We start from the raw sequence: 60,814 nt of genomic DNA on the forward strand, positions 1-60,814 counted from the left end.
CATATCCCCATACATAGGTTGCTCTTAAAATAAAACTTATTTTAAAATTGTAAATTGTTGGAGCAACTCAAGGTTGTAGTTGCTATGGACAACAGTCATTCTATCAAGTACATGAAGGTTTGCATTCATTTTAGTTTTATTTTAACTAGAATAGAAATAATATAAAATGGTTTAATAATAATAATAATAATAATAATGCATTGAATTTGATATTGTATAGCGCCTTTTCCATAGACTGATCAAAGGCGCTATTGCTTTGTTAATTTCTAGGTTGTAAGTTTGTAACATGGAGGGTTCAGTAGCCCCAACACCTGCATTGCCGGTCGAGCATGTTCCATATCCTGTTATGTTGGGATTTGACCCAGAGATAATCATTTTTCCACCAAATTTGAGCTGGTACACAGTTTTAATGTTTTTGGGTTTTCAGACTGACCCCATACTATTGTCACAAGCAATGGAATGGTGCGATTATTGCTTATGTTCGTTGATTTTAGCTTTTTTACTTTAACATGAAATTGTCAACGAGTGTTTGTGAAAAGAAACTGGCTTTGAAATATTTCAAAGGTAATTTCTCGACAATTCAATACTATTACTTGTTCTATTCTGTTAAGTTTTCTTTTCGTTTTTGTGGCTCGCATTGCCGCATCAGGCGGTCTATGCTACTCCCTTTGTCTTAAAGAAAGAAAAACCTCAAGGAAACACAGACCTGATGTCGACAAGTTTATAGCGAATGTTCTCGATGGAAGTCATCACCAAAGTATTAAATACTTCCTCCTTATATTGAAAATGGTGCACTCATTCTCTCGTGCACCGACATTTTTATCAATATGTAAGAAATTTTTATTTCATTAACGTTTCAGAACGGTGTATTATATGTCCTCCCTCCAACACGAGCAATTCCATTGGCTCAGTGGGGTATGGTGCTTTCTCACTTTCAGCTGCCAACAAGTCGGCTCCAGCCAGTAAGCAGCTGTTGACTAGCCCATCATCAACCAATCAATGCAACATTTATGTAATGAATTACATGTAATTATTTAATTTTGTTGAATTATATGTAATGAATTATTATGTAATGATGACATCGCATCAATCGTTGGTTTTCTGTGCCTGTATTTATATGGGCATTTCGCCATCACAGCTTCGGACAACGGAGAATTACACATATACGATTTAAAATACAACAAAATCTGCTTAGCAATAACTGGTCAACCCAAATCCATTACTTGGCTGTTTGTAATCCCCTCTGAAAAAAATACTAATGCCACTGGAATTTCGCTTAAACACCTTTGCCTTTTGCTGGTGGATCAGACTTGTGTAAATGGCATTATGGTTTTCGAAACCTTGAGTTACTGCGACAACAAACGAAATTTGATCACATTTTGTCGTGTGTGGCTACAGCTCGACGAAAACCCTCCAATGTTGTGCGTTGGTACTGCAAGTGGATCTGTTTTGTCACATGGCCTATCAACAGATCTCACATCTACTGTAAAACATTTCGAAGTAAGTTTATTCATTTTGATTTAGGTGTCACTAAAAATTAATTCACTCTTAATCATAGTCGCGTAGTGAAGTTCTTTTTTGGATCTTATTTTGTATTGCTTGGAAACCAAAGCTGTACTTTTCAATTCCAAACTCTCCAAGTTTTCCATTGTACCAAATGGAGCATAACTCGTTTAGATGGGTTGACTGTACTTCACTGGGAGTGTTTTACTGCGATGAAACTAGTATGTGTCCAAAATTGATATCAGAAGTGAGCTGTTTATTATTACGATCGTAATAAATGTTTTAATAAATTGCATTGACTATATTTTTTAAAAGATTTTTCTCTTTCAGTTCCTTCGTCTTCGGTTAGATGTGTTGTGTACGGTGACTGCTACCTGGTTCTTAACTGTGAAGATGGCCTGGTACGTGTGTTGGACGCTTCCCGAAAACGTACATTCCCCATCCACACTTGCAAAAATTTAGATCGTTAAGCACCGATTTCAGTGCTATTCATTTCAGTTGAGGAAAGGTAATACATTTAAAGAGTCTTTTCACCAGATATAAATATAAGTAAGTTCCCTTTTCTTTCTAGGTTCTTTTCGGATTAAGCAACGGTGCTGTGACACTGTTTCGATTTCCAAATTTGTATGATCTGATTCACCTTCCCCATAAATGTGCCGAGTACGATCTGTTTGCTACGCGTTGTTAAAGGTATTTTAAGGTTTTGCGGACCCTTTCCTGTTTCGTCCCAGTTGATGGCATATAAGTTGAAATTTGAAATTTGAAAAGGTGATATATTATATTGAATTATTATATTTTTTTTCGTAAAACGCTGTTATTTAACATTTTGGATCCTAATTTCATTGTGAAATGACTACTTTAACAATTTAATTAAAGAATGCATTGCATAAGAATTGATTTTATTCGCCTTTTTTACTATTATTAAAATTTAAAAAAAAACGTTAGGGCACACCCAAACTTGTTTTATTTTCATGTCCAGTACCAGTAGTGTTCGTCTTGACTTCCTTTAGTATTCGAAGATCTGCGCTTTCCCAAGCTGCTGTACCGAAATTCCTTAATACCATGCTGATTCTAGGTTTCACAGCACGATTATACCCCCAGTTTGACACTTAGTCCATACACCTTTACAGTTTATCCATGGCTTTCTTACATAAAATTTTTTCTTTACACACTTAACAAAATTTTTTTTGCAGATGTTACATATTAATACGAAAATGGTTGTCAAAGAAGAGATTAACAGTAGAAAATTATTGTTAAAATTCAAAATTTGCATTGAGGTTTTGGTTTTGTAATTACATCTGGGCAAGAAGTAGCTATGGTTTGAAATTAAACTGGCTTAGTTTAGTTTGTTATTCTGCTGGTACACTAGCTTTAAAAGATCAAAATTTCCATTTGACTCGTTTTAACGCTGCGCTCGTTTCTACTCGCCAGTTACTAATTTAATAGTTCTCATTTCTTCGTTTGAGATGGCCATAGTCAAGTTTTTGTCACTACATGAATATAACCTATGCTTGCTTGTGGTTTTTTTTAATCCTGGTTAAGAAAGAAAAAGTAGACTGCCATTATTTTTTAGAACTATTCTATTGACAAATAGGTCAACTTTGACTTGGCTTTCTTTTGAGTACTTTTTCCGTATTTACCATTTATTTAAAAAGCCAAGTTGAATCGTTCAATATTACCGCCTTGGCATCTGGAGTCTTAAAGTCGTCATACCTTTGGCCAAATGTAAATAATGGCGATGGTTTGCCTGATAATGAAAATCGCCTGTGCAGTGTAGCCGGAATCATATATCAACTTAAAGATCTGTTATCCTGATGGCGAGCATTTATGTCTTTATTATTAGTTTAATTTTTTCTTTACAACATTTCAATAATTTGAAATTTAGGGCACTCTTTTACGGCCATGAACCAAATTTGAGAGGTTAAGGACAATTCGCTTAAAAAAACATGCCTTTCACTTGTCATGAATGCCCAAAACAATGGTTGGCTGATTTTCCAGTACAGGTAGAAAACATTCAATAAAGTTTCCTTGTTTATTTTTAATAGAACACTGTTTTAGATGACTGAGTTATTCATGAAAAAAATATCTATTCTTGTAGGGCATGTTTATTCCGGCACCATATGGAAAGGTGTTCTTATTATTGGATCTTTTAAATTGCAAAGTCCAGCCCATGCCAATCATTATGGGAAAATAGAGAAAATCTGTAAGATAACTGTAAAACAGTTGTTGGTCGGCAACAGAACAATCTGAAAGCTGCCATGTTTTAGAATTGGGCTAATAAAATGATCCTAAACCATAAGTTTATTTTTAAACAGCTTCTTGGACATTCTGATTTATATGTTGGAGAGTTGGTCACCAAAATATATTACCAGAGCTGCTCAGCCTTCTTTGTCAGCAGAAAAAGCAGCACGAATAACGACATCAGAGCAGTGTCGGCCAGTACGACGGCCAAATTCGTCGACCAGTATGAGTCGATTGATTCAAATATTATACACCACAGTCAGAGTATTTTGATTTAGTCGCTCGTTTTCTATAGCCGATGATCAAACGGTTGCTATTATTACGAGATGAATTCTATCTCTTGAATGTTGATAGCCGGCGATATCAACAAAACGGCAGACTTGGAGAAGAGATTGCCAAGTGTTGGCTCTTTCGTCGTCGTCAGACGGGAGGATTCCCTGTCGGACTACTATGGGCATGCTTGTCAAGAATCACCAGGATATCAGTGTTTTTTTTTGCGAGTGCACAGTGTGATTCGTCTTTGGTGAATAAAGGAGAAGCATGAAGATTGAAGACGAAGCCTTTATGGACAATTATCTTCAACCTCCTAAAAAGGCATTTGATTTGTGTTTAACTCGGATGAACACACGTCGTCGTATGTGTGGATGAAAAACTTATATATGTAAGTATCGCTGCGATGGAGTAAACAAACGGAATAAAAATGAAGAAAGGCGGGACTGGATGAGAACGACAATATTTTATATCGGTTGTTTTTGGATGCAAGTATTAAATATTCTTTTCGTTTCTAGCTTTATCGAAAAAACTAGGGCAGTTGACAGAATGATTAGCGGGAAATCTTGGACTACAAATAACAAACAATTTGATTATGAAAACGGTCAATCAAGTTGGCAAACACTATATTCTTAATTTTTTTTCGACGATTTTGGATTTAGAAAAGGTAACTCTGCTTCGGTCGGTGATATAGCTTTCATGCGTGGCTGGAAGATCCACTTCATCCGTAAGACGTTCGAGCACGCATCCAGTTAAAAGAAGTAAGCGCTATACATTGGACATTTTCAATTACATTTCGATTCACGCGCAACATCGTCTATTGGGCTTGTTTTTCGATAAAAATTTGATATTAGGAATTTTCCACAAAAATGGGTTTTCGCATTTTTTTGTGATTCATTTTGAGCAAAGTATCGAATTATGTTCCCATAAGCCTAATTTACTAGTACCTATTCTAACGTTAAATAAATCGCAGCAGTTCAATCCTTCATGGTTCTGAAGTGGGGCCACAAAAAGAATATTTGTCCCAAAAAATAGAAAATAACCTAAAGAGGGTGCAAAAAGGCCACAAGAACACCAGCTGTTTTGGTCGGAATGGTTGTAAAGTCTTGAGCAAGTGAATTGGATGGACTCCTAAACCTAGGTAATTTTCTCTAATTTCACAATATAATATCCTAATATAAATAAATTAAACATTTGTTTTTGGCAATAAAAATCGCAAATTTGTACATGCCGTCTTTGTATGCTACTTTTCGTGATTTTTCAAATTTTTTTCAACTTCATTGAAAAAGCGTAAAAGTACGTATCTTCCATAAAAATCCGACCACCCTTTTAAAAAAGGAAAGCCACCTATCGTTTCGTGGTGGAACTAAGTTCCCAAACAGTGAAGAAACCAGACCAGTAAGTTTTCCGCGGTTTTTCGAAGATTTTCTTAGGCTGAATTGTCATAGTTACGAGACAGCCCTTAAGGCATCGAACTCAGCCTTATTGCGAAGAGGTAAGGTAACGTTGCCGCAAGTATTCGAAAACAATTTTCAACTAGACTGCCCTTTTCTCTCAAACAGGATGAAAAGAAGGAGGGGTGGTTGCTATAGCAACTTAGCACCATAACACGTCTTTGATTAATTCGCGCTCGTTAGCTGGATTGTTTTATAACATTAAAGGGAATAGGCTGACATAAATATTATAAAGTCTCAATATTTCGTCAGAATTATTTGAAAAATGAATGCTGGTGAAAAAGGTGTGGTCTTCGCATTATGTTTTTCAGGACACATTCAATCAACCTGTGTTCTCGGCAATTTAGCTGCAACAGATATTACCTGTCTAATTAATTTTTTCAGTTACTATAACTATATAAATTGCCGCTTGATTATTATATTTGTCAGTTGCCATAGCAACCGGCCCTTCCTCCTTTTCAGTCGGGTTTAGCGAAAAGGGAATTCTCTTTAAATTTTGTGTCGATGGCTTGCGGCAACGAGACCAAACCTCTCCTTAGTATAGGCCATGAGATTAAGAGTTAAATGCCTTAAAAGCTGTCTCGTTGCCATGACAATTAAGCATTTGAAAATCAATCGGAACACTACCCCCAACTTAACTGTCTGGTTATGGAGTTAGATGGAAGAGTTATGGAATTCTTCTACGTGGTTGTTTGTTTTGCACATTTGCATAAATATAGACCAATTTCCGGGAGTCCAAATAGAGCTATTAACCCAGGTGTTTTCTACATAAATGCAAAAGGATAAAAGATCATAATCCTCTTCCATCTCAATTTGCTCTTAAATTTTATAGAAACACTTTCTGATTTTCTCAGCAGGGAGCAAATTTAAAGATAATAGTTGACGGCATCATGTCTTAACACGAGAATCAGTTCGATAAAAAACCCTTATCTAAGTTCTTTCAAATGTTTAAACTTAGCTTGTCTATATGAAAAGCACATACCATAAGCTTGACATTATGCATTGAGGCATTATGCTTTTAAAAACTTGCCATACAGCAGCTTCAAAGTCAATGACAAATTCTTCAACCGCAGGAAATTGTTGCCCTTCGACCATCAGTAAATCCAAAATGTGTATGAACACAACTCGATAATCGCAAGCCCTTTTTCGTGCCATAAGAAGAAAAACAAGGGGGACTTGGGTATCTAAATTGTCATGTCGAATGAATGCATGGATAGAATAAACTTAATACCAAGGTGATGGCGTAATGGAGCGCCGTACCATCTTTTTGCATTGCGGAACAACTTCCGTTGAAGATCTGTTGCGAATATCAGATAGCGTGCGTAAGTACACTGAGTCTCCACCACGACATCACCACGATAGAATCCCGGTACGATGAATTCACTGTAGGTTTATATTCTGTAGGCGGACTCTTGCAGCTATGACAATGTCTCTCTTCTACAAAGTCTTTGAAGAAGAAGCTCTGACATTGGAAAAAAATCTCAAACACATCAACACTCTCTTCGACGTTTGGATCGATTTTCAGTGTTGTTGGGTTTATCTTGAAGGAATTTTTAGCGAAATGGCCGATACTAAAGCATTGCCACTCGTTGAAACATCGTGTTTTCAGAGCATCAGCTCAGAATTTCTCATTCTGATGAAGAAGGTATTCAAATCTCCTATGGTCATGGACGTCTTGTGCATTCCCGGCGTCCAGCGTTCTCTTGAGTGCCTTGCAGACCTTTGATGTTTAGTCACAATTTGTGAACCAATTGGAATTGTGTAAGGTGAAATTTTTCTTTTTTTCTATAAAATGTCTAGTGACGTGGATCGTGTCGTGGCCCGAAGTTTGGAGGAAGAACTACACAACTTTCTAACAATCAAGTCTGGTGATGATTTGCAGAAGCGTTGAACTCCAAGATCAGTTGGAAGCCGAGCAATATTTCTCGACAATATACGCAAGTGACCAAGCTGCGCGAGGAGGCGAACCAAAAGCCCAAGCAATTTGGCGAATAAAAGGACAAACGATTAAGTATTGCTCTATTTATTAAGTGCCATCATCGATTCTGTCGAAAAATGGAATTACATTTTCTTCCAATTCTTTGTGGCATTCCATCTACACAATTTAAAAATTGAAAGAAAAATCATATTAAGGAAAACAGGAAATTGTAATTCTTACAATATTTTGGACTTGTGGTGTAGTCTCCAGGACAACACATCACGTAAGCAATCCAGTCTCCTTTGTGGTACAGCACGGTGAAGATGTCCAGTATATACGTTAGTGGCGTTTGCTTTTCATTTTCATTTTCAGAAGTACAGCAACAGATGCCTTTGTGCATGGTTCGGCAAGTGCACTGCCATGCCCAGCAAATTCCGCAACAATTCTCAATGGAATATTGAATCCAACATAATTGCGTGTATCCCTAAACAAATAGTTAAAATAGAGAAAAACCTGATTAAAAAACTTTTAAGCGTGATGATAGATTAAAAAAGTAATTGCATTTTTTTATTGATGACAAACTCTCGTAGGCGAACGAAAATGTCACTGGAAACAGCTATTTCTCTGAAATTCCTTGTAATTAATCTGACTAACATAACCGGATCAAATGTTAGGATACGGACTGGGCAGAAAAACAAAGAATTTCCACTTAAAGAGTTTTATTGTTTCCAGTGTATTTGCATTTTCAGCAAAATTTTTCTTAAAAAAAAATATTCGTTTCCAAACCGCAAGCCTTGTTTTGACAAACTAAGCCTTTAGGTTGGGTAAAGAATTCCTTTTTTTAAGACCATCGACGAATTTAGCTACATGAAATCTAGTAGTGCTGTTTTGTACGATATGATCAACTTTCTTCGTAATTTGATGTCTATCAACAAAAAAGGAAAAAGCTCTCACAAATCTACCAATCTAAGAAAAATATAAGAAATTAAATTACTTCTTTTTCAACCAGAAAAAAATGATTAATTTTTGTGACTCAAAATGTTTCAAGTCTCTTTTTGTAGTTGCTACAATCTTCTGCGAACATCTTAAGGAAATAAAAAAAACGCCCAAAATCCAATATAACGTCATATAAAAAATTGATTTTGCAGAAAAATATACTTTGATTACATTAGTTAAATAAGCGAGTAAAACCAACAACCTCATCCTCTTTAGTCAATTAAAAACAAATTTTAATTTTAATTGATTGAATTTCAGTGAAATTAAAACATAAAAAAATAAAAGGGTGATCAGGGGTGTTGAAGCCGCTGTCTCAGAATCTTGGACGTGGTGAAATCTCGGACGTGACCGTCTAAAAGACGCTCTTTGCTCGCTACTACTACTACATCGACGGACGCTGATCGCTGCCCGTTCGCTGGATGGCGTCTGAAACTTTCAATTGGGTAAGTCCCTCCTCCGCAAATTATAATTGCCAGTTGATGTGTCTACCTTTCAATCTTTAACTCAGATGCGATCTGCAATTTTTGACTGGGCAGCATCCGATCTTATTTCCCCCTTTAATTAACGAATTGCCAGAATATCAATTGAACAGGAGGAATGGAGCTGTCACCGCGATGTGTGGAGTTTTTGCGTTATTTAGTGGTAACTCACTGGGCAGTGCCAGCAGAGACCAATCGATAGGCACTTCTGCTGGCCAGTGTCATCCAACGGTATCAGATCACTACCACTGCCCCCTCCTTCTTCTTCATCCACTTCCTCCTCATCACCGAAAACATCGCAAAACACGTCCGCTGCTTCCTCATCTATTGATAATTGTCCCCTGAACAATGGACACAACTTTGATGAGACTCTTCTAATTGAAGAAACCAAAAAATTGTCGAAACTTTACAGGCAGTGAACATAAATCACGATAGAAGCATGTCACCTTTCCCAGTGCAAATGCAAACAAACAAACATATATCGGCCATGACCAGAAGTAATTTTAGCTCATCATCCTTTCGTGCTATATAAGTGGAGATGCATCAGAGCCAATCACCACTCCAAACCAGACGAAACAGTCAAGGGTCTTCTTGATCAAACGAGTACCACGCCGGAAGAAATCTACTCCCACACCCCTGCATCCACAAACGATCATCAATTCAGTTTTTTTAAAAGGTTTTCATACGAACGCCCACTCTAATTCTGCTCCTAGAAGTACGTCTAGCTCATCATTATTTCTCTCAGAGTTATTGTTCAATTGATCGCCATTAATCCTGCTCCAGTCCCGGATTACCTCCTTGGGCCACCATGATAAGCAATCCTCCCCCTGATGTAGCCGTATGTGGAAATGGATCAAAGCCGGTCGCCACTCCAAATCAGAAGGAAAAGATGGACCAGGAAGAGTCGAGGGTCTTCTTTATCAAACCACGTATTCCATCAGTACTATTACGAAAGAAATATTCACCCACACACCTGCATCCGCAATACTCAATCGAAAACCAGTTTTTGAAAATGGATCACATTCAAACGCCAACTTTAATCCTGCTCCAGCGTATCTTCTCAGGCCACCACGTTAAGCATTCCTCCTCCCGATGTAGCCGTAAGTGGAGATGGATGAGAGCCGTAGCCACTTAAAATCAGCCGGAAGAGTCAAGGGTCTTCTTGGTCAAACGAGTACCACACCGAAAGAAAACTACTCCCACAATTCTGCAACCTCCGTATTCGATCGACAACGAAGTTTTTTTTTTAAATTCACAAACTTAACGTATGTTTTTTGTTTACTTTGCTTTTCTATAACGATTTATAATAGAAGTGATATGTCTTTCAATTCAGCCTATAAAGCAAAACTTATTGGTGCAAAATAAGCCTGAAAATATATCGCTCGTGTGGTCACTAAAAGTTACATAAAAACATACTTATATGACGTTTAAGTCTTAAACGTCACATAAGTATGTTTTTTACTTTTTCAGGAATGCTTTGTTAAACATTCAAAGTAATTTAAATTTTACGTTGTTGGATGTCAAATTCTTTTGTGATGTATAAGACAAAAAATTCGCAACTAAACGTTTAATGTGATTACACCAAAAAGTGCTCGCAAGGGCTCAACAAAACAACAAATCAACAAGCATCAAACTACGCAGCAAAAAAATAAACAAGCAAGTTGCAATGCAGTAACATTGAAAAAGCTAATGTTGACCGACTTGCCCAAATCTAAAGGGATCATGCTGTCTAAAGTGTAGTGTTGCAATTGTGTCCCAATAACAACTTATAATAATTTGTGAATTTTGAATGAAATATTTAATTATATTTAAAAATTGCTTTACAGATTTACAGGCAAATTCTTTGGCTGCCAAAAAGAATAATCTATTACGAATAAAAAATAGCCTGCTACCGATGATGAAGAGGAAAATTTCTACACATCCACACAGAAACATGCATCTTGTTCAGTAATTGATCATGTTAAATAACGTAATGCTATAATTCCCTGCATTATTGTCTTTGTTTCTTGTAGCATGTTTCCGATGTATTGGCTTTTGATGATCATGCCCAGAGTCCACTATTTGGCTCTTGCCATATTCAGCTTTGTTAGAAAGAAGACAAATTCAATTTTTTAAAAACCACGTTATCTAGAAGTGGTAGTGACGATAAATATTTACGTGATGAAGTTAAAATGTTGCTTATGGTTATTAAAGGCAACAGTTACTTGATCCGTTGGATTTGTCGAAGGAAACATTTGAGGCGGCACTGAAAGAACTTTATGCTGTAAAAGTTTCTGAAAAACTTCAACTTCAAAAGCAAGTTGCCAATCTGGAACAAGAGGTAACGCTTATGTACTGTAACATGTTTATCATTAATAAATTGATTTCCCAGATTACTTGCGTTCCGGGTGCTGCCGTGTTTCACTGTGTGACAAACCGAAGGTAGATGGTCTTTTGGCGCTTTTCCAGCGCTTAGTGACGCTGCTCTAGAGTAAAGGCTTCCTCTCGGAGTTTTTTCCTCTTCCAGAAAGACAACCTTACGCCGGACGGGCAATGGCTTGTTTCAGTGTCTCCGTGTCCTACCACTGCTTGAACGGGACAAACTTGTTCCTTAGCAAAGCCTTGGGTGCAGGGATTTGGAGTAAGTTGAAGAAGGCTGCTATCCACTAATTCTTTTTAGTTATCATGGTTTGGACATAGTCCTTATATTCGGCTCGGGAAATTTGAGGATTGGGGTCGGTGGGTTAATGTAATTGCGTTCGGGCGTGTTCACGATGACTGTGTGTTTCTGCGGCACTAGAGAAGAGAAGAATAGGTCAAATTCGTCACGGGAAACTGGTTCGAAGTACCATGCACGTCTTTTGGCACACATAAATTTTACTTTTGACTAATTGTGAATATCAATCTAAAAAGGCTGCAGTCAAAATTTCAGCAAATAATTCCAATTTTTGAAATTGAACACCTGCATTTGATCGTGCGACAGAGTACTCTTTCAATGTAATACCATAAGTTCTGGTAACGTCAAGTGCAACTGGCTTCCAACCGTGGACAACCCTGACAATGTTACAATACCAAAAAGTGATTTTCAATAATTTGTTAATTTCTTTAAAACTAACCGTCTTAGAAACGTCGTTTTTTCTCTTTCACAACGATTTTGATCCTTCCCCTAGGTCCTTCCAACACACACCAACGTATTTTTCAAAAACATGTTGCAAATCTCTTTCGTCAGAAGTGCTGCAAGTTTTTATTTTAACACGGCGAACGACACATTGATCAGTGTTAAGATGGAAGATGTCCTGATTATAATTGCCATATACTTTGGCGTTGAGAGCATTGCTTAGATGTGCATTTCAGTGCTACACAGAAAAATCAAAATAATGCATTGTGAAGTATGATGAAAGAGCAGATAATTCAATTGAGGAATTGAGGAACTCTTAACGATTCTTTAGGGAAAGAAGACATGCCATGTTGGCTTTTCGATATTAATCACATACCTTATGAAGCTTTTGCAGCATCTAAACGTATTATACGTATATTTGTATCATTATATACATCTATTTACATGAAAAAAACAAAAAAATATTTAAAACGTCCAACGTAAAGTATCCTACGACAAATTTGAAGAGAAAAATTCCATTTCTGTTAGGCATTTTAGGGGTTGAATGGAATTTTTCTGTTCAAATTTTTTTGTAGGATACTGTACCTTTAAAAAAACTGCATTCATAATAAGAAGAAAGAGTCAGAGAGAATTTTAATCCTGTTATAGTGTTCAGCACAATTTTAATTGCCTCATCAAGCTCAATTTTGTGACGATGTTAAATTGACCACCGCCTCTTTAATTAACCGTGTGTAATGGTATCCAACATTTAGAGACGATTTGTTACGGTTTTATTCAAATTGTCCGTGGTCATCGAAATATATTCAGTGTAGCGCTTACCCGGGAACAAGTAAGCAAACATAAATAAAATCAAAATTTTTAAACATTCGAATTGAATGTCTGCCTGATTAGAACTATGAAATGATCAAAATGTTCAGTGACTCGATCCAATCCATGATAATAGAAAGCTAATGTGAATTGGTCTGCGAAGATTTTCACATTCATTTTCAAACTGTGTTTGCTCATGGGAAAGCTTCGATCTGTCGTCGTCTTTCTATGGCAGGGCATGCTCACTCCAACCCAAGTTGTTCTCTTGAGCAATTACATCGAATACGAATTGATCCTATATATCATTAGTTTTAAATAAAGAATTTGCCCGAAGAGTCGCCGCTGCGAAACACACAATCAAATACAGATCCCAAAATACAAACTCAGTCATCCTCTTTTGAAGAAGAAATAAATGCCGTTCTTTTCCACTTACATGTTCCCATTCTCGCCTGTATCAATCTTTATATTAAAATCTGGAAAGCTGACATAGTAACGTCCATTAATTCGATCTGTGGAAAATGCAAAAGATTCACACCATGGATGAGTAATGGGGAGAGAAATATCTAAAGTTCGTTAGCGTAAACATGAACATAGAGAGATTACATAGGAATGCATGGTTGAGGGTTTAACGGGGATATTGGTTCTTGGTGCAGCAACCGTCTTTGAATAGATAACTTTGTTTTAATGTTTTAACGAAGAGTTTAGCATAAGCCCTTCTTGATTCTTCGATCGCAATCCACAAGAGAAAGCAAAATAAAACCTTATTAATCTGATTGTTGAAATTCGAAAAAAACAACCTTTCAATCCTTACTTAATTCTATATCATATATCCTAAACTGGACGAGCTAATTTACGAACCGAGTGGGCAAGTAAACGTGTCTGAGATGACCTTGCAGAAGAGAAGTGTCTTGAATTTGGTCTCACTGCCAAACTATACGGTGGTTATAATAAAAACACCTTTGATCTTATCTCAAATCTTAGTGTCGTTCACCGTCTCCAAATCAAAACGTATTACGACACAGCTTCAACTCGTCTAAAGTACATGAATGCTTTCAATAAGATATTGGGAAACCCACACTCAACTAAACAAAGCCAGAAGATCTAATGTACGACGCCCTTATTCTTAACAACCAGACCACATTATGTCCTCATAATGTCCTCATAACCCCTAGAGAACCTTGGAACCAGAGTAGACCTGGCCATGGGAATAACTTCTACGCTTGACCTCACGATAGTCTCCTTGAAAATGGCAACATTGGCCACAATCCGAATAGGACCATCCCATCCCAATCTAGGCTATCCCATATCGACCACACAAGACAACCTGGACCTTAGAGGATTTTTAATAGGAAAAATTTAAACGACTGGAACCAATACCTCCATAGCACTCTATAAGATCTGATACAGAAGAAAATTCAAATATTATGATATTCCACCATGTTTCATGGCCTGAAATTTTAATCAGAATTTTAGCTTTCAAATTACAACATTTAACAAAAGAGAAACCTTATTAGCAAACAAGGTATCAAAATAAACGTCTTAGAACGACGCGTAACCCAGCAAAGTTGATAAAATCCATCTCGGTCAAACAATAATTAAAAATTTGTTTCAACAAAAGAAACTGATTTTTCAATGTCAGACGTAAGTAATTGATTGTAGCACCCCTTGATAAACCACTTTAATCAGTAACCAACCGATTATATACCCCTTGATAAGTCTATGCAATCGCTATTTACAACACTTACTCCAGAAATTTAGTATTACATCGCCACTTGGTTAGACAATTTAATCGCTAAACACCAGACATTAATAGCGGTTGCAATCGCTATAAAGCCCATTGATTTAAGAAATAGTTATGTAATATATTTGTGGAATGCAGACATTATCCAGTTACTGTCTTTTTCGAAAGAGCAAGAAACAAACTGCTTGGTAACATACTCTCATAGACATAAGACGGTGTTAGGATTCTCTATACGGATAAGTTGAGCAGCTTCCTTCACCAACATACGTTTGTAGATCGATTAAAAAAATGCGCAAAGAGAAGACAAATTTTAAAAATAATCAAAAGGAAATCGTTTTTACTGTAGTCAGAATGACACTATTGACGAGAAACTAAAAAATAAAAGGGACGATAGGGCCAAAATCTTAAATCAAACTGTAAAAGCCAAATTAATTGATCAATTCATTCTGCTGGAAGTAAACTGTGATGAGCTATTAGCCCAAAGAGATGATTTTGAGGTAACTATACACGTGTAGAAACATGCAGCCCTCTTTGAAATTTCTATTACTTGTACCGGAGTGAAGGTCTAACATTAAACTGTCTTCATGAAACAAGTGGATGCATAAAATATTTTTTGAATCAATATGTGTATTCTGGAATTTCTGGAGAAGAACCATGCAAAACATCTGTTTCTACTAACCGTAAAAACGAAAATCCCTGCATGAACCATCTAGGAGAGCCACTCATTGCAAGTGCCCCGCGTAAAGGGCTTTTTTAATTCATCAAACAAGATGATGTGGAATCAACAGAGAGGTGACTTGGATTTTTTTCGAACGATGAGATAAATGCGGGCCACAGTCATTCCATCCCAATTGAAAGCAAAATGGATTAAATGTTAAAAGATGGCATCACAACTTTATTGAACATGGACCCATCGATCACCCGAAGAAAAATCAGCAGCGGATATGGAATAAGCTATAGCCCGCTCAGCGTTTCGAATGCCGCTGGAAAAAACAACACTCTAAAAAACTACGCATACCGAAACAAGGTAAAAGATCTGGAATCTCCTTGCAACAACAGACTTCTTCTTTAAAATTTCGAGAAATATGTGTCGAGCAAAGTGAATGAAGTGGACACGGCAAAAAATGTATTGACGTGGATAGAAATCAACAAGTTCTTTATAATATACTTGAATAAGGCTTTGCACGCCTTATTCAAAGTGAATTTGATATCTAATATGCGTTCATTCTTGACGATTTTAAGTGAATTTTTTGTTGCTGTTAGGTTTTAAGCTTGTGATTTCGAAGGGATGCAGATTTTGCAGTCTTGGCTACTCCTCACATTATAAGCTTGGTGGAAGACGCCATATTTATTGAAGTCGACGTTACCTTTTCTGGAAAGAAGGCTTTTCCGTATCTGCTTAACATGGTCACTTCCAATCTGCATACAAACGAGCACCAAGTTGCAGCTCGGATTATAATGACAAAGGTTACAATGGCTGCCAATAATCCGCCATCCAGAAGGTGCTACGTCTGATGACCAACATTCATATAGAGTTAAATTTTAGTACGCATGTAAAAGCGTGTTAAATAGATTTTAGCCTTGCACAACGAGAAGGCCTTGCGGCCACCCATGCTCAAAATGCTAGCGAAGAACGGTGTGAGAAGGTGTGAGGTTCACTATATGCGAAACCTAAAAAAAGTGGCGATAAATGTGAATTCACCTTCGGATAAAAATTTCTTGCCGTATTTACTAAGATTTCCCACCCACTCCCAAATTCAAAATTGCAACCAGAAACCCAACTTGCTTTTGATATCCTTTATTACAACAGGAAGTTGCCTGAACAAAAGTGGCCATACATTTTCCTGATTCAGAATGGACAGAAAAACATAGCAAAAAAACCTTTGCAGCTGTGAACTAAAAAAAAAGAAATTGACAAAATGGTTTCATTCTTCAAATTCACCAAACCCACCGACGCGAAGAAGGCGAAAGAGGTATCTGCCTGCTACGGCAGTTCAAAGCCTCGATCTTTTCTGGTTCCTTCTAGTGGTGGAGGCTACGTTGGTGGCGGATCAAATCAGCAACAAAAAGGATCTTTAGGATATGGAAGCCAGTCAACTGCTCTAATCCAAATTCCAGCGGCTCAATCAGGTGGTAATTACGGTGGGTCACAATCTTGTTCTGCCTCTTTCCCGTCTTTCGGGAAGGGGAGGTTCTCTGTAGAGGTTCCAAAATCCAAACTGCAAATGTTAAGTTCTATTTGTAATGCGGATGGAGGGATTAATTATTTAATTTTTCAAGATGTTCTCAAAGATGGTTGCATTAAGAACATGATGAAAGCATTAAGAAGTTTTCCTGTTATTTATTATATTGTAATCTCAAATGAAATAAAGAAATTGCGCAAGATTTAATATTGGGGTTGATGAGACCATAGAAAGATATGAAGGAAGAATTTAAAAAATGGGATATGGAAAGGAAGTTAAAAAATTACATATTTCCATTCTTTAAAAATATATGGAGGGTTAGACAGATTATCTATCCTCCCTCTAAAAAACCCTCTCAGCTCAGCCCAGCCAAAAGAGGTAGGAGACTTCACTTTGTTTGGTGGGTCTCCCTGCCGTCTCCTCAGCCCTCTAGCGTTTTTTATACGACAAAATATATAACGACATCTAGGGTCGTGACTGAATACAATTTAAAGGGTATGGGAGAGTGGAGTTGATTTGAACGCGTTATGTGACTTAAGTTGATTTTTGAAACGTTAGCCGGCGTTAGCGTTATCCCTTAAGTTAACGGAGCTTTAATTTTTGGCTTTAAGTTAACGCGTTAATTTGTATCGTCTGTTTTATGAAAATTTTCAGGATGAAAATAAGAGGAAGAAAAAAGGAGTGGATGAGTACGCTTGTATACTTACCTCCAATATACTTTCTTTTCACCATCTTCTTAATCTGACTTACCAGATGTTCTGCCCAGATATCCACTCTTTCAACTTTGGTCGACTAGAAATGGGCAACCACCATACCTATTACTAGAAATAGGTGGTTGCCACTTATCCCGTCACCAAAATCACTCCAACATCCTTTTCGTTTACTCTCAATATTCGTTTGCTCAAAATTTATCATTAAAAATCCATTTCAATCATTTTTCCACATCATCATCACTCAAATTGGTTTAAAATCAAATCAGTTTATTATGTTCCAGCTGTTCCTTTGAACCGACAATTTGCTTCCGCACATCAAATCTAAAAAAAATATATTAACTGAAGAAATCTTCTTTGTCATTAAAATTTTTCTTACTGATTATCGATGATTGGTTCATGAACCAAAAGCTTTCAAGAACCAAAGCAAGATTGATAAAAACTTTTTTCATCTTGGGTATTTTAATCAAAAGTCTGAGATGAAAAAATTTGAAAGTTGATGCCGGCCATTGAAGAGTCGCACTGATATCGGATGTTGAGCAACCAAAGCGAGTTGATAAACACTTTTTTCCTATTGGGTATTTTTAATCAAAAGTCTGAGATGAAAAAATTTGAGAGTTGATGCCGGCCATTGAAGAGTTGGATAATACTGCCGAAGTTGCTGTTGGCAAAGCTGTTTTCCGAAGCGTACAGGGACACTAGTAAACACAAAATATATAAAAAACAGGATAAATCCGGAATTAAAGCACACTCAAAAAAGGACAAAAGAAATAGAAAGCGTTGAAAAAAGATAACTCCCATGAGCCAGTATTTGCAACTACCACTGTGCAGGAAATTTACGCTGGACATGTTCAAATTCTGTAAGTACCAGCCCGTGCAGCTCTAGGCTGGACCGATAATGAGCTGAGATGCATTGATTCACAGCAACGTTTCGTTGGGGTCCTTGAGGTAGGGTTCGAAAGTTGCTGTTAACTTTGGCAAGTTCCTTGACGTAAAAACAAAGAAATAAACAGAATGCTGAAACAAATTACAATCAAGAATCCAACGAAAAATATAAACCTTTGTACATAACCTTTTGTACTTAATGTAAAAGTGACAAAAAACAAAAATAAAAACAACATAAAATATCTTGTTTAGAAAGCTACCCTACCAATTTGTGTTGTCTGAGGGAAACAGTGTGGTTTTTTATGTGGGAAGAGCCAAATCCTAAAGTAACAAAAAATCATCACGAAAGCAAAAAAAACTTGATAGAAGAATCGGTAAAAGTATCCGTTAATTATTTGAATCTGTATCAGCTCTTATTGTATCCGTATCAGCTAACAATCAGAATCCGAGTCAGCTATACCCGTATTTTTATCAGAATCCGTGTCCACAGTTATATATCCGTATAAATATAATGTTTTAATACATTCTAAGTGTCTTTCTGACATTAAAGGTGCTGTAGTATCATCGTATCTTTATTCCCACTCAAGGAACTTTACTCCTGACATGATGACTGAAATTGTTTCCAGATCGCTCTGCAATGAGACTCTTGGAACCCTAACCATAAAATATGGATTTCAAAGATGTCTCAAGAGTAATTTGTCAACATGAGTGTGGACAAATATTGCTTGAAAATGGAGTAGTTCCTCCTTACAAATTATTTAAGGAACTTCCAAGTTCATAATTGGTTGGGGTAATCCGGCAAAAGTCTACTTATGTTATATTTACACATGAACTACATTGGTACTCATTGACCAACCAACTAAACTCTATTTTTTTCTGGTTATTCTACTAGCAATGTCTGAAAATGGAATCGACGACTAGTAATAACAACGAAAAAAATGGCCTTGTGGCTTGTTGTCCAAAAGAATTGGGTGATTTATTTGAATCGTTGACCGGAGCCGTTTTATTTGATTCTGGAGAATCAATTGTTGTTTTGTTGAAAGTTTTTTTTACCCTTTCCTGAAAGATGTAAAATTATAATTTATTTCTTATAAAATTCTTAGCTTATTTTTCCTTACTCTTTTCTTACTTTTACATACAATCTGCAAGAACCCGAGATCGCTCTCTCAAAAACTGAACCTCAAATTCCCGGTTGCCACCCGTTTTGGCACTATTTTTGGTACTTCAATTTCCGCATTTTTGGCATCAAATTTAACCATTTTGGCACCAATTTTGCCATTTTCGACATTAATCATTTGCAAAATCTTTCAATAAAAATTTTTTTTTGCTTTGTTGTCTAAAGCAACAGTGCTTCAATTAGAATTCAAGAGTTCTTTGATATATTTGTCCATCAAAAGGTGAAAATCAGCGTTTTGGTATTCTTCACTGGTGTTTTTGAAAGGTTTTAAGGCTATGATGACCTGATGTCGACAAGTTTATAGCGAATGTTCTCGATGGCAGTCATCACCAAAGTATTAAATACTTCCTCCTTATATTGAAAATGGTGCACTCATTCTCTCGTGCATCGACATTTTTATCAATATGTAAGAAATTTTTATTTCATTAACGTTTCAGAACGGTGTATTATATGTCCTCCCTCCAACACGAGCAATTCCATTGGCTCAGTGGGGTATGGTGCTTTCTCACTCTCAGCTGCCAACAAGTCGGCTCCAGCCAGTAAGCAGCTGTTGACTAGCCCATCATCAACCAATCAATGCAACATTTATGTAATGAATTACATGTAATTATTTAATTTTGTTGAATTATATGTAATGAATTATCGGTTAGCGCCACTGCTACCACAAGACAGTAGAACGGCGGCCAGAATAATATAATTTCAATTGTTTTCGCACTAGAACAAATTAATGAAAATCTATTTATGAAGACAGCCAAGAAAACAAAAATGAAAAATAATTTTTTACTATTAATTTGGAAGATAGGACAGTAGAACCTAAACCAAGTATTACCGTCGCTAGAACTACAGCACTGGACAGTAGAACCTAATAAATAAAAGAAAAATAATTTTGTTTGGCATAAAAATTAAACGACAGTGCTATCCAAAGACAGTAAAACGGCACGCTCAAAGCCTACAAAAGGCACTTCATCTTCTTGACATAAAATTTACAAAAAGAATAGACACGAGAGCAAAATTTTTAAATAATTTTTTTTATTAATTGTGAAGTGGGAGTCAGTAGAATTTATGGTCAGTATTACCGTCACCATAACCAGGACAACGGACACTTAAATATAATAAATAAAAAAATACGTTTCAAATAAAACAAAGGAATTAAAATAAAAAATCATTTTTATTTTATGTTGGTCATTTGAACTTTATCAATAGTTGTTTAAGTCAGAGGAACTCTCATCATGGTCCCCTCAAAACATGCAATCGATTATAGAAATGTAAAATCGATTGTAACGATTGAATACTCTCCATCTAGCGGCAAAATCACTTACAACTTGGCAGCCGCCATACGGCAAGCAGGCGATTAAACATCGCATTTCCAAACGGGAAAAACTCTCCAGGAGACCATATTTGCAAACAGTCTTGTGTTCTTGTTAAATTATCTTCTAAAGCAAAGTAAGTTTTACTACTGGTTTAGACTAACAAATTCGCAATTAGGACACTTGTAACAGAATACTTGTTCGAATTCTATCGCGCTGTCTAAAGTTTCCATTTTTATCACTTAATACAAGTAACTTTTCTTCAATGTTGTTTTTTATGACTTATCAGTGACACCTGTCGGCAGTGTGTTGAATTGGATTTAAATAAAAAGAAACCTTTCGGAAATATTTCGATAAAGGCGTAATTGGCGGATTGCATATATCAAAAACAAAGAAAGCCAAGAGACAGTTTTACAATGTGTCAAATTATTTCAGTTCTTAGTTATCCATTGGCAATCCAATGTCAATAATTTTTGTTGAGTCGCTTCTTCCTTCAATGCCGGCATCTTTGACTCGATATGCCCGTTCATGAGCGTAGGCAAGTCATTCGTTGCACCATTCTCGGAGTCAGCTTTCACGGTCATCAATTTGGGGTCATGCTTAATCATGAGGTCAATCATGAAGGAATTGCAAATTCTAGACATTGGAGGTAAGGTGGAAGTTGACGTCTCCAACAGCTAAATAGACCAAATGGAAGAATCAGTTAATCAAGTAAATGTATACACAACTGATGATGAGAAATGTAGTTACCGATTGAACTGATTTATATCCCTTGATGCCGTTAGTTTGATGGATGACCGGAACTATCTGCTTAGCTGCCGAGATCTGTTTCTGTGCTTTGATGGCTGAGAAAGGAGTCCAAGGTAAACTGTCAATGTGAGAAATTGGGGTTGTCAACTTCTCGTCAAAACCACAGACGGAATTGTCATCCACACTGTAAAATTCCTATAATCAAAGAAATTCGTTAATACGTAGGATAGTTCACATAGTAAATCTTTTCATCTTACTTGTTGATCATCAACAATCAAAAGCCGTGAATTTACTAGCCATTCTGGACTGTTTGCCAGAGGATTCGGTCGGGGAACAAAAAGAGCCGCAATAGGTTCTGAACTCTTCACGTTCGTTATAGTATGTACCGGTTTCGAACTCGAAGGTGCGAACACGAACACTATGAACACAATGAAAGATAAGCATTCGAATTTCATTAATTGATTTTCACGGGAAAAGTACCTTCACTGTTTTGCAAGACCACTGCCATAAAGCTGGACTTGGGATCAGGCACCAAACACCTGATAGGGCTACGTAATTTCCCGACTTTCCAAACTAGTCCTTTACTAATTACATCCCATGCAAAGAGGGATGATTTTGAAGCACAAACGAGATACCGAAAGCATTGATCTCTTCCGAATTCCATCAGCCTAGAGTAACCACACTGTTAGTAAAACTCTAGTCGTTATCGTTTTGGGTTTGAAAACTTACTTCTACCTTCAATAAGGTTATGGCTTAAAGTCGTGTTGAGGTTGATGGTCATTGGATCCCATGAAGTAACAGTGTCTTGAAAAGCAATGGCCAGTAACGAGCCGTCTTCCGAAAAGGATGCAGCGGTTGGCATCATTTTACGGAAGTCTCCTGCAACGTCGCAAGTCCACGATTACTTCTGACGGTAAATGTCCGTGTCGTGGACTAACCGTCAAATTTTGAATTTAAGATCGCGGCCGATAGATACGAGGCAAGGGTACTCTGTGCCCAGTAGTCCCGGTTGGAAGGCCAGGGAGGTGATCCGATCGTGGTGTGGCATAGTTACGTCCGTGTTGAGTTCGTAGTTGGCTTGCACAGCGTCGTATCGCCAAAACTTTAAGTTCATGTCATGATAGCCTGCTGACATGTTCGACCAAACTTCCAGTGTTGCTAAACACTCACCTGTGGGTGACACAGCAACTCGCAACACTTCGGCGTTACCGATGATGGTGTTTCGTTCGTCAGTCAGAACGTTGCGATTGGCAATGTCCATCTAAAAAACAAATTACACGAAATTTGTTTCATTAATGAACATTTTGTGATCGAACTTGTGTGTGAAAAATTGTCTTACATTGAAAATCATGGAACTTCTCAGAGGATCAAAAAGCTGGAGGAATCCAGCTTGTGAATTGAAGAAAATTCCTTGGGTTCGTGGATCAAAAACCAGACCAGTAGGCATCACCGATTCTTTCTTTGATTCACCATCTTCAAGACCACGGATCGGATCGTGTTTGACCAACCCACCAAAAATGGCCCGATTGATTTTGTTGGTCGAATCAATTATACGTATAGCTATGGGGGGGGGGGATCAAATTCTATCATTTAAACCTTTTTTGTTCCTTATTAAAAGTTTGATCATTACCATTGTCGGAATGAGATGTGGCGACGCAGATGTTATCAGGAGCGTTCACAATGAATTTGATTGTTGAGCCCATACGTGGAAGAAACTGTCAGTGTTTGCCTTCAAGTCGCCACTTGACCATTACTTTCTCAGATCCTCCACTGTAAAGGTATTCACCTAAATTTAAATTTAAAAATAGTACATAATTAAGACACAGTCATGCAGAACCTCTTAAAAGCAACAAACCTTCACTATAAAAACAGACCCGAGGAAACAGCAAGTGTGTGCCAATGGTACACAGTCTTCACTGGTCTGATCTGATTAACAAAGTCATGCCAAATAAGAATACGGCCGGAGATATCTCCTGTGGCCATTATAAGTTTTTCCTTGTGCAAAGCAATACAAGTGAACTTTCTCTTGTCTGTCATGTGCCTATTTCAAAATATTTGATAAGTTAAAATTCAAAATTATATAAATATATAGTTTACTTTTTCTCAGCTCCACTATTCATGTCTTTGACCAACACACCATTACATTGGTAATTCAAGGCCCCTATAACCAGTGATCCATTTCCTTGATCACAGCCAAATGCAACAGACTGGGGTTCTTTTCTAATATCTTCAGAGAAAATTTCCCTTTCACTTGTGCTATTGACAATCCAAAGAGAGGAACCGTTGGTATTTTTTGCTGGAGTTGATAACAGAAACATGCCATTTCCTGGATAGTAAAAAGAACAGAATTTTTTCATGCCATCAACTGCAACTGAAGTTTTCTGCAAAAAGAATGGAAATTTAAGAAAACAAAACTTGAGAGGGGATAAATTTACTAGACAACCTTCAGTAGTTTTCCGTCTTTTATATCCCATTCAATAACGTCTCCAGAGGTGTCACACAAGTAGAGAATATTCTCCTCTTTGATACCCAAACCAATGATATCAAAACTATGTTTTTTTAAACAATGCACTTTATCTCCCGATTGGATGCTGTAAATTCCTACTTGGCGGCCAGACGCGATGCATAAATACCCGTCAAGCGAATAGAAGCACAAACAAAATAATTCCTAAACATTTTGATTGTTTGAAAAAATGCTATACCTTGAATCGTCGGTAAAAACCGGAGGTTGTTTAACAATGTCGGGTGCATCTTCTTGTCTTTTAACAACAATATTGTCTGTATTAGTTTTAGCTTTATCCGGACCACGTGTTTTCTTATTCGCCATTTTCACTATTTTAAAGCCGAAAGAGAAAAAGACAGAAAATTGTTCGTCTGCTATGGCAATGGTTGCCACTCTGTAGCGTCTGTGCGGAATAACAAGCAATCCGCGCAACGCTGGGGATAAACAGCGGCAAATATAATTTTACCAGAAATTCAACATGGTCTGAACCAGAGACAGGATTTTGTCCACATATTTCCGTGCAAATAATAATAAGAATTAAATATGAATAAAAGAACCGATTAAAAAAATTCTAAATTCACGGGTGTGTTCAGCGTCAGCCAATCTAACTGTCAGCTGTTTTTATGACGATATATTGTAGTTGTGTTTTGTACTTTGGTTGGAATTGGAACAGATTTCGTTGTTTATTATTAGCCACTTATCAATTACCACTCACTAGCTACTGGCATATTATATGCAACATTAACGAGTTAGAGATTAACGTGACAAATCGCCTATTTTTCTTATCGTAACAAAATCTAGCATAACCTCTAGCAAAAACGTAGAAAATCGCTTCCAAAATGCAAGTAGCTCGTGTGATTGTTTTTTATATACGAAATGCAGAGGCCAACAACCCAAATTTCATTTTCTCAGCCGAAGTAAAGATTTTTAAATATTACTGACTGTACTTTTGCCATAAGGTTTAACTGCATATAGAGTTATTTGGTGACTAACAGCTTCTCTTTCTACTTTCTAGGCTTTGCATGAAGTATCACTTTTTGCTCATGCTGGAACTTGTTCCAACTTTGCTTTTATAAGTTTGGTGCTTGTGGGAGTAAAAGGTTTTGAAATCTTATTAGATACACACCCTTTAGTTGAACTTGATTCTTCTTTGAAGCATGCCTTTGGGAAGTTGAAGCAACTACTGAAAATATCAAATGAAGTATTTAAAACAAAACTTTTACATTTCATCCATCGAAACAAAGAAATTAATAATCATGACCTTTTTGTTGAACAGAATGCAATCTACTCTGCCAGGAAACCATTAGAAATCATTTTAAATGATTTAGTGTTACAGTTCGAGCAAAAATGTGTAATTTTTAAATTATTTTCTACTGTCAAAAAGCAGTTCATTTTTTTTTTCTATACACGGCTGAATTTACAGGAGTATTGCATTGCATCCACCCAACTGGAGATTGTAGTTGTAACAGCAACAGATGGAGAGAAAATTCAAAAAGAATTAGATGCCTTCCTTTTTAATACCAATTGCCGAGAGTTCAACCAAGTTGTGGTAAGAAAATTATGTTGAATCAATATTCATGATTATATGGTGCTAATGTATATACTCAATGCGAAGGTGCTTCATGTAGCCCCCTCCGAGCTGTTGATGCAGAATCAAATGGAACAAGTATCACGCAGTAAAATAGTTTGGCGGATGTCGGAAGAGGAGAGAGACGCCGAAATATTTTTCAGGGTAGACAATTTCGTTATCACTACACGCTTCTGATGCTTAATTCATTTTTGTTTAGTCTTGGTTGAGTCGTAAGAGGAAAAATTGGAATCTTGAAATGCGTTCCGATGGACAATGCGAGTGGACTTCCAGGATTGACATAGAGGACCTTATGTTCGATGTAAAAGGATGGCCGTATCGAATTTCTCCCAATTTTAACGAGACCAATGGAATAGGAATCTTTGACGATGGGAATATGAACCCCTTGGAGATCATCAAGTGGGTGAGGAGTGATGGTGTTCCTGCTTGGTTGGTGCACGGGATGCCCAGACGTCTTTTACCGGCAAGCGACCTGTCTCACGACGATATCGTTTTCAAAATCAATAACGAACAATTCTTTTCCCTGTCTCGTTGGTTGGCGTAAGTTGTCAAACGAATTACAAATTTTTCTTTTCGCTATATTATGTATCCAATTATATTTACAGTAGAGAAGCTCCGGTAGCTATTGTCAAGTTGAAATCCTGCCAGCAAGCCATTGATTACTTTATTCTTAGTCCAGGTAACATAATAATAATGATTGCGCCAGTAATAAAACAGAGACAAAATATTTCTTATTCTTTTGAATTTTTGAATAAGGATCCGACGGAAGTTTGCTCATGCGTAGCATCGCTCCACGTGAAGTAATACTACCACCTTCGACGTGTCCCCCTGTTACCGACGACCAAGGTACTGATTTATGTGATTATCAGTCATTTGTAAGCAAATGAGTAATCGGTGATTTATTATTTTTAGATGACGATGCTGAATTATTCACTGAAAAAGAAATCTGCTTTGAAGAAATCCAATCTGCCTTCCTCCAGCTTCCTGCTCATACGTTTTCCAGATCAGAGAAGTCTAACGTCATGGAAGCTGTCGAGTTTTCACACTGTTACCGTAATTAGATTCCACCACATTGCCTAATATTTTTTAAAACTAATGTTTTATCATTTTTCAATTGATGGCCAGGATATCCAGTATACCGGAACTAAATCAAAACCGACCCTTAACCGTCCTCGCAAAGCTCGTCGCTAAATGTGTGTGACCGAAGCAATTCTTCATTCCAGATCTTCATACAAAAACGTAAAACTGTATTTGTTTTTTAAGTTAAATACATTGAATACTCATAATACTAGGACGTTGACCAGTTAAGGGACTTAAGGCAAATAATGGCGGATATCAAAAGTGAACAGAACACGATAATAGGATTGAAGCTGACGACCAATGGGGCCGCGCTGAAATAGGGACAGTATGGGCACTGATAGCTCCCGCAGACTTCGCAAATATCTAAAACGTAGAGCGGAGTAGCGTTGAACACTTGCATTTCAAAATGCTCTGGGGGAAAACAAATAAGGAACATTAGTCGTAATATGACATTAGAGGCGAGGATTATTTGAATAGTTACAGGGGGAATGAGATTCGTAGACTATGGCCGACCGGTACATTGTCCCATTGGCTACTGGGAACCACCGGCGAATGAGATAGTTGAAACAAAGCCTCTCTGGACCAACCTGTGGTAATGCAAATAATTATTGAGGGATCAGAGATGGTATTTTTTAGATGAGATGAAATCAGAATTACTTTATCGAATGTCCAAACGATTTTTTCCTCACTATCAAAGACGTCTCGAAGGAAGGTGTAATTTTTATGAATAAGAACTTGATCTGCATCGGACTGGACTATCCTATAACCGGATGGTAGTTCCACTTCTAAAGTGGTTGACCCACTCACTGGAGCTTCGTCCATCGCCAGCCACCTGTTTTATTTGGGTTTATGTCATTTTATTAAACCTTTCAGAAGATTAAGAAGTAAAATATTCACTTGACACAAGCATCGACGGTGATATGGGATTTATTCCGGAAGTGACTGTATGTCTCTTCCACGTACAAGTCAAAGTAGCGTCTTTTCGGAGTGTCCCTTAAATCCTCCCAGTCGATTCCGTATTGAACTTTGAGCTGCAAAACGGCCTGGCCGGCTCCACGACCGATGACATTTACGTGGCCCCAGACGTTGGGAATCTAAATGAATGTAATTCGACATTTTTAAGATTAAAAAACGACGAAATGGTAACCGACATCCATCCGATGAACAGTGGCGAGAGTGTCGCTGTTTATCCGCATCAATTCCGTAGCATCTGGCGATGCGGATGCTTCCACAACGACACTCATGTCGGTGATGTCACGTAATCTGGCTCGGTAAGCGTATTCCGTTAGAGCTTCCATGGCGACAATGCTGTCCTGTTATGGCGGAATTTATGGAATCGAACAAGTTGCGGCGAACTTCAAAAATGTTACGAAATAATTACGTAGATGGAAACGAAACCGCCGTCGACCATGCGCATCGTGTTGAGCCAAGAGACGACCCTCTCCTGCAGATCGCCGATGCCGTCACGAGCCAAATAGACGAGAACGGCGTAGGACGTCGCTTCTACCGCCACGGCGTCTTGTTGCATGGGCAAACGTGGCTGTAAGAACGGCCGCTGATTCTCGTAGAGAATTTTATTGGATGGAACCGGCTCCCGCGACCAGTACACCATCCCCTCTATTACGTGATTATTAATTTTTAAAAAATTGCCATCTATAAACCTGAAAACAATGTCACTGCCTTCTCACCTTCTTCTCGTCGTAAAATGTGCAGCCGACCGAAGGCAGCCTCTTGGGCTGGACTGCTGGTGATTTGCAACGCATAAGTAACAATCGCTAACTCATACTGATCTGTCAAAATATATAAAATTCGTTCCAGATAACTGCAATGAATAGACATGAATAATTAATCTTTTATATTTGACATTTTCTAGTTGTTTGTTGGTTACCAAACAGCACGGACTTTGGCGGAAGCGGTGGCCACTTTAACAGCTCCGTCGAGACTTTCGCTGGTGGCACAGAGTGACAAAAGTACATGGGCGGTATGGCCACCCTTAAATGTCGAGTTATACAGCGGCTGAAAATAAAAGTCAACTTTATTATTGAATTTCGAATACAAAAATGTGGTAAACTTCAATAATGAATACCAAGAGTCGCCTATCAAGAGGGGAAATGTAATTTTTCCGTCTCTCCAAACGAACCATCGCGACGCTGAAATTGTAGGATCCACTTGACGGAGTTGGTCAACAATTGCTCAACAACATAATAATGATTTTCCCAGTCTTGAAACTGTGACTGGCCCAAGATTCTAATCACCCAAGCCTGTATATAACAATTTGAACAATTTCGTATTAAGATTTCCAAATTCAATACAGATTCTCATCTGTAAACAAAACTTACCGTCACCCAGACGCTGGGATTTGAATTTGTGTGGGCGCGAAACGATCCGTCGTGATGGTAGAGTCACATCAGTTCCGCCATTTGGACGTTCATGTCGTTCAATCCGCTGTACAAAACGTCCGACACGAGTTGATTCGTCAGCCGGAGATAGTGAAGACTCCACGAAGTGGTGGCCAAATTGTACAAATTCGCTTCGGTTCCACGAAGAGATCTGCTCAGCATGGAGTCGGTGGTGATGGGCGTAGACGGAAACACGGGACCAAACACATCGCCTGTTATCGATGGAAAAAAAATGAGTAAATTTAATTTACCAAACCGGAAGAATAATTCTTACCACACAAAGTAATAGAGGCTCTAGGACTGCCGTAAACGTATCGGCGGAATTTGGAGTATGGAATGATGGGCGACTATTCAACCGGAATGTCGAGAAATCTTAGGACGTGCGCTCGATTTTTCAAGTCCAATAAAAGCGAAGTATGACGACTGATGGTGGCTCATTCAGGCTATGAAATTCAATGTTCAAGTTAACTTCAGAAAGCTCAGCAAATTTTAAAAAATGTAACCTACTAAAACTTCCAGTCCGATTTCCAGATTCTGTTCAAAAATGTGACTAAGGACTTGGATTTTGACGGTGATGCTTCCCTGTTCGATCCGAGGTGAGATGGGCATGAACACTTCTGTTGTGGATCCTCCTCTCACCTATTCAAAAATCCCGCAATAGCAAAGTAGCACTTTAATCATGATAATAATTCAAGCAAACAAATCTTAGTCTTTTTTCAGTTTACCGTGACCATGTGATGTTTTTCGGCGCAGACGAGACTAGGGTGATAGTGGGCCACTTCTCCGTGGGCTTCAGTCTCGACGAAACAATAATCGTCCGACGCTTCCAGTATGATGAGACCCATCGTATCCACCTGGAGGTTGTTGATGAAGAGAAGTCGGATGCCCACAGTCTCTCCGCGCCGGATGAAACTGGGCGACTCGACCGAAACGTAAAATGGCAGCGATCCTTCGTACTGTAAACATTTACACAGTTTTTTACGACATTTAATTTAAAATTGCATTTGAATGTTGATTGAATCGAACCTCGACGACATCGTCTATAACGGCGAAACCCAATTCACGATGGAAGGTGAATGCGGTGAGGAACCAAACTTCGTTGGTTAAAGCCACTGAACGATCGTTGAAATCGAAACCGTCGTCCGTCACTGGAATATCGAACCACGCCCAATCTCCGTCCAGCCAATCGTAAAAATCCTGCGAGTATATTTAGCGTTAAGTTTAATTGGCTGAGAATTGTATGACGTCTTGACAAATTTAATTACGTGGAATCGGTTTCGTCTAAACATTCTAAAATCCATCCTGTCATCTCTTGTCAACGGACCTGCATCATCATTCGTCATATTCAAAATTTAAAATATTAAGTCAATTTCAAATTTGATGCAGGTTTAATTCAATCAAGACTTGCAATCATCCTCGTCAGATCCGTCGGTGCAATCCGATTTTCCATCGCAGCGCTGATCCTTGTGGAAGCATCCGACGGCCATGCACGGCTCGTATCCGTTTGCTTTGTTGCAATTGGCTACAAAAGAATTTTCAAAATAAAATGTTACGTATTAGTCAATGAAGAATTGTGCACTGCACCTGTGTCGGGATATTGACTGATCCTGGCGTCGGTAAAGACTAAAAGGCTGGCCAAATTGAACGTTCGCTTTGTATCCGCTCCTGGATTGGCCGATTTAAAGTACTGACTTTTATCCGCTTTGCTTCCCTCTCGGTCTGTCCAAGTGATTCCGCTAACTGATCTGAATAATACAATCGAAAATTAACTTTTCCGTTATACAATTATATATCTCTATTTTGATTTTTGATTGATTATTCCTACCTAGAGATTGGTTCCAGTTGATACAGAGCCCGAATCATACGACTGTAGGTGATTTCGTTGTCCGCCTGGAACATGTAATTGGCCGACCGGATGAGCGACACACCCGTGAAAGCCCCCGGTAGAGTCCGCGTGACAACCTGCACCGTCAACTTGCTGTGATCCTTGGTCTGCACCATGGTCAAATTCGTCTGCATGAATAAATTCCCCACAGCACAGACGGTTTTATTACATCATCTCACTTTTATAGTAAATAGCAGCCGATATGTTGGCAAGCATTGACCGACCTTGTAACGGTTAATACTCTGCACTGGAATCGTGACGGAATCGGCCACCAGATCCCCCAGGGGGCTAACCATCATAGCGACTAATTTGAAAGTTGGCACCATATCGGTCGAGACCGGCACGGAGAAAGTCAACGATTTTGTGTCGTGTGCAAGGGTCTCTGTCGCTCCGTGAACCACTAAACCTTTCGACGAGATCTATACGCGTACACAAAACATTTAAGGAAAAACCGAACAATTTCGAATTGAACAAAAATTGAGTTATATATTATTACGTACGACGTAACTGTAGTCTTAAAAAGCAAAATTACTCCTCAGGTGGATGGTGGCAAAGTGGCCGAGGAGACCTTCATCCGTGCTAGTGGAAACGTGAACGAAAAAATTGCCCAGGGAATAAAAAGCTACGGCCTGCTGGTCAACACTGACTTGATCACCTTCGTCGTCCTTGTAGTAGGCCGTTATCTTGAGCGAAGTGGCATCTTTTGGCACTGTAAACTATTCAACACAATATAATGAAATCAACAAATTGAAATGCGGAGTAAAATATTTCAAATAAATACACGAAAATGATGAATGCCGAATTGGCGGAATGTCTTGTACTCGGCGTCTTCCATTTGTCGATCCATCCAGACGTCGTACTTGTTTCCGTAATAATTCAAATGGTCATCTGACGATCGGTGGTACTCGCCTTGACGGGGCACTACGATTTCCGGTAGCGTCTTCGATTGGCCGTTGGACGTGGTTGCCACTGGCCGGATGGTCAGTGTAGCTCCGGCCAGTTTCTCCGGAGAAACAGCCTCGTCATCGTCGTACATGCGATAAACGTGCCCTTCGTACGGCATTCCCGGCTTGAAGACGGCCGTTTTGGAACCGCCGAACCGGAATTTCAGCTGGGCCCGGATGATGCGCGTTTCGATGAAACCGTCGCGCGATTCGCCTTCAAAGTGATGGTACAACGTCATGGCGACGCGGATGACCCAGCCGGTCAAACTGCTGACGCCGACGCTCCTCTTGACCTCCTCCAATTGGACATTGTACGTGAAATCGTAAGTCTAAATAAAATTAAAATTTCAAAAATGTTGGATTTTAACATTTCCACACTCTCAGTTTTTTGGGGGTATTCGAGGGTATTCGAACTAGTAGCGTTTTGGTTTTTGCTACTAATAGTATAGGGGGGGTATTCTATTAGTAGCATACCTGTTCTAGAATAGGGGTTCGAATATCCCCCGAATACCCCCTATTCCATGCCTATTCTAAGAGTTTTGCTGGGAGGTGTAAGTTCAGAAAAAATGTGTGGAGCGTCTGGGTATTGAACTCGGGTCTCCCGCATTCTAATCCGAGCTTCTTCCATACAGCTGTTCTGACTATATCAATCTCCTGTATTATCGATAAAGTTATTTATACGTTTTGATACTTTTGGAGTTGGGACTTTGTTGGGACGGATAAATTTTCAATCTGAAAATTAAAAAAAGTGTGCTGGGAGACAACTCGATACACCGACGCCGGTGTGCAAATGAAACATTCGCCCACCCAGGTATTCTATTCGAATATGGGGTAAGGTATTCGAGTCTTCGAATACTGGGGTATTCGAAGGGAAATCGAATCGCATAAGGGTTCTACTATGGGTATTCGATGCTTTCGAATAGGGTTGAACCTATTCTAGACCTATTCTAAGCAAGGGGTATTCGAAGCTGGAATATCCGTCGTAGAGGGTTAGAATATCCCCTGAAAACTGAGAGTGCATATTTAATTGAAGACTCGTTATTGATTTACCCATTGATGGAAATCTTGTTTGACGAAGCGGAAGTCGGCCAAGGAAGAATTGACTGGGCGAGCGTAGACTTGAAGAGTCAGATTGCCGCTGGCCACTCGTCCCGGATGGAACGAAGTGGTGACGGCGGCCGTGTAACTCTCGTCCGAGTCCAAAACAAAAGCCGGCGCTGACGGAATGACCTGATTTTACCAAACAGTTATTCAAATTTCTAATTATTCGCAAAGGCGCGAAAATTATTCGCGTTTAAAATTAAAAAAAAAAGTTTTAACAGCGCTACCTATGAAAGTTACATACTCAATCGATATCAACTAGATTCTAAGCTTTTAGTGGCTTTTGCGGAATACATAAGACTATAGTTTGGACTATCAACAAGTGACGTTTGGTGCCCCACAGCATATAAGGAACTTGGTGTCGTACGCATTGGTGGTCACGTTAAATTTCGATTCAAAACTTATTTTCTTTTGCGGCTTGTTGTGAATCTACTTGCTTCTAAAAGTAAATATAATGTTCACTTGAACTTGAACTGAATCGAAAACAAATTGACATTCAAATGTACGGTAACCCACTTTATCCCCTATCGTTGTATAATACGCTCGATTGCGATTAAATGCTTTTACACCTTTTATTGTTTTTGAGTCAACGCTTTCCACTAGACTGGGACTTTATAGTTATCCGGTAGAAGTGCAGCAATTTCTCAGTCTCATGCTGGAAAAGCGGGAAATTCAAATTCATATTGAGATAAAACCTATTATGTACCAATAATGGACTACGTGATGTAACTTTGAAAATAGAAACCTACAAACACCTGCTGTAGTTTGAATCTATTCGTTGTGAGTTTCTCCTGTTTTCTAGTTTTAAAGGTTTGATAGCTCAGCAGTGCGACCGCATTTTAATGTCGACACGCATCACACCACCACGAACGTTGTTTCTATAAATAGGCGTCGTCTCGGCAGTCAATAACAAACAATCGGGCGTTGCTACCAAACATTTCGTTATTTTCCACTAAACAATATCCGCTAATATGCTGCGCTGACTAAATTTATGCATTTGTTGTTTAGCTCGGAAAAACCCGGGAGGAAGACCAAGGTTAGCGTGAATAAATAATAAGAAATCGAAAATGTGAATTACGTCAAAGAATCGGTAGTAGAAGCGTTCGACGATGATGTGGTGATCGTGGATTTGTGACATTGCCTCCACACGGATCGTCCATTTCCCCTCGCTGGGGAATGTTCGAACGTGATGTCACTCCCCGATTATTATCGCATTTGTGTAAGAACTGGATCCGTCGAAGAATTGCTGACCAGCTTGAAGAAAATAGAAAACCTTTCCAGTCAGTCGGGGAAACGCGCTGTTTTTCTTCATCTAGATGTCGCCCACTCCGTGTCGCTCGAGTTCAACGACATTTTTCTCTCTACTCATCCATGGAGCCCTTTACGATCCCAAAAAGGCCAAGCTAGGATACTGGACGATCTCTTCACAGATCATCATCGCTCTGGAATTCGCCTCGCCTTATGGACCGGACGAATTTCCCGTCATTTCTTACCTTGGAGAACACCACGTTTGTGAATGCAACAAATCTTTTTTCACATACAATTTACCCACGATGCCACGGATCCTTGGCCAGCAAATTACAGTCAACCGCTCCAATGCCCTTTTAGCTACTGGAAAGTTCCTCAAACTCAAAGATGCTGGACTAGAAGGATTACGCGTGTGGGATGATCTCTCTTCACTGCCCGAAACCATCACTGTAGATCCTCTACCGGCAGAAGAAACTTTTGATCTTTTAGTGGCCGCCTTCCAGCATTCAGAAAATCGAAATGCTCCCACCTTCACGGCTCTTAACTCAATGGCCTCCTTTCTTTATCGCCATATCTCGGCCATGATGAAATGTGTGTGGTTCAATAGCTCGGCTGTTCACCTGTTTGAGCGTGAAGATTTGGCTCAACTCTTCAAGCTGAATGTTTTCAACATGCTTCTCAAAGTGGCCAATGACAGCATTGCCCGGTGCTCGTCACTAGTCGATCAGGGAAGGAAAATGGCAGAGATGGATTGGATCAATCGTCAACGAGCTATCATCTTGCTCGGAGTCAACGAGGATGGATTGTTCACCGGTATGAACATTGTCGGACGTGACGCGGTTGCCTTGAAAAGTATGTTTCACGCCAGCTTGCTGCCCATTCTGGAGCTGCAGTCACGGCGCCGAAGTTATTCTGAACGCAATGAGATCGCTCTTGCTCTTGGACGGAACCGCTGTCAGTGCTCTTAAAGTCTATCAACTGGACAGCCACCCTAAAAACACTCCAGCTAGTCGACGTTTAAGCCAACTTACTGAGCAGGAACAAGGGTAATAAGTTAAACATTATTTAACAATTACCCTTCGGGATCGCTACGCGATCCCTCTGGTAATTAGAATTGTACAGCGGAATTCATTCCGCTCAACCCTAAGGGTGTAGACTTATTTTATTTAGCAACTTCAAAGAAAACTGAAGGCCGTCTAGCCTTCCTCGACCGCGGCACGCCCCCTTTTCCTCAGACTTATTTTTGCTCTGTTACAAGTAACACGCGTTTATAGAATGTCTATAGATATAGCCCATCGTTTAGTGAATTTTTCGATGGCCAGTTTTTTGAGCCACGTGTTGGTTTTCGAACAACCCAGGCTCGAGTGCGAGAGAACGCACGATCGTGAATTGCGTAGCCGTCCTCCATCATCACCAATCATCTTAATTGTCAAGTAAGACCCGTCGCTCTTTCACGTTAAATTCTCGTTACGTTTCCCGCTGCTTGACAAGTATAATCTTGACGTTTTTTGGACCTGAGGGGCTCGGTTTTGTGCTCCCTTTCGACGACCGTTGCGTGGAAGTCAATCAGGCCAGCAGTAGCCGGCGCGACAAAAAAAAGAGAGTAGGCCTATATATAGAAACGGTTTCTATTTTTATAGTGACGACGGCGGCTGCGCTATGATGATGATGGTTACGGCTATCGTTTCGACCAAGATGGTTTTCATTGCGATACAGAGACTGGCTATCGTTATGGCGATATGAGAGACGTTCGTTTTTAGTCGCGTAGAACCATAATTGCGACAAACGCGTTAGATCAATCGCTCCACACCGAGTACGGGAACGATTTCCCTTCTTGCAGAATAGCAGTAAAGACTTCGTTTCCTGTCGTACCGATCAGCCATCAAGAAGCTCACGAAGAGCAAGAGGAGCAAGACCACTCTGAAAGGAAGTAGTAGTAGGCTGTTACTTCCCAGAGATCGAGTAGTTGAAGAAAAGGGACAGGAGCTGGAGAAGCAGCAGTACAGGAGGTAGTGGATCTAGTTCCAGCCCCTAATATGGAAGACCGAGTAGTAGGCCTTCCCAGTATCTCAGGCTCGCGACCACTTCAGTCCCTAAAACCATATCTCCGATGAGATTTCAATTGTATGACGACCGCGCTGATATCCACCGACATGTCGAAAGCAATCCTGAAAGAGATTTCTCTCGATGATGCGACAACTTTTCTCTGATATTCCCCAAACTTGAGGGATTGGATAACTTTTTGAAATGGTGGGTTGGATACTTGGATTACCCGCCGGGTCCTCCTAAAATCGTACAATAACTTGTTAAAATCGGGCTAAAATCTATCATTGCACAACATGAGTCGTTGCTTATAACTCAAGTTAGAATTATGGATAGGCCTGTCGCACAGCCGCTTGCGGACCTTTACGCTCATCGGAACGTCCGTTTTTCGTACAAACGAGATCGTACAAACGAAATCCGTTTTTCGTAGCGTTCACTGCCGGACAAGTAAGCGTTTAAGCGCCCAGTGCAGGCCGCTCTCCAACAATAGGGACGCGCTCATGTTTTCATAACCAGATTGCGTCGGAATGCGGTGATCGCGTTCGCCGAGCCGTCGGCAAACTATTTTTTGGATGATCCAAAACGCGTTCGACACAGGCAGAAAGCGCGCTTCTTTTTGCCGAGCTTTCTGCTTACCAACAGATTCTTATAAGCAGTGCTGAACACCCTGGCTCAAGCATCGGGATTAGCCGCGGCGGCCGCTGCTGCTAATGCCAAAAGGCGTTCGAATATTAGGCGGGTGCGTTTCGAGCCACCTAATATTTCGTCTCAATCGCGACAGCGTTTCAAGCCAGAACCGATAGTTAGCTTGAACCTTCGCTCCATCGCTTGGCTACAAGAAAGTGACGGTACGTTTCATTCAATCCGGCCTCTTGATTTCTTGAAAAACAATTAAAGATCCGCACCTTGACTTTTAATCACAGTGGGATTGCCTCGGGGCTTCTGTTGTCATTAATTGCCTAGCATCTGGCTAAACAAGGCTCCAAGATTTTTCATTTTTTTAAACAAATCAGAGCCCTTTATTTTGGCGACGACGTTCGTTTTAATCACCACCACGTTGCACGGACCAGAACCGGTCGTTTGAGGTGGAGAAGGCAGGCGGAGTAGAATAGCGGGCCATCGCAGTGGTTATTGCTCCATCGCTTGTCTCCAAAAAAGCCGGAAGTACGTTACTTAAATCCGAACCCTTGGCTTCTTGAAAAACGATCCATGAACGTTAAATCTTGATCTCAGCGGAAGTGCCTCGGGGGCTTCTGTCGCCATTAAAGATCGCCCATTAACTGTTGCATCAAGCTCCCAGTTTTTTCGTTTCAAATCTTAAACTAACTACAACGAATCGGAGCGTTTTTTGCGATGACATTTCAATCACCGCCAAGTTGTATGACCAGAACCGGTCGTTCGAGGTGGAGAAGGCGGTCGGAGTAAAATAGCGGGCCATCGCCGTGGTCATCGCTTGTCTCCAACAAAGGCGGAAGTGCACCTTAAATTAATTTCAGCGGAAGTGCCTCGGGCTTCTGTATTCATTAAAAAATTGCCTAGTAACTGTCGCATCAAAGCTCCCAGATTTTTCATTCCAACAAATCTGAGCATTTTCTGTTTTTGCGGTGACAAGTATCCGACTTGTCAGATAGACAGAAGAAATTTTGATCTTAAACGGGTCCAAAAAGCGGCCATCAAATTGTGGACGTTGGCGTATACGTCGTCGTAGGACGAAATGGGCCCACGTGCAACAGCTGTCGTCCTAGTTGAAGCCGCTGTGACTTTGCGCGTCAAATCGAAGTAGGTTCCAATCACGTTCACCTGCAAAATGTCGCGGTGGGTGGCGCTTTTTATTTGTTCGATCCGCTTTTGAATGTCGCTTTCTTGGGTCAATGTGACGACGAAACCGTGGCTCACCAGTTGGACGACGACGGGTGCAGCAGCCGGTTGCATTATTCTTCCGGGCAGATCGGCTCAACGCCTTTGCGGATGACTTCTCGTTTGTCAAAGTAGCCCGGCGCAGAAATGACGGCCAAAAAGAAGCCCAACGTGTTGGGGCTGCTGGTGGTGGCATTTTGGCACGACGCAAGGTCGATCGGGTAACCAAAGGACGTTACGTCCTTGTACACCGGCCGAAATCGGCTCACATTGGCCGGACGTTGCTGGGCATCGTCGCGAATCGTGTCGAATGCCGGATCAAATGTTACTTTTTGAGTTGTGGGCGGGGAAAGCGCTGTGGCACAAGTCCCTACGAGACAATTGAGAAACAGCCGCGCGGCTTAGTCTCACCACGCTGCTCATTTCAGCTTTCAGCCGAGTATCAACAGTCTCAGCATCGGTTGCGTTGGATCCTATTTTTTCCAAATAACTCGGTTGAGATCAGCTAGACAGCTACGCAAAAAAGGCAGCGGATCGATATCCGCCGCTCTCACAACCGTTTGGGCAAGGCGAGACGGATTGAAGTTGAAGCGAGAGGCCGATGCTAGCGATTGCGATTGAGACACGGCCATGATCTCTCGTATTTGGGAAGTATGGAGCTAAACGCCGATATGTCACCGCTTCCTGGAACATATCAGTCTTCAAATTATCCGGAACTAGCGCTCGGAATTTGTGTCGCCTGGTAGCTTGCTGCAGGTGATCGTACGACTGGCAAGTTCTTATCGGCCAGATATCGAACCTTTCCTGGCGGATGTTTTGACTAGTTTTTATCAATTGGTGTGTTGTGGAATATCGATTCCTGATGAAGCCATTTAGACTCTGTATATCAGTCTAGCCAGCCCAGTTACACGCCATGTCCAGTCTAAGCTTTCAGTTTATGCCCTCGTCGGCCAGGAATGAGCTTCCCCCGCCCAACTTATCCGGAAAAAATTAGTTCGGCCTACCTTGCTGGATCTCACTACCTTGTTAGAATTGCCCGAGAGGGCCTCCGTCACCTTCTCGTCGGCCAGACGGACAGAGAATCAAATTAGCCTCTCTCTTTTTGAGCATCGCAAGGCACTGTGAAGGTCCGTCGCAAACTTTCAAATTTTCAGCATGCCGATCTCAACACCTTGCAGTAGTGGCGTTGCGATTTCATTTAAATCACGCGAGTATCGATAGACCACCGATTCAAGAGGACAGATTGTCCATCTCTCTCTTTGTCCCTTTTCGTGCCGTATTCGGCAAGACAATCAATAGGTGTGGCTTTTGAATCGTTTCGTTAAAATGCCGGAATTGATGCGAAAATATACAGCGTCCACTTGGCGGGAAGTGAGGCTTCGTCACTGGCCGTTGCCAGTGGCCTTTCTATATCAGTAGCGGCGTTACGATTTGATTTGAATCGTTTGAATCGCGTGAGTATCGGTAGACAACCGATTAAAGAGGGCAGTTTGCCCATCTCTCTCTTCGTCCTTTTCTGTGCCGTATTCGGCAACTCAATTTCGAAAGGGCTGGAATTTATACAAAAAGATGCAGAGCCCACTTGACGCCAAGTGCGGCTTCGTCACTGACCGTTACCAAGTGCCTTTTTATCAACAAATTATGGCAAGCGTTAATTGGGCCATCCAAATAACGTTCATAAGATTATCTATAATCGCAGAACACCAGCAACATTCGCAACATCGGCTATGGCCGATGCTTAAGCTTTAAAGTCACCCTTAGGGTTGAGCGGAATGAATTCCGCTGTACAATTGAAAATTACCAGAGTGATCGCTCAGCGATCACGATAGGTAATTAGAATTGTACTAGGAAGAAATGAGAGAGACCCTAAGGGTCTTATATCCCACCCGCATCCACCCTTCTCATTTCTATCTATTTCAGTTTGCTTAATGTTGCAGTCTGCCTTATCCCAGTGTCCAGCCGGACAGTCAATCCAAGACGGGCATGAGAGGAGCGTTTTCGATTTCGAGCACCTCGTGAAGCGTGAAGACGAACCAAATTCAGCCCAACTTTGTTCTTATGTTCTATTATGTTTGATATACGAAAGGCCATGTCGGCCTATTCTGTTTTTCTTGCAAATCGGCTTTTTCTGGCTAATAGCCAGTTTTTTATGCCTCGATATCTCTTGTTTACATGTTACATTCTTGTCAAATTTTGTTCTCATGAAATGTAAATTTTTGACACGCGCACCCCCATTATTCTCAAAATAAGTCTGAGGAAAAGGGGGCGTGCCGCGGTCGAGGAAGGCTAGACGGCCTTCAGTTTTCTTTGAAGTTGCTAAATAAAATAAGTCTACACCCTTAGGGTCTCTCTCATTTCTTCCTAGTACAATTCTAATTACCTATCGTGATCGCTGAGCGATCACTCTGGTAATTTTCAATTGTGCGAGAATAAATGAAGCGACGACCCTAAGGGTGTAGACACATATATTTTAGCTCTTTAAAGAAAAAAACAAAAAACCCGTACTCTTCCTGGGCCTGACAACGCCCCCATATCCTCAGACTTATTTTCTAGGCTTGCCAAAAAGATTCAATCAAACAACAAACAAACGTGACAAATAACACAACAATTTCAAACAAAAAATTCGCTGAGAACCAGAGAAAAAAACCCTGACGTTTCTTCAACAGGGGGAAAAAACAACTCTGTTTGCGAATTACAAGGAATAACCAAAACGTGACAAATAACACAACAATTCAAAAACCAAAAACAAAATTCGCTGAGAACCAGAGAAAAAAACCCTGACGTTTCTTCAACAGGGGAAAAACAACTCTGTTTGCGAATCACAAGAAATAAACATGATCATCAACGGGAGGGAAGAAACCATCGAAAGGAAACAGCGATTTAATAGTAGTTGTTCTTGAACTACTTTCGGTTAGCCATGTAGCTCGACTGCTTGCCGGCCGCTGGGATGACTTCAGTTCCGACCATTTCCGCCGTTGAAACCCCGGGTCTTTCTGGATTGGTTTACTCTATCCAATTGCAACCAACACAATTAAATTATGAATAAATGAAGTTGCTGGGTGGGCTTGGGTGGGAGAGCTACCCTTAGGGTCGTCGCTTCATTTATTCTCGCACAATTCTAATTACCCTTCGGGATCGCTACGCGATCCCTCTGGTAATTGTTAATTGTGCTGCGAAATGACATTTCGCTAGACCCTAAGGGTGATTTTACAGATTGCGGATTTAATTGTGAGTTTGTCCGAAGACTGCCGACTCGATCGTCGGTTCTGCAGAGCGGTTATAAAACCTTCTAAATGTCGACTCGTGGGCCCAGCTTCCGGCCCGTAAAATTGCTTCGATTGACAATCCGTTGACTGCCGCTTTGGACGCAGCGGCGCCTCTAGTTGAGTGAGCCCCAAAAACGTCCGTATCAACCCCGGCGCTGTTTAGCACAGAACGAATCCAACGGCTCACCGTGTTAGATGACACTGGCTTGTGGGGGGGAATAACGGCTACCAATAGTCTGTTACAATTTGTCTCTGTGCGGAATTCATTCGTTCGCTCTATATATTCTTTTAGCGTTTTTACTGGGCATACTATAGGGTCCGGACAACCTGATAATGAAAACGTCTGTAGCGGCCCACTTCTCTGAGCTTTCCTCGGGGAGCCTAAGGAGAATTTTACGCCGCTTTGACTGAATATCACCGATTTGAACTCGATCGCTGCAATCTCCGAAACCCTCATGAGTGTAGCAAGGGCGATTAACGTTGCCGCTTTGCCTGACAGAACTGAAAGGGATAACGAGTCGTTCTCTCCCAACGATGAAATGAAGTCGATTACCTGACTGGGGTCCCATGTAACGCTGTATTTGGGGCGAGGGGGATTCTGATTAAAACAACCTTTCAATAGTTTCACTACAACCGGATGTTCACCTATGCGCAAGCCATCGACTGGATCCAGGGTGCTAGATAGCATTGATCGATGAATATTAATGGAACTATATGACATGCCCGACGAATGCAAATGAGATAAGAATTCTAACGCCTCCCCTAAATCGTTTGACAAGGGATTCGAACGCCTCCCCAAACACCAATCCATCCATTTTCTCCAGGCGGACTCGTATGTGGAGTGAGTGCTGGGCCTGTTTCCGGCCATGAGTAGGTCGACAACTGTTGCCGAAAACCCTCGCTTAAGGTACTGTCTCCTGACAGCTTCCAGACGGCCAAGTGTAGCGCCCCGTTCCGGATGAGCGGATGGGTCTCGTCTAGTGCTGATTTCAGCAGATGTTGCGACGTTGGAAGGAGACGGGGGACGTCGCACGACAGCTCCAGTAGTAACGGGAACCACGGTTGGCCTATCCATACGGGACATACAAAAACCACCAGAGCTTTTTCACGACGGATCTTCTCAAGGCACTTGAATATTAAGGCGAAAGGAGGAAAACAATAGGCTAACAACCCACCCCAATTTACGGAAAATGCATTTGTCGTCATCGCCCCGGGCTGCGGATGCCATGATATAAACGACGGAAGCTGTGCATTCCAAGGCGTTGCGAAGGCGTCAACTTCTGACGGCCAAAGTTCCTGAATACGGTTAAAAATCCGCTTGTCTAGCCTCCAATCGCCGGAGTCGGGCCCCGCTCGTGATTCCTCATCCGCAATTACGTTCAATTTCCCGGCTACGTGGACCGCTTCCAGCGATATTCCGCGCTCCTCGCACCACGATGTTAATTCCGCTGATATGACTGTCAGCGCTCGGGACCTAGTTCCCCCACAATGATTTATGTATGCTACCGCTGTAACATTGTCGAGATGAATACGGATGGCTATGTTTTTCGAGCGGACTGCGAACGCCTGTACCGCGAATAATGCGCCCAAAAGCTCAAGCTCGTTGATATGTCTTGTTGAATCCGTAAGCGTCCACGACCCCCTTGTCCTAACCTCATTACAGCACGCTCCCCAACCCGATAAGGAAGCGTCCGTATAAATTTCGAGATCCGGTGCTTGGGGAAAGAAAACCTTATCTTTCGCTTTATCTAGGTTAGCCACCCACCATTTTAGATCATCCTGCGCTTCGAGTGAGAGCAAACACTTGATCTTTAGGTTGGAATTTGCCGCTTGCGACTTCCTAATGTAGAAACTTTGCAAACGACGGTAATGTGCTTGCGCGTACGGGATTGCTGGAATTGCCCATGTAAAGTTTCCCATGATGGATGCTATCTCTCTCAGCGAAACGACCTTCGCTAAAAGAGCTGCCTCACACATAGCCTTAACCGCTTCGATTTTGGCTATTGGCAATGCAAATGACAATCGATTAGAATCGATAACCAGCCCCAAATAATCTAGACTCTGCGATGGCTCCAGTACCGATTTCTCCCAATTAATAATAAAACCCAGACGCTGAAGTAACTCGATCACTACTTCCAAGTCCGCTATCACGCGCTCCCTTGACGTATTTAAAATTAAAATGTCGTCCAGATATATTATCAGTCTCAACCCTTTTTTCCTTAGAAAACCCATAACTACTTTGAGAATTTTTGTAAAAATTCGTGGTGCGGGTGCGAGACCGAAGGCCAGACAGGAAAATTGGAAAATACGCCCCTTCCATTGAAAACGCAAAAATTTCTGATGGGAGGGGTGCACAGGGACCGTCAGGTAAGCATCTTTCAAATCTAGCTTCGCCATCCAATCCCCTTTTCTCAAAAGAAACCTGGCAGATTCTAAATTTTCCATTTTAAAGTGTTCATATCGTATGAACCGATTTAATGGCTTAAGGTTGATGATGGGCCTAAATCCGCCGGATTTTTTCGGAATAACGAATAAGGAGCAGACGAAACCTTCTGAGCCATCTACAACCTCAGTGATCGCCCGTTTCCTAATCAAGTCCTCCACCTCCTTGTCACAAATTTTAACCATTTCTTTTGACATTGCAACAGGGGGGGGAATTACAAGCTGCGTTGGAAGCGCCTCAAAATCTAATTTTATGCCCTGCGCAATCCCGTCCAAAACCCAACTATCGTCCGTCACCTCACTCCATTGGCCCGCAAAGGCCAACAATCTGGCCCCCACCTCTTCTTCTGACGGTTGGGTCGGAGAAATAACAGGTTTTGAAAAACGAACGTACCTCTGAACACCTCGCGTCCATGAGTGGGCACCTGCTGGTCGCCCTCGCTCACCTCCGCCTCTGTGCGGCTGCTCCGTCGCCTTTCTCGGCCGCAGAACGAATGGATGGCGCGGTAGCGACTGAGATGGGTCCGCCAGCGCCTTTCCTCTCGATCCAAGACTCGTCTTGGGTTTTGCCGTTCTCGCCAACGTCGCGTCCTGAGATGCTTCTTTAAGCATCGACTCCAGGAACTTTCCGGTGAAAAGGAGCTCGCGAGCCTCCTTTCCCGGCGCAAAAGCCTCGGGTTCGGCCGTGAGAAAGTCGAAGGACGGCTCCACTAAGGCAATCACCGCTCTCCGTCTCTGCTTCGTGATATGATGGTAAGCACGCGCCCACTGTCGCAACGCATCTTGCACCAATTCTTGCGCCTTCTTCTCCGTTTTTCCCTCGCCGAGAGATAAAATGCGCGTGTAGAGATCGATAAGTGGCGGGCCCACGTCCATGATCTTAAGTTGAGTCGTAATTAAAGACTCCTCCGACGCGTTTACGGCCTTCAGCTTCCCTTTATCTTTCGCTCGCCTATGCATGTAGCCGTCTAGTTTCGGGGGTTTCACCGAAAATTCCTTGTCTAGAAATTCTAGCGGCGTCTTCTTCGAAATGGCTTTAGAATCTTCCGTCGAAACCCCTTTCGTCAACCAACCCGAAAGCGCATCACTCACCTCCTGAGGAACTATTAACGGTGCTGGTTCTGCTTTATCACTTGGCTCTGGAGTCCTCTCCTTCGACGGACCCGGCTTGGGTGACGCGGACACGGACATGGCTGCCGCCGCACGCTTTGACTTGCCGGCCGGTGGCGGTTCCTGTGGCTCTTCGGGCTTACTGCTGCTCGGCCGCCACGGGCGATTATAGAATTTTTGAAGCCTATCCTGATCGTCTAAATCGTCCAGAATTAACTCGTCTAAAACCTCCTCACTTTCCGGTTGCTCTTCGTCACCGTAACTATCTTCGTCCGGATCCGGAATGTTGGGTCTCTCCGATTTTTCCCGACGGGGAATGTCATCACCGTATCGACTTCTGCCTCCCTGATCGGCTAACGGATCTACCCGGTGCTGGTCGTAGCTTGGTCTACCTCCGTATCTCGGATTTCTACTAGAATGGAAGTTCCGTTGATCCAAAACGTAATCTGGCCCTACTCTACCATAACCCTCGAAGCGAACGTGGGGCGGTACAGCTGGGTATAGCGCCTGATCCTGATAGAAATCACTCGGCGCAGAACGCAAGGGCGACCTTTCTCTCTCTTGAAAACGCGATTCGTAATAGTCACGTTCCCGTAAACGAGATCGTTCCACAAGGTCCCTTTCCTGCTGCTCTCTCTCAAAGTTAGAGACCCTTGGGTCAACCCAATAGTCTCCATACCTGCCACTAAAACCAGACATCTTTACACCGTAAGAGCTAAAATAAGTCTGAGGATATGGGGGCGTTGTCAGGCCCAGGAAGAGTACGGGTTTTTTGTTTTTTTCTTTAAAGAGCTAAAATATATGTGTCTACACCCTTAGGGTCTAGCGAAATGTCATTTCGCAGCACAATTAAACATTGTCCAATATTTCTTTTATTAAATTGCTTTTTGTTCGTTAGGTACGTGCTGACGGGTGATAATATCACGAAAATGATGTTCGCTCTTTATCGGATTCGCTGTGGCCTGCCCGTTGTTGCCTTTGGAGAAGCTGGCGTTGGCAAAAGCGCTCTATTCCGCTTCCTGATTCAGACGTTTCTGGGACATAAATTTGAAGTGTTCAACGTCAACAGCGGGACGTCCATCCAGCATGTAAAAGAGAGCATTGAATGTGCCGTAACTATTGTCATGATGTATCCCGAAGCTCAAGTGTTCCTCTTTTTTCGACGAAATGAACACGGCGATCCTCCTGTCATCGCTTTCTTCAAAGAGTTGCTCGATCGCCACTGTCACGGAACTGTTTTGCCGTAAAATTTACACTTGATGGGCGCTGCCAATCCTTACCGATTTCTGCAAGAGGCTGACAAGGAAGCCGCTGTCGGATTGGCTTTTCGCTTTGCCCAGACGACCCAAGATGGAAATGGCGCCAGCGCCTGCACTACTGGCCAAGTTCAGCCTGTTCAACTCTTCCGCTGGTTCTGTCAATCTCCGCTGGGAAAAAATTGTCACAAATTGATTTGGCAAAAGCATCTGATTTGACCATCTATCTTCTCTACGCTTTCCGGTTTCGCAATCGTAAGATATTCTTGGGAAATGTCTTTGGAAAAAATCAAACCGCATCCAAGAATATGACTGAAGTGTCCAGAATTATCGCCAAAATGCTGTACGAGCAGAAACACGGAGCTTCCATTGGTTCCGGCGCAATCGCGTTGAACGACACCCTTTGCGAGAATCTTTTCGCCTCAGTGTACGTTTGCGTGCTAAACGGTAATAATCATTAATTTTGTATTAGCTGAATTCTATCATATGTTATTTATTGATTAATTTCTTTTATTATTTTAGGAATTTTCTTGATTATTGTTGGACGCCCTGGATCATCAAAATCTTTGTCAGTGGAAATCCTCAAGCTTGTTTTTTCTCCTGGCAACCATACGCTACGGCACAGTTTAGGAGATTGCCGCCCATCACTGAACTTTATTTCCAGTGCTCTCCACGTTCAACATCTTCCGGATTCAAAGCCCTTTTTGAATCAACCCAGCGACTCAGTGTTGGCCCGAAGACTATGCTGGCCATGGTTGTGCTGGATGAACTCGGCCTGGCCGACATGTCGCCAGAAAAACCAATCATAGTGTTGCACGTCGAACTAGAACGCCAATCATTTTTGACATCCGGCGAAAAGCAACAATCCCCCTACTCGGTAGTTGCCCTCAGTAATTGGGTGGTGGACGAGAGAAAATGTTAATTGATTCTTTCAAGTCATTGCTGCCGGAAATGCTCGGTCCAGTTTTACAAGCAAGTCTAGTTAGCTTACGTTTAAGCTTGGGCCAGTTCTACAGTGGTGTACCTGTACGGACGGCCCTGGGACTGCAGAGCAATCAACTTTTGATTTATTACTGAAAGGTGAGCCGAGTGTGAACTATTTACAGGAAAAGCTGACAGTTTATTTATTTATTTATTTTTTTAAATAGAGCGTTTGCTGGCACAGCTAATGAGGAACCTAATTACCTGGAACGTGGTCGATGCCGTAAGCGACGCAAGCTTCGATTCGTCGTCGTTAATAGAAGGCTTGTGGGGTGTTTTCAAACACAAAATCAGCAATCCACTTGTTCATCTTTTACTCGTCAGTGACTTCTGGTGCATTTCTGACCAGCCTTCAACAAAGCTGTGGTGTGATTTCGTCAACACCAACTATCCTCACCGACTGATGTCGCTCAATTCATCCGATTCCCTTGTCCAAATGCAAATCGTTTTCCGCACTTGCACGCAACCCTTCGGTCGCTTACTGGCGTCTTTCGACATCCATCTCAATGGACCGTTAAATTCGCTCCTTGATCGTGTCGCTAAAAGCGAAGATGCAAAATCCCAGGAAATTACAGAAGTATGGCTTAAATTCGTAACATTTTTGATAAACTAAAACTAATTTTCATTGCGTTTTTATTTAAGGCTTATTCCCTAGATTGGTTTTTACTTCGTATCCCTCCACATTTAAACCACTGCTTGAAAAAACTGCCCTTGTCGAAGATGAGTTATATTGTGTAAAACATGTCTGAAGACCCGAAGAATTTTTTCATCGAGTGGGAACAGCGCGAAGCTAATATGGTTACTGCTCTTGAACTGGTCAGCATTGCGTCTTTCGCCGAGGCGGATGTGATCTATGGTGACATTTGGGGCAGTGCTACTGGTCGGATGCGTAACTGGACATTTCTCACAAAGACTGGGACTCGTTCGTCACTCGCGTCATTGGCTTCTTCAGATTCTTTCAATTCTCAAGGGAAATCTATGCAGGCAGTTTCGTCCAATGAAGTATGCATTATCGTTTGTTTGCTGTTACTTGTTCAGTGTTGCAATTACTTAACATTCTGTTTCTCTTTAAGGTGAGTCCGGCCCTGTCGAGTTTGTTGGATCGCGTGGGCGACTTGCCATAAGTTTGACTGCGCTTGAGAATCAGGAAATGTGTCTTGCTATTTGATCCCGAGTCGAAAATCTAACTTCCGGATTTGCAAGTTCCCTACTTTCGTCGACTGTGTGCCGACACAATAACATCGCCACGTCTTTCTTTTTCGTCCAGCTCTCTCTCTCTCTTCAATACTCGATCTTTTTTAATATTATATGATTATTCCGCCCAGCTGCCGCGTACACCCAAGAGACTGTTTGAGAAACTGACGGAGTTAGTTGTCACTTCGATCCTTCGGCCAAGAGTTGCTACTGGAAATAAAGCAAGAAGATTCGTACGCCAGGCCAATTAAAACGCATTGCTAAGAGCACGTCATTGAACTTGTGATTCTCCTAAAGAACTTGCTAAAGGCGAATACATTTTGGTTAGCAATCATTGTGAATGCTTTATTTGTTTGTTTTGTTCCCATTATTCTAATTGTTTTTTTTTGCCTCGTTATTCGGCCAATTCAAAAATGATCTACTCTGTAGAACCTTGGCATCCGCCCAATCCCGATTTAATCCGTCCGCTATTCGCCTATTCTCCAGAAAAAAGGTAAACATAGCTTCGTTTCCTTTTCCACAGTAAGTTTGAAAATTGGTTGATAGGTGGCGTGGCGACTAGTTTGTGGTTGGTATTGAAATTTCTTCGATTATCGATTATCGCTATGCCTTTAGTGTTTTAGGTGATTCCAGGTTCTACTGACTTGGACATTTATTATTTAAGTCCGAATGGTCATTATTAAATTTAAAAAAATGTTTAGCTAAATTTCTGTGTCTAACAATAAAAACTTATTTTATTTATTGGGTTCTACTGTCCAGTGCTGCAGTCCTAGTGACGGTAATACTTGTTTAAGGTTCTACTGTCCTATCTTCAAAATTAATAGTAAAAAATTATTTTTAATTTTTGTTTGCTTGGCTGTCTTTAAAAATAGATTTTAATTAATTTGTTCTAGTGCGAAAACAATTGAAATTATGTCATTCTGGCCGCCGTTCTACTGTCTTCTGGTAGCAGTGGCGATAACCGTTTCAAACGCATTTTTTTTATTTATTATATTTTAGTGTCCATTGTCCTGGTTATGATGACGGTAATACTGACCATGGGTTCTACTGACTTTCACTTCACAATTAATACAAAAAAATATTTTAAAATTTTGTTTTTGTGTCCATTATTTTTGTAATTTTTATGTAAAGATGTTGAAATGCCTTTTGTAGGTTTCGAGCGTGCCATTCTACTGTCTTTGGGTAGCAGTGTCGTCTACCCTGTTTTATATGAAACGTATTTTTTTATTTATTATATTTAAGTGTCCGTTGTCCTGGTTATGGTGACGGTAATACTGACCATAAGTTCTATACTGACTCCCACTTCACAATTAATAAAAAAAATTATTTAAAAATTTTGCTCTCGTGTCTAGTCTTTTTGTAAATTTTATGTCAAGAAGATGAACTGCCTTTTGTAGGTTTTGAGCGTGCCGTTTTACTGTCTTTGGATAGCACTGTCGTTTAATTTTTATGCCAAACAAAATTATTTTTCTTTTATTTATTAGGTTCTACTGTCCAGTGCTGTAGTTCTAGCGACGGTAATACTTGGTTTAGGTTCTACTGTCCTATCTTCCAAATTAATAGTAAAAAATTATTTTTCATTTTTGTTTTCTTGGCTGTCTTCATAAATAGATTTTAATTAATTTGTTCTAGTGCGAAAACAATTGAAATTATATTATTCTGGCCGCCGTTCTACTGTCTTGTGGTAGCAGTGGCGCTAACCGGCCTGGTAAATACACCAGCAATGTACAAGCATACTCATTTCTCTTAGGATAAGTATACTCTTTTTTAACCCAGAATTTTTTCTTGATGATCTTGTCTAATTCAATTTGGACAACGCAACAGATTTCATCTTCTCTTCTTGAAGTATCGCCATCTCACTTTTGATTTTGGACTGTTGAACTCCCAAAAGATCAAACTGCTGCCTTAAATCATTGATTTCCATCTTTTTCTTCTCTTCTTCTTTTTTTCTTGCCTCTTCTGACTCGGCCGATTTCTTGAAACTTTCCATTTTGTCTGTGGCGCCTTAAAAAAACACTACATATCCCTCCATTGGTCGGTTCTTGTAGCGTACGTCGCTACTTGAATATTCAACACCTGAAAAAATGAAAAAAATAAATTATTTTCAATTTCTTATATCAATTAAATAAATTAAAATGTTACCATTTGTTGCTGTGAAAGAACTGACAGGTAGCTGCTCAGCAACAACTGGAATTTCTTCCTTTTGGCGGAAAATGTATCCAGTAACTTTTTCGCTACGATAGAGGGTTTCAAACAGTTTCATATAATCAACTGTGACTTCGTAGTCCTTTATCGAATTTATGATGGTGATGTTGTATTCCGTAAAATAAAAATAAGATATGAATACCAAAAATGTAAAAATAAATTTAAAAAAAATATTTGAACATACTTAATCCATTTTGGAGGAACACCAGCAGTGTACATGCATGTTGGTATCCTTTGGGATACGTATACTCTTTTTTTTCACTTGTTTTTTGTGATGAGTTTGTCTAATTCTACTTGAGCAACGTGGGGGTAAACCCCCCCCCCCCGGTTGTAGTGTTTCCTGGACGGGTAATTTGCAAAATTTGTTCCCGTTAGATAATCCCTAAATGTAAATGACTAGAATAAATACACGATAAATACACGACAAAATACTTATGACTAAATTGACTAGAATTGGAGAATTTTAAAAAATATGACTAGAATGACTAGAATTGGAGAATTTAATCTTAATTAATTAATCAGCATCTATCATCGCTTGTTGCAAAACCATGGCCGGATCTAAGACGGTAGGCTGTAAATAAGGTAAATTTTCTTCGTATAAATAGCATTTGAAAATGCGTGGAATTGTCTAGCTAACGGATTAACATAATGTAAATTTTACATACATAAAGAATCGTTCGGGATCACCTCTAACTCCTCCACCACGTCCCTCCCTTAGGTTTCGTAGAACGTCTCTCTTTATGGTGACAAAACGGGCTTATCAATAAAAATCCCATAATCTATCATCTCTTCTCATCATATATAATCTCATCTCATAATCTCATCATATTACCATCTCTTTTTCTCATAATCTAATTATACAATTATTCCTGTAACTATGGAATAAATACCTGCCTGAAGTCGCCTTATGGGAAGGAGACCAAGTCATAGCGATGGATCGTGTAAGAAAGTTGACTGCCCATCGCATGGTTGAATCTGAAAGAATAGCTCCCCGTGTGACCTCTTTTATACGGTTAGATGTAACCGATATAGTGGCTTGGAGAAAACAAGTTAAAGAGGCTTTCAAAATTCAATGTTATCTGAACTTAACCTATTTTCCTATTTGTATGGCTGTAACGGCACGTGCTTTGCAAGCCTTTCCACTATTCAATACCATCGTTGAAGACGACCATTGGTTTTGCGGTAGCTCTACAATATGGTAAAATGATCGTTCATGTAGTCAATCAGGTAGAATCATTGGATTTCGTTGCCCTAGCAAGACAAATAGATGCCTTAATTAAAAGAGCACAGAGTGGTAGCCTTACGGGCGATGAGCGAAGTGGAGGTAGTTATACCCTTTTCCAATATTGGCTCTTTCGATAACCTTAGGGGTACATCCATTATCGTTCAACCACAAGTGGCCATTTAAGCCTATTGAAAGCTATTGAAAGGAGGCCCGCGTAGTCGATGTTCAAGGGAAAGAGACCATAGCCATTCGTGATGAAATGTTTTTATCCCATACCTATGATCACCGCATCATAGATGGGGCCATTGGAGGAAACTTTTTAAAATACCTGGCAAAAACATTGAATCGTTCTACTTTTAATAACTATTATACCCAAAAAAGAAAAAAATATACTATTTAAGGCTATTTGATTATTTTTTCGTATCTAGTATCCCAGAGAGGGTATGTTGTAATAACTTCTCCTCTATACAGTTTCTTGTTTTTCAGTTATGAAAGACTTTTTGCACCATTTTTTTCTGTGAGGTAAGTTTTGACACCCAAATTATAAGCAGAGGTAGAATGATGCAAAAAATCTAATGATTAAACAGGTATGTATATGGCACATATAAATCGAAAAGGTTCTAGCTTTTTACCCGTCTGGTTTGTTCCATCCTTTTTTGGTGGCCTCTTGTAAGAACTATTTCTAAAATAAATTCTCCACCTTTCAATGTACAAGAGGATTGTTCTGCCGTTCCATCATCTGTTTATAAAAGAATGGATGCACAACCCAATCAACAATGTGGCAGTTGTTGTCAAATATTTCCTAGGAGTGACCCTAATGAGCAACTGATTTATAAAGAACATGAAAACTATTTGAAATGTTCACTGCTGCATATGGCTTCTAGGGAAGGGTATACAAAATTGGTAAAACTAATTGAAATCGCTTCTTTATAAGCCCGGATTGATGTTGTTGATCAGCAATGGTATACGCTTTTGCATTATGCCTTATTACAAGGTCATTTGGATGTAATGGATTTGTTTATCCAATCTAAACAAATAGATATCAACTATAGGGATAATATGACAATAGCCTACCTACCTGCATATTGCGTCGTTGCTTTATCGACTACAGGTAGTGAAATTTCTGCTCAATATTCATGGTATATGGTAACCAACTATGGTCAATCGCAAAAGAATTAGTCCCGTTGAGCTGGTTGCATCAGGAGGCCTACTCAGATGCTATTCTTATGGTCTATAAGCCACCGGATTGTACTTCTTTTGATGTAGTATAAAAGGTCCGTTCTCTGTTAAAGCTAAAAAAGATAGGTCATGTAGGTACATTATATCCTTTGGCCTCAGGCTTACTGTTGCTTTTTATCGACAGGGCTACTAAATAAATTAGTAGCCATCACGTCCATCAGGAACTCAATAAGGTCTATATATACCGACCATATTGTACTGGTTAAGACCACTTTCTCTATGGATTTAGAGACGCCTTTTGATAGCCACTGTAGCTATAGCCCAATTGATAGAAGCATGGTAGAGGTTGCAGCAGCTTCTATTATGGTCACTATAGCGCAGATACCCCCAATCTATTTAGCTGTTAAGGTGAAAGGAGCAAGAGCTTATGCATTGGCTAGAAAAGGCGATAGACCTGAACTGCATCCTCGTTCTATTGTGATTCATTCTTTTTCAGTTTTTGACATCAACTTACCTTTTATTGCGTTGAATTATGAACAACAATTTCCGAAGTTTTCGAAGATGCGATATTCAATCTAGAAAATTCAGATTTAGCTGTGCCAAATGATCTGGTATGAATGGTTCGGGATGAATGGTTCGGGTTCTGATTCTGGTTCCAGTGTGCGTACTCAGCATAAACCAGTGCTTGTTTCAGATCCAACAAATCAAGTGCAAATTAAAACCGTCCTACCTATACCTGTTTTACTACCTTTTACCTGTTAGCCATTATAGTAAAACATCCACAAGTAGCCATAGATTGGGAGATGCTGTTATCGTAGATTTCACAGATGTAGAAACGTCCATGCAACTGTATGCAAGATTGAAAAGGGGGATTGGTCTAGCACGTGCTACTAGAAAAAGTATTGTACTGGCCCGTCTAGCGCAAGGTGATCTGAATCAGCTTATTATAGATACAAGCCAATTCACGGAAGAAAGTATGAAAAAATTACCCGGGATCATTTTTTTCTTTTCTTACAAGTGAGCATCCATTGTTTAATTATACAAGCAGTAGCCTTCCCCTAGAAATTCCCTATAATCATCGGCCTATATGTCTTTATCAGCTGAGATGGTTGGTGGAAAGGTAGTGTTTTTTGAAAAAATGAAGGTGTTTACAGGTAGCATAGAACAAGATGTATTGCCGATTCCAAACCAGGAGGAATGGAATCTGATGCGGAAGCCTTTGGTATCGAAGTTTCCTGCGGATCATTTACATATTGCTTTCATGCATCAAACTTCGATTAAAGATGATTCGCTTAACTTGATCTTTTATTATATGGTGGAAAGTCCAAATCCAAAACCCATGTTTGCTGATGAACAGGAGGTTATGGATGGCCTAGAAGCATATCTATCTCCGGTCCAGCTCAACAGGATTTGGTGTGCAGGGTTGAGGGTATCGGAGGTACCTGCTGTTTATTTATATTATGCAAATTGTACGCAGCAGGTTACCTTTTATGCGGGTTCAGATGGGAGTGTGCCTACACAATGGGTCTATATCAAGCCAAAACATGCCGATAGAGGAATCTTAAAAAATCAGCGTTCACTATGTTGAACCTGTTGTGCCTAAAAAGAAATCTGCATTTAAAAGATGGGGATCAGCTAGATGTAAAAGAATTGGATCTAGGATTGATAACTATTTTATGAGATGTACCTGTATAAGCAGGCAAACTGATTCAGATGGTTCATCTAGTGGTGTTTCTCCATGTATTAAAAGGCATAAACTTAAGCATTAAAAGAAGCCTTAAGCAGCCAGTTATAGATAGGGTTAGATGATTAAGGCCGTTGCATCATTTTTTACTTCAATGGCTTTTTTATGTAAACTTAAACCTAAAGCCTATTCTAGACAAAATTTAGTAACTTGGTGCTATATATAAACCTTTTCTTGACCTTATGTACCCAATTGCAGTATGAAAATCAACCATATGCCTATTGCTAAGGACATATGTAAAACGTATGATCATACAACCAGGAGAAATGGTCGCCATTGTAGGGCCTTCTGGTGCTGGAAAGACTACGTTGCTATATCTGTTGTCTACCTTGGATCAGCCAGATAGTGGCTCCATAGTATATGAAGGTATAGAGGTAACCCAGCTAAAAGGTAGGCGTTGGCTAAATTTAGGAAAATAGGTTTTGTATTTCAATTTCATAACTTGTTGCCAGAATTTACCCTTTTTGAAAATGTTTGTCTGCCTTGTTATCTGGGCAATTTCCATAAAAAGGAAGTAGACCAAAAAGCAGGTGAAATATTGACTTTACTTGGGTTGCACCACCTGAATCATCGTTTTCCAGCCGATGTGTCTGGGGGAGAACTCCAACGTATAGCTGTAGCTCGGGCATTGATAAATAATCCGGCTATTGTTTTTTCCGATGAACCGAGTGGTAGCTCGGATGCCAAAAATGCATCCCGGTAACACGATCTTTTTTTCCGAATGGTCTAAGGTTTTCAAACAATTTTTGTAGTCATAACCCACAATCACACTTTAACCACCAAGGCAGATAGGGTTTTGTGGCTTAAAGATGCTGATGTAATACAACCCACATAAACAGAGTAAAGCTATGTCCAAATCCGCTGAAACGGTCTTAAAAGAACTAAAAAAGCGAGATAAAAGCCCTTTTACTTTAGACAAGGAGAGGAGACCTATTATATAGATGAAATTATAAAATACTTTAACATACAACTAAAGACTTTCTGGAAGCACTAGCTAACCAAATTGTCACACACGTAAAGTACCTCCCCCTGGTGCTGCTAACGTTCGAATGCATCTTACCCGAACGAGTCAAGATGGTGTTCTTGTGTACAAATGTATGTACCCAACTCATAAAGGTGTCACAAATGCTGGCGGTTAGTCCACACCACACCAAGATGTGAATCCCCTCCCTCACAACAAATCCAATAAATGGGGCACACCACACCACAAAGAACAGGAATATACCACGAGATGCGTAAACTATGAAAACAAGTCACACGAAACACACAGCAACGACTCGCCAGCCTTCCTGAAAAAAAAACTTACAAAATGGCCTACGTGGAAGGCATAACTGTCAGAGAACCCTTCAAAAGAATCGCCCACGGCCAGCTGAAAAACGCCCCTCCCCCCCCCTACATCCACACGGAGATGATGAAAGAACAGCTACAGACCTTACAACAAGAATTAAGGTGACATAGAGAATCAATGATTTTCAAGATCAACAAGGGCATCAAAGAGCTAACGAAAGTCCTTAACGTGTTCTATTTCAGTTAAAAGTAAGCATTTTTAAACAAAATTTTTGGACCGAGTAAAATTACACTGATTTTTTATTTTATTTTTAAAATTAAATATGGTATTGCCGGAAATGAAAAAAACGAAAAAAAACTCTTTTTGGGGCGTTTTTTAATATTTCAGGGTTAAGTTCAAAGATATTCATCTTGTCATTTTAACTGTATAGTGTAGACCAATTAAGTTTGTCCCTCTAGAAACGATATGATTGTAAAAATGAGGAGGAGAAGTAGAGAAAGACAAGTATCACAGCTAAGAGACATGGGCAACCTTCATTGTAATACTTGGACAACACGATCAGCAATCCGAAACCGAAGTGGTCATTCCATTGCTGAAGCCAGCAAAACTTTCCGATGGCCCTAACGGATACCGAACAGCAGTTGCATTATAACCTGTCTAGGTAAAAACTTTGAAAGACTACTTGTCTATAGACTCCACTTATTTTCTTCAAGTCCAGAGGCATCACAAGAACACGCAGGCTTCCGGAGAAGATGCGAACTCGGAAGTGAAAGGATGAGAAATTCACTACTTCCACTACTACACTAGGGAAGGAAGCCTGCAGCGCGAGGTTTAGTTGCGATACCTAGTTGGGGAATCATTTCACATCCAATGCGTGTACGGAATGATTAATTAAAAATATTTACAAGTACATTTATAATTTTTCAAATAATTTATCCTGATGAATGTGTCATTTATGTTCAACAATTTTAATTATTTATGTATGTTTTTTAACACATTGCCGATGATCATCATGCCATACGCATTTGGATCTGGAATTCTGCGGTCTTACCCCAGTCCATAGACGGCGTGAAACATCCTATGGCTTAACGCGAGTTGTCTTCTTTTTACATCAGAAGTAAATTATTCTATAACCGAAAAGAATGCTTTGCACTCGTCTGGGGTTAAAGCTCTTCATCGTTCCCGATAATTAGGTTCTATTTTTATTACGAAACAAAAAGAATACAGTCCGTGTGTCGGCAATTATAAATCATTTTGGGAAGTTTGGGGGTTCGACAAAACAACAAGGAGGGACATAGAAGAAAGCCTATCCTCTTCATGTCTTCATGCACTATTATTTTTAAAGAAAAGAAATACTGGTGATTTATTCAGTATATATCTCATTTATCTTTCCTTTTTCGAATACGAAAATTTTATTTTTGGGGACTGCCGAGAAAAACGCCTTTTTCCATAAGGTTCTCTTGCTCGTTCCGTGAGGGTTTGGTTCACCTTTTGAGATTTCTTCGGGCTTTGGGATATTTTAGGAGTAGGGGGGAGGACGGTACCAATATCTCTTCCATGAGGGAAAGGTTGGAGCCGCTGAAGTCGTCTAATTGGTTCTCTAGCACAACTCGGTAAACTACTAGTAGATGTCTTTCTCGTAACACCAAACAAAAAAAATTATAGGGGGAAAATGTTGTTTAGTGTATAAGATTACCAATATCCAAAGGTATGTTACCCTTCCGGTCTAGTTACTCCAATTATTTGTATCCTCATATTCAGTTTAGTTTTCCCCCTCCATTGCAGTTCATTGTAGCTTATAAAAAGAACAGACACAGTCAGGGACTCTCTCACATTCTTGCCAACGCTTGTAGTAAATACAAGTCGTGCCATGCAATCTTGCATTGGTGTCAGAACAGGTTCGACCACGCAGTAACAAAGTAAGTTCAAATGTCTAAAGATGATTTAAATAATTCATTTTTTTTGGGGGGGGGCCTGATGTCTTTATCGGAACAAGAGACAATTGGGCCGTCGAAAATTTCCCTGTAGCCACAAGAAAAGCACAGGGAAAAAAGTTTGCGGAAGCTTGTACAGTTCTAATTATTTTACGAATACATTATCAACCAATATATTTGTTTTAAAAATGTTTTGAATCTATCCCCATTACTTCCGTCTTTCATTTCATTCTTGCGTCGCAAATCAACGAGACAGTTAACTAAAAACTAACTTAACTTAACTTAATTTTAAAACACGGCGGCCTTATGGGTATTTGAACATTTTCGAATACTTGTGTTGTCTACTGTAGGTATTCAAATGAAGTTAAAGCCAGGCCTTGATTGTTATAGCCTATAGTTGCATAGTTTATTATTAAACGGGAAAAATTAGTAAACTTCAAAAGCAAACCCTTAAAGAGAATCATTTCTTATCGGAGTGGTTTGAGACGGAACAATGGGTTCAAGGGACAACCCGAGTTGTGGCACCATGTAATAGTCAGATAAGAAGGTAACTCATTAGCTTGGCTCTGGCTTAACGTAAAAACAAGTTGCCATCGAATTCGTTATAAATTGATCCCCTTGAGCAGCTTTCAGGGTCAACACATCACGTGTAAAAGCCAGCTATTGTCATTAAACGTAAGTGGACGAAAAAAGGTAAAACTTCTCGATAAATTAAAAAAAAAGTGCCTCAATCTGATTTTTAACCCGGATTATTATGACCATCAAAACCATTTAAGAAAAAAAAACTTAATTGTAAAATTTAAAAAAAAACTTCCCATAAGGTCATGGCACAGCGCTGTGCATGAATATTAAATTTTCTTTTTTCCTACGGGATGAACGAATGTGGTTGAACAATCTGGAAAGTTCGGTGATAGTGAACCTTTAGGTTTTATACTTGCATTATATGTGCATGTATGTTTGCTTAGATTTCTAAGTGCCAATTTGCGGGATTTTCCCCCTGATATGCTTGTATATCAGGGCGACAACCCTATTAAAGTGTTGCCGGTGCACCTCGTACTCTCCTTGGTGTGGTTTGCTGGTCTATATTCTATAAGGCCGGCTATACTCCACAGACATCGACTGCCGGTAGACTTGGGTTCGTTTACATCTTATTGTCTTGAATCTGATGATCTTAAATTTTTTTTGCTGACCAGCTCATCATTGAAAGTGACATCGCTTTGCAGCCAGATGCTACTTCCTATGCTCAAGCCTCAAAAAGGCCAGTTAAAGTAACGGAGAAGAAACAGTTTATGGATGCTGCAAACAAAGGGAAGAATCCAGCACCCCACACCAAGCGAGTACAAAACCCGAAAAGCTTGAAAGTATTACGCATCAAAATACTATGAAGCAAATAGAAGAACAGGAGCAGCTGGAAGGTAGAAAGCAGATAGAAGATCACAACGAAGAAACATCTGATAGCAGAGCTGTTTCTGCTTCCATGCCAGATCTTGAAGGCAGCACCAGACCACCAGTGAAGATTAAGCTGAAGATGATTTTTAACATGACAATGTCTTTCCTCCTGGCAGCAGCAATACTCTTTGTACTACAGGTAAGAAATCTTTGCGATATTGTCGGAAAATACTTGTGTGCAGATTGTTATTCTATTTTTTTGTTTCTATTCCATGACAATATTCATTGTCAATATGCTTAGAATATAAAACTCATCTTCTGGAGATGCTGCAGGCTGAGTTTAATTTGTACAAGAGGAAGTTTTAACATTAATAAATGAAAAAATCATGCTTCCGAGTCTAACAAGTTCAGTGTAAGTTTAAAATTACTACTTTTTTTATTAATTATCTAACTATTTTTATCATTCAGGATTATGATGGTCTATTCATAGAAGAAAAGATTCTAATCCGATGCGTCGGCATTAACATGTCCATTTGGACTGGGAATGTTCTCTCTATAGTGTTCGGAAAAGAATACTTATTAAAAACACACAAAATGACAAGTAAGGGAGACACGCGGGGATAAGAACTTTTGATTAATATGTTGTTTGCTGGATTACAATTCTAATTTTTATTTCAGACCACGTCAAACAGAAGTGATCTGATATTCGTTCATGTCCCCAAACAAAAAAAATCCGCCGAGAAATCACACAGAAGTTTAATTATACTTCTGGTTCCTGAAAATAAATATCCTTATCATTTTTTATTATCAGATGAAGAATAATCTTGACATAATACATACATCTTATCTTACAATTGTGTTTATGTATTTTATTTCACGAAGCACGCTTGTTAAAACTAAAATTTAATTGTTTTAACTATGCTCTTATTACGTTTGTCACTTTGTATGCTGTACATATTTAGGTACGAGATAAGCATGTAATAAGATATTTCAATAACATAGTAATTATATATTGATACGTCGTATTTAGTACAACATAATTATGTGTTGACGATGCAAGCAAAGATAGTAATCACAAGACAAAACAACATGGTAATCACAAGTTAACACAAGATAATTACATGATTATGACATCTTAACGATGAACCAAAAACATGTTACCTACTACATGTTTATTACATACTACAAAGTTAAGTACAGTATCCTACAAAAAATCCAAACAGGAGTAATAGGCTGAATTAGCCACTAGCCATGCCATGGTGAATTCTAGCTATAAGTTTAATCGTTATTACAAATCATCATTCTTACATTTTCCTTTACTATAGAATTACTTACTGGTGCCCCATAAACAAGCTACAAACTCCATAAATAGTCCGATAACCTTGTAAATATGGAAATATTCTATATGGCTGGAATTCAGACAGTAAAAAAATTT

The 60,814-nt window shown here is 40.1% G+C and overlaps 5 protein-coding genes and 4 long non-coding RNA genes across 12 annotated transcripts; 4 read left to right on the forward strand and 5 right to left on the reverse strand.

Moving 5' to 3' along the window:
* Positions 1 to 21,122: 21,122 nt before the first annotated feature.
* On the reverse strand, positions 21,123 to 24,375 carry LOC124327131 (WD repeat-containing protein 75-like). The gene is made up of 13 exons (XM_046786088.1): positions 24,221 to 24,375; positions 23,962 to 24,151; positions 23,616 to 23,899; positions 23,393 to 23,559; positions 23,248 to 23,304; positions 22,858 to 23,078; positions 22,689 to 22,779; positions 22,495 to 22,643; positions 22,248 to 22,416; positions 21,999 to 22,186; positions 21,776 to 21,936; positions 21,519 to 21,713; positions 21,123 to 21,445 (listed from the first exon to the last, which is right to left on the reverse strand). Exons 1-10 carry the CDS (start codon positions 24,343 to 24,345, stop codon positions 22,182 to 22,184), a joined length of 1,458 nt encoding a protein of 485 aa, XP_046642044.1. The 5' UTR covers positions 24,346 to 24,375; the 3' UTR covers positions 21,123 to 21,445; positions 21,519 to 21,713; positions 21,776 to 21,936; positions 21,999 to 22,181.
* Positions 24,376 to 24,472: 97 nt separating this feature from the next.
* On the forward strand, positions 24,473 to 26,897 carry LOC124343334. The gene is made up of 10 exons (XM_046796654.1): positions 24,473 to 24,938; positions 25,037 to 25,222; positions 25,298 to 25,372; positions 25,445 to 25,570; positions 25,637 to 25,753; positions 25,809 to 26,149; positions 26,215 to 26,288; positions 26,366 to 26,455; positions 26,522 to 26,662; positions 26,735 to 26,897. The coding sequence occupies exons 1-10, from the start codon at positions 24,861 to 24,863 to the stop codon at positions 26,755 to 26,757; spliced, it is 1,251 nt and encodes a 416-aa protein (XP_046652610.1). The 5' UTR covers positions 24,473 to 24,860; the 3' UTR covers positions 26,758 to 26,897.
* A 12-nt stretch (positions 26,898 to 26,909) lies between these two features.
* On the reverse strand, positions 26,910 to 29,526 carry LOC124343357 (CD109 antigen-like). The gene is made up of 11 exons (XM_046796694.1): positions 29,363 to 29,526; positions 29,029 to 29,300; positions 28,776 to 28,950; positions 28,578 to 28,705; positions 28,378 to 28,511; positions 28,071 to 28,306; positions 27,841 to 28,002; positions 27,587 to 27,783; positions 27,347 to 27,521; positions 27,171 to 27,276; positions 26,910 to 27,100 (listed from the first exon to the last, which is right to left on the reverse strand). Coding segments are annotated over exons 3-11 (1,197 nt in total). The 5' UTR covers positions 28,833 to 28,950; positions 29,029 to 29,300; positions 29,363 to 29,526; the 3' UTR covers positions 26,910 to 27,098.
* Positions 29,527 to 30,474: 948 nt separating this feature from the next.
* LOC124343719 lies at positions 30,475 to 31,288 on the reverse strand. Its single transcript, XM_046797175.1, has 4 exons — positions 31,198 to 31,288; positions 30,914 to 31,101; positions 30,673 to 30,833; positions 30,475 to 30,610 (listed from the first exon to the last, which is right to left on the reverse strand). The coding sequence occupies exons 1-4, from the start codon at positions 31,270 to 31,272 to the stop codon at positions 30,486 to 30,488; spliced, it is 549 nt and encodes a 182-aa protein (XP_046653131.1). The 5' UTR covers positions 31,273 to 31,288; the 3' UTR covers positions 30,475 to 30,485.
* A 145-nt stretch (positions 31,289 to 31,433) lies between these two features.
* On the reverse strand, positions 31,434 to 34,192 carry LOC124343509. The gene is made up of 4 exons (XM_046796835.1): positions 34,097 to 34,192; positions 32,968 to 33,147; positions 31,755 to 32,246; positions 31,434 to 31,689 (listed from the first exon to the last, which is right to left on the reverse strand). The coding sequence occupies exons 1-4, from the start codon at positions 34,154 to 34,156 to the stop codon at positions 31,489 to 31,491; spliced, it is 933 nt and encodes a 310-aa protein (XP_046652791.1). The 5' UTR covers positions 34,157 to 34,192; the 3' UTR covers positions 31,434 to 31,488.
* A 1,334-nt stretch (positions 34,193 to 35,526) lies between these two features.
* On the forward strand, positions 35,527 to 40,508 carry LOC124344060. Its single transcript, XR_006919529.1, has 2 exons — positions 35,527 to 35,699; positions 40,087 to 40,508. It is a non-coding gene; the product is annotated as an uncharacterized LOC124344060 (long non-coding RNA).
* Positions 40,509 to 46,430: 5,922 nt separating this feature from the next.
* LOC124343988 lies at positions 46,431 to 48,749 on the forward strand. Its single transcript, XR_006919488.1, has 5 exons — positions 46,431 to 46,687; positions 46,763 to 47,320; positions 47,389 to 47,798; positions 47,864 to 48,223; positions 48,295 to 48,749. It is a non-coding gene; the product is annotated as an uncharacterized LOC124343988 (long non-coding RNA).
* Positions 48,750 to 48,848: 99 nt separating this feature from the next.
* LOC124343981 lies at positions 48,849 to 49,508 on the forward strand. The gene is made up of 2 exons (XR_006919483.1): positions 48,849 to 49,238; positions 49,309 to 49,508. It is a non-coding gene; the product is annotated as an uncharacterized LOC124343981 (long non-coding RNA).
* Positions 49,509 to 50,124: 616 nt separating this feature from the next.
* On the reverse strand, positions 50,125 to 56,382 carry LOC124344045. Of its 4 annotated transcripts, none has more exons than XR_006919523.1 (4): positions 55,228 to 56,382; positions 52,478 to 55,169; positions 50,558 to 51,002; positions 50,125 to 50,491 (listed from the first exon to the last, which is right to left on the reverse strand). It is a non-coding gene; the product is annotated as an uncharacterized LOC124344045 (long non-coding RNA). The 4 variants fall into 4 exon arrangements; XR_006919527.1 differs by having other exon boundaries at positions 52,478 to 54,259; positions 54,322 to 56,382; XR_006919525.1 differs by having other exon boundaries at positions 52,478 to 53,137; positions 53,190 to 56,382.
* Positions 56,383 to 60,814: the final 4,432 nt, after the last annotated feature.

Source organism: Daphnia pulicaria, chromosome 1 (assembly GCF_021234035.1).
Source record: "Daphnia pulicaria isolate SC F1-1A chromosome 1, SC_F0-13Bv2, whole genome shotgun sequence".
Lineage (NCBI taxonomy): Eukaryota > Metazoa > Arthropoda > Branchiopoda > Diplostraca > Daphniidae > Daphnia > Daphnia pulicaria.

What these genes read in the sequence shown, in the direction of transcription:
- LOC124343509 (XM_046796835.1), bottom strand. Translation starts at nt 34,156, where the DNA reads ATGTCACAAATCCACGATCACCACATCATCGTCGAACGCTTCTACTAC. An exon ending in TCTACTACCGATTCTTTGAC is followed by an intron (nt 33,148 to 34,096) that starts GTAATTCACATT and finishes TGGTAAAATCAG; the next exon opens with GTCATTCCGTCAGCGCCGGC. An exon ending in AACAAGATTTCCATCAATGG is followed by an intron (nt 32,247 to 32,967) that starts GTAAATCAATAA and finishes AATTTTATTTAG; the next exon opens with ACTTACGATTTCACGTACAA.
- LOC124343334 (XM_046796654.1), top strand. Translation starts at nt 24,861, where the DNA reads ATGCAAGTAGCTCGTGTGATTGTTTTTTATATACGAAATGCAGAGGCC. An exon ending in TACAGTTCGAGCAAAAATGT is followed by an intron (nt 25,373 to 25,444) that starts GTAATTTTTAAA and finishes CTGAATTTACAG; the next exon opens with GAGTATTGCATTGCATCCAC. An exon ending in TTACTTTATTCTTAGTCCAG is followed by an intron (nt 26,289 to 26,365) that starts GTAACATAATAA and finishes TTTTTGAATAAG; the next exon opens with GATCCGACGGAAGTTTGCTC.
- LOC124343719 (XM_046797175.1), bottom strand. Translation starts at nt 31,272, where the DNA reads ATGATGGTTAGCCCCCTGGGGGATCTGGTGGCCGATTCCGTCACGATT. An exon ending in AGAGTATTAACCGTTACAAG is followed by an intron (nt 31,102 to 31,197) that starts GTCGGTCAATGC and finishes TTATTCATGCAG; the next exon opens with ACGAATTTGACCATGGTGCA. An exon ending in CAACTGGAACCAATCTCTAG is followed by an intron (nt 30,834 to 30,913) that starts GTAGGAATAATC and finishes TGTATTATTCAG; the next exon opens with ATCAGTTAGCGGAATCACTT.
- LOC124327131 (XM_046786088.1), bottom strand. Translation starts at nt 24,345, where the DNA reads ATGGCGAATAAGAAAACACGTGGTCCGGATAAAGCTAAAACTAATACA. An exon ending in GTTTTTACCGACGATTCAAG is followed by an intron (nt 24,152 to 24,220) that starts GTATAGCATTTT and finishes TTCGCTTGACGG; the next exon opens with GTATTTATGCATCGCGTCTG. An exon ending in CACACTTGCTGTTTCCTCGG is followed by an intron (nt 23,305 to 23,392) that starts GTCTGTTTTTAT and finishes ATTTAAATTTAG; the next exon opens with GTGAATACCTTTACAGTGGA.
- LOC124343357 (XM_046796694.1), bottom strand. Translation starts at nt 28,832, where the DNA reads ATGGTTCGTTTGGAGAGACGGAAAAATTACATTTCCCCTCTTGATAGG. An exon ending in CATTTTACGACGAGAAGAAG is followed by an intron (nt 28,307 to 28,377) that starts GTGAGAAGGCAG and finishes ATCACGTAATAG; the next exon opens with AGGGGATGGTGTACTGGTCG. An exon ending in TCGTTTGGACATTCGATAAA is followed by an intron (nt 27,277 to 27,346) that starts GTAATTCTGATT and finishes GCATTACCACAG; the next exon opens with GTTGGTCCAGAGAGGCTTTG.